General features: G+C 34.0%; 1 long non-coding RNA gene across 4 annotated transcripts; it reads left to right on the forward strand.

The window, feature by feature from the left end:
* Positions 1 to 31374: 31374 nt before the first annotated feature.
* On the forward strand, positions 31375 to 60601 carry LOC114277077 (uncharacterized). 4 transcript variants are annotated; one of them, XR_014351094.1, is made up of 6 exons: positions 31375 to 31521; positions 32970 to 33170; positions 33728 to 34129; positions 58563 to 58763; positions 59279 to 59685; positions 60338 to 60601. It is a non-coding gene; the product is annotated as an uncharacterized LOC114277077 (long non-coding RNA). The 4 variants fall into 4 exon arrangements; XR_014351096.1 differs by having other exon boundaries at positions 58569 to 58763; XR_014351095.1 differs by having other exon boundaries at positions 31382 to 31521; positions 32976 to 33170.
* The last annotated feature ends 347 nt before the right edge of the window (positions 60602 to 60948 follow it).

Below are 60948 nucleotides of genomic sequence, written 5' to 3' on the forward strand. Positions count from 1 at the left end.
TTTGGCATACATCTTATTTAATCCCTTTTGAGGGACACTGGGGTTTGAGAAACTCACTTCGTGGCCGAATGCCACTTTCGGTGCTTAACAGCCCATTTTTGGGATCTCGAACTGCGCGTTTTGGTCCCCGAGCATTCGTTTTGCAACGGTTTTCGTTCATTTTTGGCAGGTACCTCTGTTTTATCACCGGGGAGGTCACTGAAGGGTGAAAGGCCAGTAATTGTTGCAGCAACCAGTTATACATCCTCCGACGCCCTCCGGCGCCTGTTTTTCACACTTCCGGGCTAATGTTGAACACCTTGGACCCACTTTCTTGAACTTTCAACCACATATTTGTGATGTACACACTTGGGAGGATCCTAAAAAGTGGTGGCCGGCCAGTAATTCCATTTGACCCTTTTGAACCCCTCCTTCCGGGCTAATGTTGAACCCCTTGGACCCACATTCTTGAACTTTGAACCACATATTTGTGATGTACACACATGGGAGGACACCATCATGTGGTGGCCGGCCACTAAATCTGCTTGACCCTTTTGACCCCTAGCCGGCCGGCTAGGGGGTGTGGCCGGCCGGCCACCTGCAGCAAAAGTAACTGGCCGGCCGAGATCCTTGCACTGTTCACTTTACAGCTGTAGAGCTTTATCCCCCAGAAAATATCAATATCCGGGGGATATTTTGTGGGGGAAAGTTGCCCTCCTTTTCCCCCACCTTTACACCCCCTCTTTTGCCCTTATAACCAGCAAGCTATATCACATTCAAGGGTAGAAAAAATTGTCTTCAAGCTTCCATAGACAAATCCCTCTCTATCCCTCTCATTTCCTAAAAAACTTCCAAGTCCCTAATCACCATTTCTTCTACACCACCAAGCTCTACCATCACCACTTCATTTCCAGCAACAAGGAGGGCTTCTCAAAGGCTAAAGGAGCTGCAAATTGGTCCAAGAAGCAACAAAAGCTTTAGTCTTCAAGGGTGAGTGACATTTCTACTCTTTTGACATTTTTTCTTGATCCATTTGTAAGCCCTATATGCTTTTTGTTTCAAGCTCCGGCCCTAACTGAAAATGGCCCTCTTTTGAGCTCATCTTCACTTTTCATTAAGGGCTCAACCCTGTTTGAGCCCTCCATGATGCACTTGCTTCATTGATCCTCTTATATGTCATAATCTTGCATGCGATTTTTGGCCCATGATTAATCTGTTTTTGAGCATGTTGTAAACTGATATTAGGCTTATTTTGAGCCTCTCTTCAACATTGAAGAAGGGCTCAACACCATTTGGGACTTCCATGTTGTACTTACCTTTATACTCCCCTTTTGGTCCCATTTTTGCATGCAATGGCAGCCTACCATGCTTTTGTTTTTGGCCATTTTACAGTTCTGAAAAAGTGCTTATTTTGGTCCATTATTCATGTTTCATTTACGTCCTTTCATGGTTTGGGATCTCCATATGCCACTTCATGTTATATCTCTCTTTTATTCCCCATTCTTGCATGTTTAGTTAGCCTATCATGCTTTTGTTTTTGGCCATTTTACAGTTCTGAAAAAGTGCTTATTTTGGCCCATTATACATGTTTTATTAAGGGTCTTTGGCTGTTTGGTGAATATTTTGCATACCTCATGTTATAGCCACTTTTGAGCCTCATTTTGCATCGCATTTCTATCATGTTTGTATACTGATTTTGAGGCTTCCATAAACTGTAAATGTGCATATTTTTGGTCCCTCTTCAGTGTTGTAGAAGGGAATTTTTCAGTTTGGATTTTTCTTATATCACTTGCTTCATTACCCCTCTCTTGGCCCCTATTCTTGCATGCCATTTTTGCCCTACCTATGCTTGCTGTTTGGCCATGTTTATAACTGTGAAAATGCCTTTTTTGGGACTGCCTAGCTTCTTTCTTTGCATTACCTGTCCATATTGTGCATGCTTGGCATAGCTATAGGCCATTTCGGGATAATTCCATGCATTAGTGTCATTTCGCCTCATTTCGGGACTGTTTTCCCCCATATTTCATTGCTGAAATTCTATTAGAATGATTGCTTTCCATTTCTTTGTCATTGCATCGCATTCTACCATTGTCTCGATTTGCGTGCCCGTGTGCACGCATTTCGAGGCGCCTCATTTTTCATCCATCGGCTTCTTATGTGAGAGTGGCTGAGGCTCTCTCATGTTAGTATAAGTCCATGTTGCATTTTCCATGCCATTGCATCGCATTCTGTCATCGCCTCGGTTTGCGTGCCCGTATGCACGCATTTCGAGGCACGTCATTTTTCATCCACCGGCATCCTATGTGAGTGTGGCTGAGGCTCATTCATGTTGGTATAAGCCCATATCACATTTTCATGTCATTTGCATCGCATTATATCATCGCCTCGGTTTGCGTGCCCGTGTGCACGCATTTCGAGGCGCCTCATTTTTCATCCATCGGCTTCTTATGTGAGAGTGGCTGAGGCTCTCTCATGTTAGTATAAGTCCATGTTGCATTTTCCATGCCATTGCATCGCATTCTGTTATCGCCTCGATTTGCGTGCCCGTGTGCACTCATTTTTCATCCACCGGCATCCTATGTGAGTGTGGCTGAGGCTCTCTCATGTTGGTATAAGCCCATATCTTGTTTCCATGTCAATTGCATTGCATATGCCATTGCCTCGGTTTGCGTGCCTGTGTGCACGCATTTCGAGGCACTTCATTTTTCATTCATCAGCATCCTATGTGAGTGTGGCTGAGGCTCTCTCATGTTAGTGTAAGTCCATGTTACATCTCCCATATCATGTTTCCATGTCATTTACATTGCGTATACCATCGCCTCGGTTTGCATGCCCGCGTGCACGCATTTCGAGGCACTTCATTTTTCATTCATCGGCATCCTATGTGAGTGTGGCTGAGGCTCTCTCATGTTAGTGTAAGTCCATGTTACATCTCCCATATCATGTTTCCATGTCATTTACATTGCGTATATCATCGCCTCGGTTTACGTGCCCGTGTGCACGCATTTCGAGGCATCTCATTTTCACAGCATGGTGCATACTAGGTTGTATCTTAGATTGCATTCTGTCATTGCCTCGGTTTGCGTGCCCGTGTGCACGCATTTCGAGGCATCTCATTTTCATAGCATAGTGCATACTAGGTTGTATCTTAGATTGCATTCTGTCATTTTCTCGGTTTGCGTGCCCGTGTGCACGCATTTCGAGACATCTCATTTTCATAGCATAGTGCATACTAGGTTGTATCTTAGATTGCATTCTGTCATTTTCTCGGTTTGCATGCCCGTGTGCACGCATTTCGAAGCATCTCACTTTCATAGCATGGTGTATGTTAGGATTGCATCTTAGTTGCATGTCATGCATATTGCATCGTGTTCGGGATAGGAGTTAGCCCGGGCACGGGAAACGAGGTACATTTCGCACTCCGAGTGACGGAATGTGTCTCAATTCCCAGTCACCGACACTCCGGATCATCCATGATGGAGTTAGGTTCTTGTTGTGTTTTCACGTGCATACATCCTATATTGAATTGTGCATTTCGATTCCTCGGCCATCATGCCTCGGTATGCGTGATTAGTGGCACGAGGATCGAGGCATGCATATATTTGTGAAAATACATTGTTATGCCCCTTTCCTGCTCTCTGTTGCAGCAAAATAAAGAATCAGCAACTTTTCGGAGTCTGGCACGCTTTCCAAGAACAACTGCTAAACAGAGGCTAATTGGGGCATCCCGGTGGATTTCCGCGCAAGGCAACCCGGACATGCATCATCCATCAGAAGCAAGGCAGTCCCTGGCTTGCATGCCAGTTTTACCGCTTTCTTAGTTAGTTATGTTAATCAATTAGAAATTTGTATATTATTTGGACTGTATTATTCGGACTGTAATATTCTTTTATTTCGGGACTGTATATTTATTTGGACCCTCTGCGCGAGGGCCACAACTGTAATAAGTGTGCGTGTGTGTGTTGTATGTCTTCCAACCCCACGTCTTTCTCCCTTTTATTTATCCGCTCTTGATGATTAGATTAGGGCATGTTTAAATTAGCATACAGTATGAACAGCATGTTTGCATTCATTCATCTGTATTGCATGCACCGGGTTCGGCGCATCATACTAACTGCATTGTACTTTCAATTCTAAAATTGAATACATGATAGTTGTAGCATCTCATATGCCATGTTTAGAATAGCCGAGCCTGCTATAGTTGCATTTGCATGTGTTGCATTAGGCATTTCTGTATACTTAGGATTCATGCATGATTTCTAATGAGTTTTGTTTTGGCTTGGAGTACTCGGTAAGCTTTATGCTTTAGCATCCTTGCATGCGTGTGAGTGACTGCCATGAATAGCATGCTTACCATGATGCTATGTGCTTATATGATATAACTGCCTGAATGCCTGTGGGTGAAGGTTGGGTTACTTGAATTGGAATAAATCATCAACTATTTGTTTTAAGCCCACTAGATAGTGGCAAAACCATCTTTTCTAAGCCCACCCGAAGGTGGCAAAATCTGCATTTTAAGCCTACTTGCGAGTAGCAAACCATCTTTCAAAAAAACAAACATGAAATGTTTTGTTCCAATTCAGGCGACCCAGTCTATACTTGTATGCTGTGCGCATCACATAGTAACCTAGGCTAATAACCGGAATAAGAACACACAATGTTTTCAAAAATTGATATCATGGTTAGTAGAGGCCGGTCTATGACCGGGCGAGCGGGGGTGCTCACGAAGTGACCTTCTCCAATTGTACCCAAGTTCCCGAGCCGAGGCAACTTTGGTGATGACGGACACGTGGCCTTTTGGCACCGAGTCAGGGTTTCCTAAATTTCCCAAAATAAAATATTTAGGTGGCGACTCTGTATCTGGCAAAGCAGTCCATGTTTGGCACTTCTTTCAAAAATCTGTTTTCTCAAAACGATTTGCCGGATTTGGACTCTTTGGTTCAGACTTAGAACCGTGACTGACAAAAGTCGAGTCCGAGCTGTAGCGAGGTCCCCCGCGGGCTTGTTACATGGAGTTTCTTACCCTAAAACGGGTCTGGGCTTGAGCGGCCCCTATGGCGTTCGAGTTACTATCTGAAGTCTGTAAATACTGGGTGAGTGTATTCTACGTTCGAGCGGGTCTCGTTGCGCTCGAGCGGGTAATGCCTTGCTGTTGTGTCTTGGTGCTCGAGCGGTCTTTATTGCACTCGAGCGGGTCGAATTTCTGTGTCTGACGCTCGAGCGTCAAACTATCCGCTCGAGCGGACTGTACATATATCATATCGCAAAAGTGACTTTTTAAATCATTTTTTCTGTCCTTTCTCTCTCTAAAACTTTCTAAAACCCTAAGTTGAGAGTCTCTTTCTCTAAAATACTCTCTCTCTCTCTACATTTTGACCTAGATCTAGTGATCTCCTCACCCTCCTTCCTTTGATAAAAAGATTGAGCTCTTCAAGATCTCCATTTTCATCCGAGTAGAAGTTGGTTTCATCATCTTTGGAGTTGATCTCTTGCTTGGCTCATCTTCTCTTCTTGAGGCAGGGATATTCTACTCTCCTATATGGGTTTTAACATAGACGTTGGTCATCTTGTATAAATGGTGTGATTTGGGGATTTTGGGTGAAGTGGGGTTTGAGTTTGAAAATTTTAAAAGAGGGGTTTCTATGTTGGACTCCATATGTGTATGTGAGGTCTTGAAAATGGGTTGTTTGTCTAATATGGGTGAAATTTGGCCTTGGGAGCAACATTTGAGAAAAATTGGAGAATGCCCTAATTTGCATTTTATAAATTATTTGTTTAAATAGTGAAACCAATGTGTAAATATGAAATTGGTTTGGGAATTATGAAATTGGGAGAAATTGTGATTAAATGGTGTAGTTGGATTGATAAATCACTCATCTATGGAAAAGTTAATAATTTATCTGTTTGATAGATTTATTTATCTGTTTAGAAATAACTGTTTTGGGCTATCGATGGAAGATAGCCATGATTGTTGTAGAACCTGCATGATGATTAGGTAAATTGAAACTGATCAATTGGATTATGTCATTGAATATGATGGTTGGATTAACGCATTGAATGTGTGATTTTATTGGTCATTGTATGTGACAACGTGTTTAAATACATTGCATATGTATCTTTGTTTGGGAGGAGAAATGGGGTGTACTCCATTGTTTAAGAGGAGATAGGGGATGTACTCCATTGTTTGGGAGGAGATAGGGGATGGACTCCATTGATAATTAAGTTGGCCAGAGTGTCCAGGGTGAAAGTCCCGAAATCTTGTATACATCTGAATGATGTTGATGATTGAAGTGTTGAAGATATAAGTTGTAGTCTCATTTTGAATTGTTTGGATAAAAATGAACCATGTTAATGAATTGATTTGGATAAATAAATGGAGGTGGATTGAAATATGGATGTTAATGTTAATTGGTTAGGGAAAGAGTGTAAGTTGGTTTTCAAGTGTTGCACATTTATCGGATGCTAATGTTTTAATTAATTCTCATGTGTTGTTTAGCATATCTCTACTGGGCTTTGGCTCACCCTACTTGGGACACCATTTTTCAGGTACAGGTGATATGCCACCTTCGAGATCTTAGCTTGGGAGGCATTGGAGTTGAAGACTCCCTCTTATTTTTCGTTTTGATATTAAATGTATATTCAAACCTAGGGCTTTCTATGTATAGAGCTAGGACTCTTTTTGTTGAAACCAAGTGATGACTTGGAAAGATGTAAGCCGTAAGGCATTCATTTTGTTGCGAACATGTAATATCCATCGTAATACAAACTCTGATGAATGAAAAGATGATATTTCTATTATGTTTTATGGGTTTATTGAATGGTTGGATTATGTTTTATTTTGAGGGCGTTACAGTGGGTCTGATTCTAATGGGTTAGGCTTTATTGTTGTTTTTATTTTTAACCTCATCCATTTTGTTAATTTTGGAAACGATTATTACTCAAGTAAAAATATAAAAATAAGTATTATCAAGTATGTTTTCTTTATATAATTTATTTTTATATTATTGGTATGTAAAATACAGATTGGGTATTGTAAAGTTTTTTTAATTTCTTCTCCTAGTTCTCTCTAAATTTCTTTTTAATTGAAACTCTTTTCTTCAATTTTTCTTAAATCTTTTTAAATTTTATTACTTTATTATGATGTATCATGAAAATTCTGATGAACCAATTCAGATGGAGGTATTGTTCTATGGCTGTTGCTTCCTTAATTTTTAGGCAGTACAGAAGGACTACATAAAATATGAATACAAAGATAGCGTTTGGTAACGTTTACGTTTTTTATTTATGTTTACAAAAAATTTATAAATTGGTTTTTATTTATTTTTAGAAAAGTATAAACTATAAACGTATTTGGTTTGAACAAAATGTTTAAAAATTCTTAAAACATAAAATAAAAAATATGTTTGTTCATGCCTAAAATATTTATATTTATTTTTTATTATTTATGACAATGGGATCATACACATTATAATTGGAAAAAAAATTAATTGAAAAAAATATTAATTGGAAAAAAATAATTGGGAAAAAATTATTTGAAAAAAAATTACTTGAAAAAAAAAATTAATTGAAAAAAAAAATTTGTTAGTCAAATTTTTAAATTTCTGTTTAAAAACAAACGTAAACTCATTTTTTGAGTTTACGTTTTTTCTTCAAATTTGCAAACTGAGACAACCATTTACAAACTAAAAAAATTATCAAACAAGTTTTTATGATAATTTTTTAAACTTTTATAAATATAAACTGAAAACGAAATGATTACCAAACCGGTTCAAAATAATTGTTCCTCATGGCCATTAGAACCTCCGAATTTTGGCCCAAAAAGAAAATATGAATAGAAGTATAAGAACTTAAAAAATTATGAATAGAAAATATGAAATATAGTAGCAGTTTAGAACTAAGGGGTTGTCTAACAACACCACCCTTCCTTATGGTAAGTGTTTTGAATGGGGATCCTCCCCTTGAGCCCCCTCCTTCATTCTCTCTTTGCAGGGGCCTTCGGGTCCACTTTGAGGCACAGTTTTGATAATCCGAACCGTTCATATTTTTAGATTTATTCAGTATATCATACCTGTAAAAAATCAAGTTGATCGAATATCATAAAGTATGTGTTCAGAAAACTGTTTATTAAAAAATAGTTTGTAGTCCCAATTTTCTGAACGCATACTTTCTGATATCCGATCAACTTGATTTTTTACAGGTATAATATACTGAATAAATCTAAAAATATGAACGGTTCGGATTATCAAAACTGGGCCTCAAAGTGGACCCGAAGGCCCCTGCAAGGAGGGAATGAAGGAGGGGGCTCAAGGAGGGGATCTGGACTCAAGTGTTTTATCAATGTTTGTTTATTTTCTTTAGTACAAATTCTGTATTTGTTTAGTCAAAAAAATGATATTTATTTATTATTTATTTTTGTAGTATCAAAATACATATTGTTTATTTTTATTTATTTTTATTTTTTTTAAATTCTGTAATTGTTTAAGAAAAAGAAAAAAGAAAAATTGGTGGCACATCTCATCTGCTTTGACCGTACATGTTTTATGAGTTTGCACAAGAAAAATTGGTAGCACATCTCATTTGCTTTGACCGTGCGTGTTTTATTTAAAATTAGTGTTTGTTTGTTTGTTTGTTTGTTTTAAATATAAATTTTGTAATTTTTTAGTTAAAAAAATGGTATTTATTTTTAATGTTTATTAATTAGCAGTTTAGAACTAATAACTTCTCAATGGAAAATTCACATTTCCATTTTGTTGATCATGTTCATTGAAAAAAAAAAAAAAAAAAGAAAGAAAGAAAGAAATGTATACATTATAATGTGGATTTTAGGCTCAAATTTTTATGATTTTTTTATTTATTTATTTTTTCCACCATATAAAAGTTCAAACAAAATTACAAATAAAACAAAAAAAATATATGTATAAAATATGATGTGGATTTTACGCTCATATTTTTATGATTTTTTTTTTCTTTCATTTTTTCCACCATATAAAAGTTCAATCTAAATTTAAAAATAAAAAAAAATAAAATATATATATATATATAAAAACTCGTATACATTATTTTTTCATTTTGTTGATCATGTCAATTTACGCTCATATTTTACGCTCATATTTATGATTTTCTTTTTTCATTTTTTCCACCGTATTAAAGTTCAACCTAAACAAATAATAAAAAAAATCATATATACATGTTTATCATGTTGATTGAAAAAACAACAAATAAAAAAAATATATATATGTATACATTTTAATGTAGATTTTAGGCACATATTTTTATAAAAAAAAAAAAATCATTTTTCCCACCAAACAAAAGTTCAATCTAAATTACAAATAGAAAATATATATATACTACCTATGATATATCAAATTATCAATTGCGATGAAGCAATTCTCCTTCTCTAAACTCTTTATTTATTTGTTTCCAATTGGTGGATTAATGTATAATTATTTAATTGAAGCTATTTTATTTTTATTTTTAAAATTTTCTAACCTAGGGTTAATTGCTACTTTTCACCCATTTTAAAATTAATAACAGAAAAGAGATAGGATACGTATAGGATTATGTGAGTAACAGAAAATTTTAAATTTGTTTGTTACAGCTAATAAGGTTCAATTTATTTGTTTATTTTTTACATTTATTGATTAGCAGTTTATTTTTAGATAATAAAAAGTTTCCAAAAAATATTTAAACTAAAAAAAAAAAAGGAGAAAGACATAGGATATCTTGAAAAATTATGTACGAATATAATTTTAAATTTGGTTAAGCAAATAAAAAATAAAAAATATATATATAGATAATAAGGAGGACACCAAAATATATTAAAATTAAAAATAAATATTTAATTCTTGTCATGATCATTATAACAAAACTAATTGGATTGTTCCTAAAAACATTAAAAAATGATACTTAGAAAAATAATTGAAGATAAATCAAAATTTTAAATTTATTTGTTATAACTGATAAAGTTCAATTTATTTGTTTATTTTTTATACTTATTGATTAGTAGTTTATTATTTGTAGATAATAATAAGATTCTAAAAAATATTAAATTAAAAAAAAAAAAGAGATAGGATACCTTGAAAAATTATGTATGAATATAATTTTCAATTTAGTTAAACAAATAAAAAATAAAAAAAATTTATAGATAATAAAGAGGACATCAAAAGATATTAAAAATAAAAATAATTATTTAATTTTTTTATTATCTTTATCACAATATTATTGAGATTGAATAATAAAAGAGAAACCATTATTCTTATATTATAATTTTTTTTTTGAGTTACACACGCATTGCGTATGCCCCACTGCTAGTTGAACTTATGTTATGTTATGTCCTAGTTTATCAAACATATCTAGACCTTGTGTTTGGGATTGAAACTCATGTTATCTCCTAGTTTATTGGATCGGTAAACATTAAACAAGTAGTCAATTTAGCAATATTTACTATTGCTTAATTATGTACTGAAGTTGTGTTATTATTATTATTTTTATTATTGGTTATGTTTTCATATGATTGTGGAAATAAAATTTTGAACAAATATTTATTTGGCTAAACAAGTTTTTCATGTTGGGTCAATCGTGTCCTGTCGTGTCTTGGTAAACAAGTTTAGAAATTAACCATGTCAATCATGTCACCCATAGGTTGACACGATTATAAACACATCGTGTTCGTGTTCATGTTCATGCTTTCGACACACGAACTTGATATGACACGACCTGAACATGTCACATGACATGACATGATGCCCACCCCTATTATACGATGATGAACACAAAACCTAAGGAATAAATTGCATGAAAGAGAAGCTAGTTGCTCTCACTAATCAATCGCGAAGGTATTGTCTTGCGTTAGCGTTAGCGATAGGTCAATAACTACTGATTTTAACTTCAACTAAAGGTTGGTTTGGGAACCGCTATAATAGTCAAACTGTAACGCCCTGTTATTTCATACATGAATCCATTGCAACCAATATAACAACACACCTCAAAGCCATCCTTTTCACTGAACTAAGAATTAAAATTTACGACTTCTCTATTTACATGTCCTTAAAACCTTGTACCCAACTCCAAGTTCTACAAACATGATGACAATTACAATAGAAGAACCCCATGGGTGTACAAGACAACAACAAAATAAGTCTAACAGCTCTATTACAAAACTCTAAGTATTTACAGCAAAATATTCTCAACTGTTAATCCCAAAATCGCTTACTTCAAGTCACCACTATAGTTGTACAACAATATTTCCTGAAAAATAGAATATGGGTGAGCTATATGCCCAGTAGGAATACATTTAACCAAGTATTTAATCATTCGACTAAATTTATGGCACCCTTGAGACAAAACATAATAAGGAGTTATGAACACATGTAATCTTCATTAATTATGTAAATACATAACGATTAAGCATGGACCATTACATTTCACACATTTACAACACAACAATTAACCAATCACATCAATGGAAAACAAACCATGAGTCCCATGTAAGAGTCCAACACAAGTTGCTTTAGTTTCAAAAACCATCCCCCACATTTGCTGGCTATTATACGGCAGGAAGTGGGCACCCAAGAAAACCATCCGTTTTTCCACTTTCGCCGGCTATTATACGGCAGGACTGTGTGGACACCCAAAAATATTTTTCTCATATTCATCCAGCGATAAGCCTAGACAGTGCATTTGGGCACCTTTTCAACTCCCCGCACAGGTACCAACACAACACCACATTTTCCAAAACCGACTCCTACCCAGACTCATGCACAATTAACAATTCCATCATATTTTAATTCCATCAACAAACATCCATCATCACAATAGATGAAACACCACATAATATTCAAAGAATAATAACATTCAAGTCACAATTCATTTACCATATCAACATCCACATCTTTCATCTCTTGATTGTTCATAATATTCCATGAATCAAAGGAAATTCTACTCAACTTAGTGTTTTCTATTCAAATTGAAAAGTTAGGGTTTTACCAAATTTGGGGGTTTCTCTCATTCATCATAGATATAGGTTTTAATAACATTTATATATATGTTTTTAGCAAAAGAGTTAAGAAATTTCAAGCAAAAGTCAAGGAAAATGATTTATTTGTGTAAAACATGGGTTTAATCCAACAAGATCCTCAAATTAGCTTATAAGTCACAACAATACCATGAAATCTCTTCAAAATAAAGAAATACTAGGATAAAAGTATCCCTACCTCAAAGAAATGAAAAGAAAACTCAGAGAAACCCAAAGTTGATGAAATCTCGAAGTCCTTGGATCAAAAGAAAGCCCTGGACACGCTCTCCAACCTTCCTCAAGGGAGCTAGGTGAAAAGATGCTTCTAGATGAGTAGATCTAGCAATCTAAGTGGGAAAAAGTTGGGTTTAGAGAGAGGGGAGAGAGGGTCACGGTTTGAGAGAAAAGAGAAGGAGAAAATCATGAGAGAGAAGAGTGTTGGGTCTATTTATAGTAATAGAAAAGTAGCCCTAAGGTCAATGAAAAGAATAAGTCCAAAACCCCCAAAAGTAGGGCCTATTCGAATCCAAAAATTCTGGAAATAACACACAAGGGTCGACCCTTAGGCCTGAGGTGTCGACCCTTATGAAGAAAAGCTAGAAGATTAATGTTTTCTGCAGCCAAGGGTCGACTCTTGGAACTCAGGTGTCGACCCTTTATTCCAAAATGTGATCCAGGACAAAACAGCAAGGGAAGGGTCGACCCTTGGAACTCGAGTGTCGATCCCAGAGAAAACCAACAGAGGCACTAAGAATTCAAGCAGGTATAACTCTCTCGTTCGGACTCCGTTTTAGGTCGTTCTTGTGTCCAAATTGAAGCCCCGAAAACAAGATTTCCAATAGTTCTAGCCTCACATTCAAATTCAAAGTATGGGAGGAGAAAAGGGATAAAGAGTGAAGGTTGGTCAAAAACAAAAACTCAAATTTGGGGCTTTTGATCTAATCTTGCCTAAATACCTTGTTAAAGCTTCAATCAAGGTTCCAAACATCCCCCAAGGATCGTCAATTATAATATTTAGAGTTCACTTTCCAACCTATCAATGTCAAGAGTCTGACAACCATACAAGTTTTAAGGTGACGGGAACCAATTTACACCAATCCAATATGAATTAGAATCCGAGTCATTACACAAACAACCAAAAAGTTACTAAAACATAGCCCAAAAGTTAAGAGAAATACAAAAGGTCAAATATTTCATTTTCTTTTTATTTTTTGCACGTCTTATTGTAGAAAGCCAAAAATTAGCCTAAAACACACTAGTTTTTTTTCATCTCATGTTTTAACCAAAAAACTAAAAAAGTTACTAAAATAACATATTCTCAAATCAACCCTAAAAAATCAACAGTGGAAATGAGAGTATGGATTGGTTGCAATTAATTTTGCTGCTTTCTTTACCCTAACTGTTTCGCCTTTTATTTTTACTCGGTATTTAGGTTTGCTGTTTTCTTTTTGAAGTCCATGGAAAATGACAAGAAGAATAAGATGGTGAGTTTCATGTATATATATTTTCTTGAGAATGTTATACAATGAATTTCTTATTCTTCTTCTTACTTTTTTGTTTTGTTTTTAAGGCATCCTTCTGAGGTAGGTGTCAGACGGAAGGCCTCATTGAGTCTGAACAATGAAAAAAAATATATTTTATTGAAGATAGAGGAAATGCATTTCACCTTCGACGATTTATATCAAAATAAAGTGCAGCACAATTACTCGAAGTTTGAAAAGAAATCGGCAGTACACTTTTCCCCATCTGTCTCTAATTTTTGAGTTTCTCTCTTTCTAAACAACTTATACTTCTTGTGGGGAATTTCTATCTGCATATCATATAGTTTTTGCTAGTACACATCATTTCGTAATTCATTTTTCCCTCTTGGTTTTGCATGCTTGTTGGGTGATTTCACTTTCTCTTTGCTTATGATTTTAAGGTAGGATTTCTAACTCTTGATTCAATATAGTAGAAAACATGTTTTGGATGTTCATAGTCTCAAGAGTATGGTTTGAATTTCCAAGAGCATATTGAGGAATTTTTTTAATTAAAAAGCATGTTGGTGGGATTTCTATTATGACAGTATGTTGGGGGATTTTAATTATGAAAGCATGTTCTAAGTTTCTATTTACAAAAAATCTTATTGTAATAAATAATTGCTTGAATGATTGGAATCGTGAATATTTATTGGGATTAAATTATGATTAGATGCTAGGAAGCACAGATACAGATACGATACGACGCGGATACGGCAATACGGCAAAATTTGAAAAACTAGGAAACGGGTATGGCGGGAATACGTTTATAAAAAATATTATTTTTACAATTCTTAGTAATGTAGTATGCATAAAAATAAAACCTAAAGCAAAAGACAACTTGATAAAAAAGAAAGATTCCTATAAAGTTAAGAGTCTTCAAGGTCAATAGCTTTAACTTGTTCCAGTTGTTGAAACAAAACTTCCCGTACCCGAACTCATTTCCTAAAATTTATAAATTTGGTAAAGAAATAAAACAAAACATTAATGTAGTTATTTTTTGGCATGAACATCAAAAAAAAATTTAACAATTCAATTAAATCTCTTAAATCTTTAAAGAGATAATCTGTAACAAGTTATTAAAGGGAAAACATAAATTAACATTAAGCAAAAGATGCAACATAGGTACAGAAAAAAAAAAATTTAAGAGTAAATTTTCGATTGCTGTTTGATAGGACTGGAATAGAGTAAATATACCTCGGATTAAGATTGCCTTTTAGCTTAGCCGAAAAAAAAAAGAAAAAAAAAGAAAAAGAAATTCAAAGGCGTCAGAGACAGAGAGTGAGAGAGAGTGAGTGAGGTTGAGCGAGAGAGACAGAGAGATCGAGGGAGAGGGAGAGAGGAAGCGAGAGGGAAAGGGGGAGAGTGAGTGAGATCGAACGAAAGGGACAGAGAGATCGAGGGAGAGAGAGAGAGAGAGTAAGATCGAGCGAGAGGGAGAGGGAGAGGGAGAGGACAAACCTTGATCTACTCTTCCTCCTCCTCCTCCTTGCTGTTGTTCGCGAGCCTTAAGCTAGGGCTTGGTTGATTTTTTTTGTTTTATTTAGATTACTTTTGTTATTTTAGATTTTGACCCCATTATAAGTTTTTAAAATTATTTTTTCGCCCCGCCATATCCCGAAAGTATCCCAAGCGTATCCTCGCGTATCCCAAACATATCCGAAATTCAAAGTTTTTTTAAAGAAATTGGGATACTTCTTTGCCATATCTGATACATATCCTGCCATATCGGACGCGTATCCGTATCTAATACGTATCTGACACGCATACAGGGGGCCATTTCGGAGTATCCGTACTTCATAGATTAGGTGCCATATTAGGGGAATTTCTTGAATCACTATAAAAAAGGGAAATTTTATTATCATGATGGTGAATTCTAAGCAAGTTTGGGGTTTATTTTATAAGTTCATTAGAATGGAACCTTTGGAGTCATATTCTAGGTAAATTTGATTAAGCTGTAATTTATACTTGATAAAGTTTATATGCTTTACATGATTTGATAACATTTGAAGGTTATAAAAAAAGTTAGTATTTGAGCATCAAGTGTATGATTCGAAACTTGTCTGCATACTTGCATGCCTTGCGAATGTCTTACTTGAGGTTTAGAAGTTAGTATTTTACCTCTTGAATGATTGATTTGATATAAATGTCATGCTTAGGTTAGAGCTCTTCTTGCTAAGAATTTGAATTTTAAAAGAAAGAGTGAAAGTTTTGAGTCTTCGAAAAGAATATGAATCTTGTGGGTTAGGTTTAAGCTTTGGCTTGATTTTAATTGTTTTGTGATTTTGAAGTAGTGTAAGAAACTTGAAATGTGAAATTCGAAGCATATGATGAGTTTAGACATCTTTTGACAAAAATGGGAATTTTATGGTTAAAGTGCATGTCATGTTATAAGAGTATGAGCTTTAATCACCAATTTAAATTTTCTGTAACCTTACCTAATGAAATCAAGATTGGGTATTAAAATTATATTAGGTAAATTACAAATACATCCCTTAAGGTTTATTAAAATACGATTTTTCCCTACACGTTTAAGAAATTACATCCCACCCCTTGAGGCTTTCAATCACATAACAAATAACTCCTCCACTAATCAACCGTAAAGTTAAACTAATAGAGTGTATGATGTAAGCATGGGCATTACACCTGTTTTCACAGGGCGCAGTATCCCGCTCATTGAATTTGATTTTCTAGCTTTTTTTTGTTTTATTATTTTAAATAGAGTGTGAATCATTGAGGTTTAAAAATGGCAATATTTTCTCCCAAGTTGTTGGATTCCATCTCATTTTCAGAGGGACATAAAGGGATAATTGGCAAACATAGACTGATTCACAAAGATTGGAGTAACCACCCACTTTTTATAAGGGAAACTAGGAAACCCTAATTTCATGTTAATTTAGGCAATTGATACGTCTTTACTAAAAATCTTGGTTTGATAGTTTAGGTATGAAAGGGGAAGGTCATTGATTGAGCACTCCTTTCGCCCAATGTAAAAGATTGGTCTCTACTAATTTTTTTCATATTTAATCTATAAATTTATTTTAATCACCTATGTCCTTAGACTAACCTATCAACCATGTATATGTCTTTTTCTTTCCAAAAATCGTTTTAGGAAGGTTTCAAAAAATGAAAAGTTTCTGAAAATGGAAACCTACCAAAACGGAGTTTCTAATAATAAATTTTTTCTGACAATGAGGTGGAAACACTTTAACCTAGGCTATACAAACTTGCTCAAACGTGCAAATAACACAGATAAGCAAGTATAACAAATAGAACAAGAGAAAAGCATGCAGTTCATGGGAAGTGATGCAATCACACGAAAAGAAACCAAACCATGATTAGTATTATGGACATATGACCCTAGATATGAAATTGATGCAAAAGCTCACAATATACGACTCTAGACTCGGTAGACATTGTAGCATGATGAATCTGCATTATAACATGATTTTATCCATACAAATCAATTAAACAAAATTAAACGCAACAACTGATATGTAAAAATGGTGGGTTACCTAGCCTATATACATGATGTGCATGTTATGAATTTTAAAACAACTATACAAAATGCAAAAGAGTGCAAAAATAGCGAAAAGAAATGATAAACAACTACTTTATCATCATGAATCATGCATGACTTCTATGTAATCATTATCAGATATGAAAATCAGGATGACAGTACATGGAAACAGTGGGTAAACAGAACAATGGGTAAACAGAAGTTTAGTTATGGTTTGTTGAACAAAGCGAAGGATGCAACGTAAATTAACAAGAGATGAGTTTAGGAATGCTCCCCCCAGGTTTAAGGCTCTTAGTGCCACATGCATTTACCTTTTGGCAGCTTAAGAACAACTTTAGGTTGCTGGAATTAGGGTTGGATGTTTGGAGTTGGTGTGTATAGATGAAATTAGATTAGTATGGTGTTTTTGACCCGTTATTCATCTTGTTAAAAGAGGAGGGGTATATATAGGCCTAGGAGGCTTAAGGGAAAAGCTTATACATATTAGGTTAAAATCCTAATGTTGTATATACATAGCCGCACGGTGTGCCACCTTGCCATAAACAGAATTATAGACAAAATTTTGCAAAACTTGATCGACATACATTCAAGTCAAACTTGCTGCTACACATCGTGAATGCGACCACATGTTTTTTCTAATCCACAAATGTGGCCGCACCTTTTGATCAATGGGCCCCACTTTATCCCATTTTGCTTTTGCATTGCAGTTCAATTTCTGAGTATTTTGTGTACCCCTCATGTATTTAATCAATTTCCAATTGACTCTTTAGAGAAAAACTTGATTTTGGATATTCTTATTGAAGAATGGGCAATTTGGAATTGGTTACCATGTGATCACACACCTCTTTTACCTTTTTGAAATTATTTTGAGAACACTGTTTTGGCCAAGGTCGAAAATATTTTTGAAAGTTTAATTAGAGGAATGCTAATCGAGCAAACTTATTCGTAGTCTAAGAATGCCATTGCATTGGAAATGTAACAATGTCGCACCCTCTCCCACTCTTGATTAGCACTACAGTTATTATTGTCTACAAGCATTTAGTGTGTCACCGAGGAGGATTAAAGAATATTTTGATAGTGTAAAGAGTTTGGTGGTGGGTGCATGAAAATGAGAGTAGTATGATAATTTCAGTTTAGTATTAGAGGGTATTTGGGTATTTGGGTATTTGTACTTGCTAGAATGTAAGGAGAATTCGTATTTTTGACAAACCTTCGCCAAAAACTATAGACGTGCCCGAATGTCCCGGCCCCCGCGCGTGAGAACGGCGCGAAATCCGTTTTGTTCATTGGACTACTTCTACAGTTCGGACTCAAATGTCACGATTCTGAATCTAATCTCGCAAAGTGCAATGCAAGACCGATAAATCACCAAAGAGTCCAAATCCGGCAAATCGTTTTGAAAAACTGATTTTTATAAAGAAGTGCCAAACATGGACTGCTTTGCCAGATATAGAGTCGCCACCTAAATATTTTATTTTTGGGGAAATTTAGGAAACCTTGACTCGTTGCCTAAGGCCACGTGTCCGTCATCACCAAAGTTGCCTCGGCTCGGGAACTTAGGTACGTGAGGAGAAGGTCATGCAATGAGCACCCCCGCTCGCCCGATCAAAGATCGGCCTTTACTGACATGATATCTTGTTTTTGAAAACACATGCATTCTTATTCCGGTTATTAGCCTATAATTACTATGTGGTGCGCACAACACACAAGTATAGACTAGATCGCCTAAATTGGAACAAAACATCTCATGTTTGTTTGTTTGAAAATGGTTTTGAAGGTGCTACTCACAAGTAGGCTAAGACGTGGATTTGCCACCCTCAAGTGGGCCTAAAACTCGCATTTCAATGAATTGTTCCAATTCAAGTAATCCAACATTCACCCACAGGCATTCAGGCAGTTATAGCAGTTAAGCAAATAGCCTCATGGCAAGCATGCTATCATGTTAACACTCACACTCATGCAAGATGCTAAAGCATAAAAGCTTACCTAGTACTCTGAGCCAAAACAATAACTAGTTAGTAATCAATGCATGATCCTAGCTATGTTAAGATGGCTAATGCAACACATGCAAAATGCAACTAGAAATAGGCTCGGCTATTCTAAAATGGCATATGAAATGCAAAATGTGATAACATGTATTTAAGTAGGAATTGAAATACGATGCAGTTAGTATGATATGCCGAGCTCGGTGCATGCAAGACAAATGAATGAATGCAAACATGCATAGCATAAGGATGTTAATCAAAACATGACCTAGAACTAACCATCATAAGCGGTTAAGTAAAAGGGAGAAAGACGTGGGGTTGGAAGACATTCACACACTCACGCACACTTATTACAAAATTTGCCCTCTCGACGGAGGGTCCGAATGAATAATACAAGCCAACTAATTAAGTAACTACCCTAGCTAATTAATTATTACAAAACTCTTAACTAATTAAACAAATTAATTAAGTTACAAAACAGACCAAGTATGAAATTAAAGAGGCTGCCATAGCTTCACCTTGGAATGATTGAATGATGCATGCTCGATCGCCTCGCTCAAAAATCCGTTGCCATGCCTCATGTTGTCTCTGTTTGCATACTTGTGCTCCTCTGAAAACTGTGAAAGATCCTGTGATGCTTTTGAACCACCTTATGGTCACTGTGAGAGGCCATCGGCCAAAATATGAGGCCATCGGCCAGAGAACAATGGTCATCGACCACAATTGATGATATCGGCCAAAAATTGTTAGCCGATCGGCATTAAAGATAGCCGACCGGCCATCTCTTCCTGCAGAATACTCCTTTTGCTGCAGCAGAGGACAAACAAGGGCATGGCAATACATTTGCAAGAAAATATTGTGCAATTACACCCCTTATCATGTTTGGAACTCAAAGGAGTGTAGTGTTCGACCCTCGGGCCATCAATCACGCATTTCGATGCATGATAGCTAAAGAGGCCGAATTGCACAAATCAATATGGAATGAATGCACAAAAACTCATGAATGCCTCACACTCTATCATGTTGAATCAAGAGTGTCGAGGACCGAGGATTGAGGCACGTTTCGTCACTTCAAGTACGAAACGTCCCCCGTTCCTCATGTTTGGTTTGACACCCCAAACCAAACACAATGCAATGCAAGCATATTAAACGCAATGATAATGGCATGCAAATCGTGTAATGCAACCTAAGCATGTAAACAAGCTAATGTAACAATCATGCACAATGCAATGCAACCTAAACATGCAAACATGTATTGTGCCAAGCATGCAAAATGCAATGCAACCTAAACATGCAAACATACAATGTAATAGGCACGCAACAACAATATCAACAACAAGCATGCAACAACATGCAATGCAATAAGCATGCAACAACACACAAACCGCATGATCTATGGACTTATATTGAAAATAGATAAACCTCAGTCATACCAAAAATAGTGGCCAAAGTGATGAAACGATGGTATGAAATGCACATACAAACATGTATGTCAATTGGCCCATGAATTAAGGCATGAAGACACCAACTCTTAAAAGTATTTAAAGAGTGAAAAGCATGCAAGCATGACAACACTACAAGCTCTAAAATCATGCTAGGGATGATGCCAAATCACACAAACAACACAAGTATGGCATGCAAGAGGCTCAAAACTTGAAGAGAGCAAAAGGACTTACACTAGGCTATGCAAAACATGAAGCCAATGGCCCAGGCAAACCAAAACAGTCCTAAAGCATATCAAAGTGAGTCTAAAACATGCATGGACCAAGGCCAAAACAAGCTAGAACAAAAGTCCAAAAGGCATGAGGCATGCAAGGCTAACAAGGGGTTTTATACTATACCTATTAAGACCAAACATGGCATGACTTAACCAATGAAAATCAGAGTTATGGCATGTCAAAATAAGCCCAAAACCCCAGTTAGATGGCATCCCAAAGACCTAAGTATGATGGCATGCACAATGATCCATTCATGAGGCATAAAACACCAACTCTTCAAAGCATTAAAGGAGTGACAAGTGCAAATGTATGACCACTCTATATGGACTGAAATCACATATGAAATAATGCCAAATCATGAAAATGGTCGAAGCTATGCATGCTAATGACTTGGACACTCAAAGCCAACAAGCTAGATTGAACCAAGGCTGTACAAAACAATGCATGCATGACTAAAACAACACCAAACAGAGCTTAAACATGGTAAAACATAGCTAAAAGTTCCTTTGAGTTGAGCCAAAATATGCAAGCATGATGGTCCAAATGCATGATGCATGTTAAGGCAAATGAGAAGATTGCAAGACAAGTGTATGATGCATGTAAAAGGCTATCAAACCAACTTAAAACAGAGGTATAGCATGGCCAAATAACACCAAATACTTGCTAGAATGCATCCAAAACATGCTAAGCAAACATGCTACCAATATAAGCCATTTATACTAGCAAATGAGACACAAGGAGAGGGGGGTGTCCCTCTCCTACTCAAGACTCCAAAACCACTTCTCCACCACTGAAAATCCTCTGGATTTCAGTGGTGGGAAGGTCAAAACAAGATGGTTCCAAAGCTCAAAAAGGAAGGCACAAAACAAGGCCAAACAAGGCCTAAGAGGGGGTAGACAACCCCCAACCAAAAAGTGACCTTAAACAATCATCTCAAGCATGAAAAATTAGAACTTCTTATATTAGAAAGATAAGCTTAAAACAACATGCAAGTATGTCTAAAAGCTTAAGCAAAAATGGGGGTTTAAAAGGTTAAGAGCTCACCCTTTTAGAACCTCTTCAAGAACACACCACCAGCAGGTTTTCTGAGTTCAGACCAACTCGAGAACACCAAAACTAACTCCTAAGGATCTCAGCAACCAAAGGATGGTGTATTACTAGGTGTTGTAGTGCAAAAGTGAAGACAAACCACCCTTTTAGGCACAAACACACACAAATATAGAGAGAGATGAAGAAATGTAGAGAGAGAGGGATATATTTTCTATATCAATTTTCTGAACCTCTGAGAAGGGAGGAGGAGCTCCCTTCTTATAGGAATTCAGTTCCAAAGCTTCTTGGAGAAGCTAGAACAAGGTGCAAATCCCTCCATACACGTGTATGGAGGATGGGAATTGTGCCCACCAGCTGTCACAGTTGGCAGAAAATATCTGCAAAAAGCAGATGGAAAGGTCTCGGCTCAAAAATATGGCCGATCAACCAAACAAAGTGCCGATCGGCCACCATTTTTGGCCGATGGCAAGAAAACAAGGCCGATGGCACAATGCCTTAGCTGATGGATTGAGGGGATGGCCAACAAGCCACCCTCTTCCCTCAGAAGGAAAACCACAAGTCCTTGGTCCACAAACAAGCACAAAAACAAACAAGTTGAGAGATCCTAAGGCAAGGCGCGCAGCTGAGACTTCTGGGAACTCAAAACGAACACGAGCATAGATGATCATCGAGTGTTCAAACGATGACGTCCACGTCTTGAGGACGGTCAAAAATAAGGTGTCTACAGTGTATTTGTAATTTATCAATTATTATTTGGATCACATCTAGGAAAACTAGGGGCATTTGTAAAAGATAGAAGTTTGTACCTTAATTGGGAACAATGTTGGTTCTTGATTTAAAATTGGCTAAAAAGTTAAGTTTAAGCGATGTGAATGATTTTTAAGTATCTATATTGGATTTGTATTTTTCTTGATTGATTGTGAATTTGGGGCATATTAGCTTCTTGGTGACATTTTGACATAGTAACTCATACCTTATATTTCCTTGTAAATTTGTGAGATTTATGTCAAGTTTGCTTGCTGATTGAATTTGAGTTAGTTTACTAAAATATGATATGTTAGTGTTATCATCATGGAAATAGTAAGAATTGGTACTTTAGGCAAAACTTTAAATGTGAAACATTCTCAAAAAGGTTGGATTAAGGTTATATGACTTAAGGTATCGTAATGGAAATGAAAAGGTTAACAGAAATCCAAGTGAGATATGTTTGATAGTAAAAGGTGCCTTGTGTGGATTTTGAAAAGGAAAAAAGATAGAAATGTTTGTTCTCGTGGAAGTTTCAAATTGTTTAAACTTATTAATTCTATGCACTATATTGAGTTGAATATATAATATAGGATGTAAACCTGTGATAGCTCGAGTAGTCAGTCATTACAGGTAAACAACATTATGACATTTTGAGTACTCTGTAAAATATATTATATATTTTACCTCTATTAATGATTTGCAAGCAGGAGGAGGATAGGCAAATGCTTGACCAATGTTTATTTTATTTTAGGCCATACCTATGTTCCTTGTTTTATTTTTTGGGTTAAAAATCATTTTAGGTTGATGCCTAAGATGATTACTTATTAGCTTTCGAGAAGTTAGAGATTAGTTTGGACGATTTTGTCAATGAACACAAAATTATTTTGTAATAATAGACATTTGATTTCTAGTCTATATCAAAATATTCTTATGTAAGTGGTATAATTTTATGTCTTGAATAAATTAAGCTGTTATTTCATTTCTTTAATAATTTTTTAGCATTTTCTTTTAAATGTAATGATTTAATCGGATTATGTCAACATCTAAAGACAATGGAAGTAAAACCCATATTGAGCTTGAAAAATATTTTTGTCTTATGCAATAGCTATGGCAATGACAATGATCATTTGCATCTTACCGTAGTAGATTTTGATTTTAGAGGTAATATATATATATATATATATATATATATATATTAGACCACAAATAAATTGGCAGTTATATGTAAGAATATTTTTTAACTGAAACTTGATTGTGAACCTACAGCATGGATTGTGTGTGTTGGCAACTCTAGTTGAGAAAATTAATGAGGCCTGTGACTATGAACTATATGGAAGTCTAGAAATGCACACATTTTGTCTGATTACGGCTTAAAGAAATTAGCAATTTATTCTCAAATAATTACATTTTTTATGTGTGGTTATTTATGTTAATACTTGCAAAAATATTTTCTTTGTAGTTTCCTTGCTGAGTTATATAAATAGTCTCTCTTGTGGTCATTGGATAAGAGGAGAGATCATTCACATGCAACCTTTGGGAATGCGTGCAGACCTTAATGCTTCCGATTTACAATGATGTTCAAATTTTTACTGAAGATCCATTAATGTGGGAAGAGGAATATTGAAGGTACAATAAGTTATTGAAATTGAAGAAAGGGGTTGAAGCTGCTAAAATTGCATATAAGACGAAAAAGGGCATGCATCAAAAGGTAGTGGTAGGGGATGTCAGACGAAACGAAATAGAAGGATAATGCAACAAGAGATTGCTTGTCTTATACGAAAGAGCTATGCAGACATTGATGAGGTGAAGCAGCGTCTTCAAGTCCCGATAAAACAAATTTGAATATTCACTTAATGACTTGATATTTATTTATTTCTTTAAATATTTTTAATTGTGCAGGATCTTGAATGTGAGGAACAATTACAAATTCTGTTTGACTATACTTTCTCATGCTACATAAGGCAACTGAGGAGTCAAGCTATTACAATGGAAAGTACTTTCCATAAAGTATTGTTGTCGTACCCAACTAGGCTAATTCAAAAAAAAAATGATATCCCAAAGCGTCAATGATGTCTGAGGTAACCTTATAGTGGCTTTTGAAGGAGCATCAAATGAAATGTGTTGACGCTATAAGATCACCTCACACATCAATCTTTCAAAAGCCACTATAAGATCACCTCATACATCACTAACGCTCTGGGATATCATTTTTGTTGAATCAGCCTAGTCGGGCGTGACAGCAGTACTTTATGGAAAGTACTTTCCATTGTAATACCTTGACTCCTCAGTTCCCCTATGTGGCATGGGAAAGTACAGTCAAACAAAATTTGTAACTATTCCTCACATTCAAGATCCTGCACAATTAAAAATATTTAAAGAAATTGATAAATATTAAGTCATTAAGTGAATATTCAAATTTGATTTACCGAGTCTTGAAGACGTTGCTTCACCTCATCAATGTGTGCATAGCTCTTTCGTATAAGACAAGCAATCTCTTGTTGCATTATCCTTCTGTTTTGTTTCGTTTGACATCCCCTACCACTACCTTTTGATGCATGCTCTTTTTCGTCTTATATGTAGCTTCAATCCCTTTCTTCAATTTCAATAACCTATTGTGCCTTAGATATTCCTCTTCACGCCTTAGTGGATATTCAGTAAAAATTTGAATATCATTGTAAATCGAAGGCATTAAGGTCTGCACGCATTCCCAAAGGTCACATATGAATGATCTCTCCTCTCATTTAATGTTCACAAGAGAAGTTGTTTATATAACTCGGTGAGAAAACTACAAAGAAAATACTTTTGCAAGTATTAACAAAAACAACCACACAAAAAAAATGCAATTATTTGAGAGTAAATTGCTTACTTCTTGTAAGCCATCTTCAGACAAAATGCGTGCATTTCTGGACTTCCCTATAGTTCATATTCAAAAGCCTCATTAATTTTCTCAATTAGAGTTGCCAACACAACACAATCCACGTTGTAGGTTGACAATCAAGTTTCAGTTAAAAAATAATCTTACAAATAATTGCCAATTTATTTGTGGTTTAAATATATATATTTTACCTCTAAAATCAAAATCTACTACGGTAAGATGGAGACAATCATGTCATTGCCATAGCTATTGCGCAAGACAAAAATATTTTTTAAGCTGAATATGAGTTTTACTTCCACTATCTTTAGATGCTGATATAATCGGATTAAATCAGTACATTTAAAGAAAATGCTAATAAATCATTATAGAAATGAAATAACAGCTTAATTTATTCATGACATAAAATTATACCACTTACATAAGAATATTTTGATATAGACAAGAAATCAACATCTATTATTAAAAAATAATTTTGTGTTCATTGACAAAATCGTCCAAACTCGTCCCTAGCTTCTCGAAAGCCAAGAAGTAATCATCATGGCCTTCCTCCTAAATGATTTTTTACCCAAAAAATAAAACAGGTAATATTGGTATGGCTAACACAAAATAAACATTGGTTAAGCATTTGTCTACCCTCCTCTTGCTTGCGCATCATTAATAGAGGTAAAATATATTATATATTTTACAGAATACTCAAAATGTCATAATGTCGTTTACCTATAATGACTAACTACACGAGCTACCACAGGTTTACAGGCTTACATCCTATATTATATATTCAACTCAATATATTACATAGAATTAATAAGTTTAAACAATTTGAAAATTCCACAATAACCAACATTTCCATCTTTTTTCCTTTTCAAAATCCACACTAGGCACCTTTTACTGTCAAACATACCTCACTTGGATTTCTGTTAACCCTTTCATTCCCATTACGATGCCTCAAGTCACATAACCTTAATCCAACCTTTTTGAAAATGTTTTACATTTCAAGTTTTTGCCAAAGTACCTATTCTTACTATATTTCCATGATAACACTAACATATCATATTTTAGTAAACTAACTCAAATTCAACCGGCAAGGAAACTTGACATAAATCTCACAAATTTACAAGGAAATATAAGGTGTGAGTTACTATGTCAAAATGTCACCAAGAGCTTGAAATTCATAATCAATCAAGAAAATGTTTCACATTTCAAGTTTTTGCCAAAGTACCTATTCTTACTATATTTCCATGATAACACTAACATATCATATTTTAGTAAACTAACTCAAATTCAACCGGCAAGCAAATTTGACATAAATCTCACAAATTTACAAGAAAATATAAGGTGCGAGTTACTATGTCAAAATGTCACCAAGAGCTAGAAATTCATAATCAATCAAGAAAAATACAAATATAATACAGAAACTAAATTTTTTTCGTTTCACTTAAATTTAACTTTTTATCCAATTTTAAATCAAGAACCAACACTGTACTTAGAAATTAATTTTGTTCCCAATCAAGCTACAAACTTCTATCTTTTACAAATGCTCCTAGTTTTCCTAGATGTGATCCAAATAGTAATTGAATAAATTACAAGTACACCCTTGAGGTTTGTCAAAAATACGAATTATCCTCACATTCTAGTAAGTACAAATTCCCAATACCCTGCCAAAAACCCTCTAATATTAAAATGAAACTATCATACTACTCCCATTTTCATCTACCCACCTACCACCAAATTCTTCTCTTTACACTATCAAAATATTTTCTAATCCTCCTCAGTGACACACTAAATGCTTCTAGACAATAATGATGGTGATGCTAATCGAGAGAGTCCTCTAATTAAGGCCAACTTTCAAAAATCTTTTCGACCTTGGCAAAAAATAGTATTTCAAAATATTTTCAAAAAGGTAAAAGAGATGTGTGATTGCATGCTAATCAATTCCAAATTGCCCGTTCTTCAATAAGAATATTCAAAATCAAGTTTTTCTCTAAAAGGTCAATTGTGAATTGATTAAATAATGAGGGTACACAAAACGCTTAGAAATTGAACTACAACGCGAAGCAAAGTGGGACCCATTGATCAAAAGGTGAGGTCACATTCCGTGGTCAAACCATAGGTCAACACCTGCTGCTACAAAAACAGTTCGCAGATTAGAAAAAACACTTGGTCGCATTTACAATGTGCAGTCGTAATCAAGTTTTGTAAGATTTTGTTTTCCATTCTATTTATGGCAAGGCGACACACCGTGCAACTATGTATATACAACATTAGGATTTTGACCTAATATGTATATGCTTTTCCCCCAAGTCTCCTAGGCCTATATATCCACCCTCCTCTTTTAATGGGGATGAATAACTGAGGCAAAAACGCCATACTAATCTAACTTCATCTATCCACACCAACTCCAAACATCCAACCCTAATTCTATTAACCTAGAGGTGTTCCTGAGCTGCCAAAAAGTAAAGGCATGCGGTACCAAGAACCTTAAACCATCTTTGCTAGTTCACGCTGCATCCTTTGATTTGTTCGACAAACCATAGCTGAACTTCTGTTTACCCACTGTTTGCATGTGCTTTCACCATGATTTTCATATCTAATAATGGTTAGATAAAAGTCATGTATGTTTCATGATGATAGAGTTGTTTATCATTTCTTTTTGAAAAATTCTATTTCCACACACTTACTTACCTCTGTCTACACACTTAATGAAATATTATTTTAATGACAATTATATCCTAAATCAAAGTGACAATTTAGCACTTACTGGTAAAGCTCTATGGAGAGTTAAACTTGACGATTTCTTCTAAGAACTCTTGAATATTACCGAGAACCTTTGTCAACACAAGTTTATTCAAAAATTTATCCTGGGACTTCTTTTTAAGAACTGGCTGGCTTTTGCATAAACTATCTCAGAAAACTCCTTAAAAACATCATTTTCAGTATGGATGGATGCTATTAAAGAAGGAACTACATTACAAAGTGTTCCTTTTAACTTTCCTACTAAGAGTGCTTCCTACTTAGGATCCTCCAATGCTTCATCTCTTGGTCTTGGCACATATATGGACTTGAAGCCCTCCAATGGGCTTTCTTATGAATACAAATTGTTCAATCTATATGTTACGGTTCATTATGTTCATACTAAACAATAAATAATCATTTCATTGTACACACAATATTTTCTGGGTTTTTTTTTTCTTGAAGCATAAGTTTGAATATCAAGTGTGTGAAGGGTTTGAATTGAAAATAGGTACAAATGTATGGAAGGAGGATTTATGTGGTGTGTGTATAAGGATACAAGTTAGTGTATAATTGGAATATGAAGTGTGTGGAATAAGAACAATAATCTATAATTAAATTAATAAATGTGTATACTGAGAAATGATGTGTATAGAGGTAGGTCAGTGACTCTATTGCATTTTGTAAAGTTGTTTTAAGATTCATAACATGCACATCATGTATATAGGCCGAGTAACTCACCATTTTTACATGTCAATTGTTGCGTTTACTTTGTTTGATTGATTTGTATGGATAAAATCATGTTATAATGCATATTCATCATGCTATAGTGCCTACCGAGTCTCTAGAGTCGTATATTGAGAGTTTTGGCATCAGTTTCATATCTAGGGTCATATGTACATAATACTAATTAAGTTTTCATGGCTTTGGTGCTCAAAATTTCAGTAAGTCTCCCTCCGTTCTTTTCCGTCTATTGTGTGTGATTGCATCACTTTCCATGAACTACATGCTTTTCTCTTGTTCTATTTGTTATAATTGATTATCTGTGTTCTTTCCACATTTGAGCAAGTTTGTATTGATGTCTTTACTAAAAATCTTGGTTTGACAGTTTAGGTATGAAAGTAGAAGGTCATTGATTGAGCACTCTTTTCGCTCAATCTAAAATATTAGTCTCTCCTAATATCTTTTTTAGAGACTTATTTCCGCATTTAATTTATAAACTGATTTTAATCACCTACCTATGCCCTTAGACTAACCTATCAACCATGTATTGCCAGGTTTCCGTTTTCAGAAACTTTTCATTATTTGAAACCCTAAAATGATTTTTGGAAAGAAAAAGGGTTATACATGGTTGATAGGTTGGTCTAAGGGCATAGGTAGGTGATAAAAATCAGTTTATAAATTAAATGCGAAAATAACTCTCTAAAAAAGATATTAGGAGAGACTAATATTTTAGATTGAGCGAAAGGAGTGCTCAATCAATTACCTTTTACTTTCATACCTAAACTGTCAAACCAAGATTTTTAGTAAAGACATATCAAATTGCCTAAATTAACATGAAGTTAGGTTTCCTAGTTTCCCCATAAAAAGTTGGAGGTGATTCTAATCGTTGTGAATTAGTCTATATTTGATACCATCAATCTCAAAAACACTTATAGCACACCATTGTAAAGGCTATTTCGTGTCTTTATTAAAAATGAGGTGGACTGTTTAGAGAGGGAAAAAAAAACAAAACAAAACAAAAGAAGTTACGAGTTACCCAAAAAAAAAAAAAAAAAAACTAAAATTAAAACTAACTTATAATCATTTTTTTTAAACGTCTTATAGCTACAGGGAATAGCAGGAGTTTGGTCATTCTTTTTACGAGCTATAGCCACACTACATAATCGGTGATGCTAATTTTTTACACATTTTGTCATATAACAAACATTTTAACACACTTTTTTAAACTGCACTATTGGAGATGCTCTAACACACACAGAGAGAGAGAGAGAGAGAGAGAGAGAGAGAGGCGCTAGGAATAACACACACAAGTTAGTTGAGAGAATGCTTGTATATTCACTATAGAGAGAACTCTTACACTTTGGATGGATGTGAGGCAAATGAGCTCTCACTCCTTTTATAGGGCAACCTTGTATTCCTAGAAACATTCTAAGGCCCTTATTAATTAGGGTGTGTAGAAACGTCATGGAGGCTTCTACCACATTACAAGAATATTTCCTACTTTGGAACTATCTATGTACGTTCTAGAATTATGTACAACATTATCATATTCTTTCAAGTCTTCTAGAAGCTTTTGTAATCTTCCATTAGGCTCCCTTCCTTGTGCCTTCCCCTTAGTAGGCAATTTTGTCTAGGTAATTCTGCGGGACGTGACAATGTGGCTATGTAACGCCCCGAAAACATAGAGAATTGGACTATACATTCCACATTCCACATATATACTACATGCATTCAATAAGCGGAAGTTTAAGTAAATTCCAAGCATTCTATAATCATAACAACATTGTTAATGTTACAAAATCATATCACATGCATTAATACATTCATTGATTTTAAGACCTGAATCTATAGCATGTGATCGATAAGCAATAATATCTAAATTATTACAAATTCATGCCTTTTTGGCTACATGTTTCGAAGATTATACTTGGTTACAACAAAAGTGGGTGTTAAGCTCCATCAGCTCCAACATCCTCTCAAGGTATCCCTTTTCTATCCCCTTAGCGGAGGCATACTATCAACACCTAAAATGTTTTTTCACATAAGGGAGCTAAAGCCTAGTAGAGACAAGTTTAATGATATATATGGTGTTTAATGAAACTATCACTACTAGAAAATGAGGCTTTTGACATGGAATTTTTTGCGACGGTTTCAAAATCATCGCAAAAAGTAACCTTTTGCGACGGTAAAAAAAATCTGTCGCGAAATTATCTTTTTTGTGACGACATTTGATTGTTGCAAAAAAGGCACCAACTAAATACCACTATTAGAGACGAAAAATCCAAGACTGGTAAAAAGTAATATTATACGCGACGGTATGTTACCCACCATTTTTTTTTTTTGGCAACGCTCTTTGTTAGTCCAGCTCAAAAAAATTTATTTTTGCAAAAAAAAAAAATAAGGATGTAAAACGAAGGGTTGAGATCATTTGAAGAAGATGAATACCTTACCAAAACGACGTCGTTTTGGTGAGATAATTCAAAATAATAATAATAAAACAAAAGCCTCTATTCACTTGGTTACCTATTTCAGAAGAGAGAGAGAAGACGATGAGCTAAGGAGTCGTTGTCCTCGCTGCCCCATCCCCTGCTCGTCCGCCGCTGCCGCTAAGGAGTGGTTGAGTTCAGATTGAAGAAGCTAGTATTCATTCAACAGATTCGACAGGTTCATCCTCCAAACTTAAAATATTAGGGTTTTTAATTCAAAAATTAGGATTTTCTATGCTTTGATTTGAGGCTTTTTACTTGATTTATTTCAAATCTATTATTGGGTTAAAAATTAGGGTTTTGATTTGGGGGTTTTTACATGATATTGAGAGCTCTCTTACCTGTCTCTTGTTATTGAAACTAGGGTTTTGGTTGAAGGATTTCAATTGAACCAAATAAATAAATAATAATTTGATTTGGGAATTTCAATTGAAAAAAGGGCTTTGATTTTAGGATGGAGTTAATACTGCTATTGATGGATTCTTATCCCATTAGATTTTATTAATGTCATTTATATAACCATGAATTGTTTAGTTGATAGTGACAGTAGCAGAGGTGATCTTGATGATGTGGGTGATGATATTTTTGAACTCTACTTAATGAACTTATCCTGATCTTCTCTGTTTCTTTTTAATCTTTCCAAATGTTCATCCCTCTCTTTTTAATAAATTATTCAAGGATCTTTCTTTTCTTTTCTTTTCTTTTCTTTTTTTTTTTCTTTTTTTTGGCTGGTGTTTATGTCTTTTCTTTGTCATTAGCAATTGGTATCTTTACTATTTTTGCACTTAATATGTGCCTATGTTTGTTTTTCCAGAAATGCAAGCAAAGGCTACTATATTTGTTCTTATTTGTGCTTCTATATTGGAATGGATTGTACATAATTTATTATATTTATGGACACAGTCCTTTAAATTAATTTTATTTCTATCCCATTCACATGGCCTTTTTGTAAGGCGGAATTGGTTATCGGAGACACAAGATTTTGAGGTTGACCTGTTTCCCAATCTTTCTTTTCCACCTACGCCACAGATGTGAGAAATTCTATTCAATAACTAATAAGCAATGAATGAGCAGTTATTGTTTTGTTGTTCACAGCATTGACCCTTAACACTTGGAATGTACCGTTCAAAAGTAGGAATACTGTGGTGATTTGGAATTTTAGTTAATAAAGTGTTAATGGAGAATGGATGAAAAAAGGTTTTTCATTTTTTCTTTATAGTTCATAACACACCTGACCGTACACTGAGTAGTTTTTCCTACTGATTGAACTTTCTTGAGTGTTACAATTATTAAGACATCTTTATTAATTAAGTGAGAATTTCAAGTAGGTAAATCATGTGGCTTAAGTTATTTACATTTGTAGTGGCACTTTGTGCAAGACATGCACTGGCTTCGGAATGATCTTTATAATCTGAGGAGCCATCTTCTTAGAAGTATCTGTTGACACTGCATATTTCATTTGGTGATTGATGTTGCAAGATTACTTCACATTTAGAAGTTCAATAAGTTTTGATTATTCAGAGTGTTACTCTATTTTCTTTTTCCATATTATTCAGTGATTCTCATTAGTTTGCTGATCTTATTTGCTGTGTTCTTGGAATCATGATTGGTACTGCTATAATGAAGATGCAGAGAAAAGAACTGAAGTTTAAAAAGAAGCAAGTAAAACATGTAAAAGAAGTTGCTAAGTTTGAAATATGTCGTAATAACATACTACAACAAGAACTATGTTGCTTAAGGCAGGATTTTGTTCAAATTTCGCATCGCCTGGATGTACTAAATAACTGTTTCTTACATTGGGGTGAAGGTAGTGATGACCTAGAAAAGGTTGGTTTCTCTCTCTCTCTCTCTCTCTCTCTCTCTCTCTCTCTCTCTCTCTCTCTCTCTCATTGTTTAAACTATCTGAACACGCTTAACTTGAATTACATGTTTGTTGGTTATTTGATAAGTACGATGGCATTTACTTATCAATAATAGTCTATAGCATACAGGTTTCTAGTGTTCGTTATTGGACTATGTTTGGGTTGAGTTTACTCAGAAGCAACTTAACTGAAGTACATAGGTATTTGACTGATGGTTGTTTGGGTTATTAATCTGATGGGTGAGTAATCCAATTAGAGCTTATGTGTCTATAATTCATCACGGACTTGCTTGTATATATGTATTTTATTAAATGTATTAGGAGATAGTTGTTTGGTTGAAGATTATAAATAATGCTATTCATAAGTAGCTGTTGTCAGTCAATTTGTGCAGCCTAAGACTATATAGTTTCAAATTTAAATACTTGAGTTATGTGTTGAGTACTCGTTCATCCTATTTTTTGTTTTCTTTGCAAGTGATTTGTTTTCGATATCTTATGCTTTTTTCCCCCCTTCTTGAGCCAGAGCATACACAAGTTTTTTCCCCCTGCTTTGTTGTTGCATTGCTACGAGAGCTTGCAGGAGTAACTATACCACCTGAAAGAATCTATGGTCTGGGAACTAAGTGAGAACATTTTTAAGTATATATATATATTGTATGTTATTACAAATGAAAATTACTCTAGCTGGTCTTTTAAGCACCCCTCTCAAATTTCAGATAATCAACTTATTTAAACTATTCTTATTTATATTACCAAACAATCTAACACAATCTCTTTTTTCTTTTTGATTTTTTATGCGTATTTGTTTCCCTATATGTTTTTGATGAGAGCAAACAATGAGTCGGAGTTTTCCTTGATCATCGCCACACTCTGGACAACCAGTCAATCGCTCCGATTGTCTTTTTGAAAATCCGAGCATTTCGAGGTACCCATTCCATTCCAATTTCTCTTCACTATTTCTTTGATTTCGCTACTTATATATACATAGTATATTCATATATATCCATAAAATTGATTCAACCATTCTTTTCTCTTTTTAATAATGAATTAGAAATGCTTGCTAATCAGGTCTATAAAACTCTGATGATATATTTAATTATTCACCATTCATACTTCAAATCTCCATTTCAATAGCCAAGTTATCATTGCAAAAGGGGAAAAAAAGATAAGTTGGCATCAATGTCAGATAGAAACATTGAAAATATGTTATTTTGTTGTTCCACAAAGTCTTGTAAGAATAAACCCTCAACAAAATAGCACCTACATCAAACAGTGAGTCATCTTCAACCCTGCTAGGCTGCTACTTGTCACCCATCTTGTTTAATGCAAGCCCTGATCTCCAATAGGCTCTCCAAGAACCAATTACATTAGAATCAGACATTAGCACAGTTAACCCTTTTCTAACTGTAAATGATTAGTTTTTTTTGTTTCTTTTTGTAGATGCAACCCTTTTGAGTACGTAATGATATCTTTGCATATCGATATTAGAGTTTACAATCTTATTTATTTATTTATTTGTTGAAATAAATATAAAATGTTTTACATTTTCTGTAAGCTTAAAATTAATTATATTGTAAATGTTTTTTTTTTTTTTTGGTTTCTTTTTGCAAATGCAACCTTGTTGAGTATGTGATGATATCTTCGCATATCGATATTGGAGCTTACTATTGATATAAAAACAAGATATAATACATATGTTTTTTTTATTTGTATTGTCAATACTTTTGTTTTATTTTAGATACAAAAAATTGAGTTATTGAATATCAATAATTATTAGTATTGTTGGAGGATGTTTTATATTTTTTGTAAAGAATATTCGGTTGACAATTGTTACAGGGTACATATATATTATTCTTGGTATGATTTTGTGAATGTGAATGTGGATGTATTTTATTTTAGAAAATATTAATAACTTGTACAGGGAATGAATTAATAAAATATATATTGATTTTATGAAAATAATTTTATTGCGACAATAATAAACCGTCGCTAATGTAATTATCATTTCTTTACATTTTATTAGCGACGTGTTAACCCGTCCCGTATGCATATTAGTTCAAATTTTTAGCGACGGTTTAAACTGTCGCAAATACGATATTAATATAATTTTACTTTTTTTGAGATGTTTTAGACCGTCGCTAATAATATTTTTCGTGACGTCAAATACCGTCGCTAAAAAAGTTTTGGCAACAGCAACTAACATCGTCACTAAAAGTGAAGCTTTTTCTATTTTTCTTGTGTCAGGTTAAACCGTCGCAAAAACCATTGATTAGTTGTCGCTACAAGAAAGCGACGGGTTGTAACTGTCGCAAATACTTTTTGTTACGCCCCCTTCCGCCACCCCCCATTTCTCTTCGCTACTCCGTAGCAAAAAGCCTTTTGCGATGATATGTGAACCTTTTGCGATAGTTTTGTGCAAAATCCACAACCTTGGTGAAGACTTGATGGTGTATTAATTCATTTTGATAGTAAAGAAATTCTCAAGGAGGTTCCTTGGTTGGTTTTTAGCAATTTGTACGACGCTGTCCATGGGCATTCTTTCTTGTCTGCGGCAGCATACGCGTTTCCAAAATATGTGATGTCTACTGGGCATGTAACTGGGAAGGTAAAACAGGCTTGTAATTGATCGTCCGCTCATAGTCGTGTGTCCCGTATTTCAACTTCCACACGACCAGTTGAATTAAATGGGCACTGTGGTCTGTAACTTAGTTTGCATTTGTCAATTATAATTGACTTGAATGTTAGCTTCTGCCACATTACGTCGCCTATTTTGGGATTGGTTATGGATATGTTCGACACCGGTATGTTCGATATTGCGTCTATGATGTCGGTTTCCAATTCACCTTCTTCATTCTCATGAAGAGCATCCGTAAGTCTGACTGGGTTGATCTCTCCTGACATTATGATTTTAGAATGGTTTTAGAGCAGCGGCCTCTTCGAATTGTCGAACACACAATTCGTTTATGAATTTGGAATGTATAATTCATATTCTTATATAAATGTTAAGTGCATAGAGTTGGGAGAATAATTATATATAAAACGACATCGCATTGAGGCCATAACTCACTCTCAATGACGTCACTTACCTAGAATATGACTCCAAAGGTCCGATTCTAATGAACTTATAAAATAAACCCCAAACTTGCTTAGAATTCACCATCATGATAATAAAATTTTCCTTTTTTATAGTGATTGAAGAAATTTGCCTAACATGGCACCTAATCTATGAAGTACGGATACTCCGAAATGGCCCCTGTACGCGTGTCGGATACGGATACGCATCCGATATGGCAGGATACGTATCAGATACGGCAAAGAAGTATCCCAATTTCTTTAAAAAAAAATTGAATTTCGGATACGTTTGGGGTACGCAAGGATACGCTTGGGATACTTTTGGGATACGGCAGGGCAAAAAAATAATTTTAAAAACTTATAATGGGGTCGAAATGTAAAATAACAAAATTAATCTAAAATAAAACAAAAAAAATCAACCAAGCCCTAGCTCAAGGCTCGCGAACAGCAGCAAGGAGTCGCCGTCGATCAAGGTTTGTCCTCTCCCTCTCCCTCTCGCTCGATCTTACTCTCTCTCTATCTCTCTTGCTCGATCTCACTCACTCTCTCTCTCTCTCTCTCCTCCTCTCGCTCCCGCTCCCTCTCTCTCCCATCTCTCTCTCCCTCGATCTCTCTGTCCCTCTCGCTCAATCTCACTCACTCTCTCTGTCTCTGACCCCTTTGAATTGCTGAATTTTTTTGATGTTCATGCCAAAAAATAACTACATTCACTGTGTTTGGTTTGAGTTTTCTGGATTAAGTTTTTTGAAAATTGACTCTTTTGGTTTTTGTGTTTTTAGTGAATATTTTTTAAATTTTAAACATTTTTTTTACTTTTTTAGATGCACCTTACTTAGATGTATCTAAAAAGTAAAAAATTTATGAAAAAATATTTTAAAAAATTAATAAATACATAAAAATACAAAAAATGTACTGAATTCTTGTATTTTTTTTGTATTTTTGGTATTTATTGAATTTTTGAAAGATTTTTTTTATAATTTTTTTACTTTTTAGGTGTATTTATGTTAGGTGTGTCTAAAAAGTAAAAAAATTGCTTAAAATATTAAAAAAATTCAGTAAAAACAAAAAAACAAAAAAAATAAGAGTAGAATTTTTTGAAAAGTGTTTTGGAAAACCCTAAACCAAGCAAGGTGATTAATGTTTTGTTTTATTTCTTAACCAAATTTATAAATTTTAGGAAATGAGTTCGAGTACGGGAAGTTTAGTTTCAACAACTGGAACAAGTTAAAGCTATTGACCTTGAAGACTCTTAGCTTTATAGGAATCTTTCTGTTTTATCAAGTTGTCTTTTGCTTTAGGTTTTATTTTTATGCATACTACATTACTAAGAATTGTAAAAATAATATTTTTTACAAATGTATCCCCACCATACCTGTATCCTAGTTTTTCAAATTTTGCCGTATCGTCGTATACGTGTCGTATCCGTATCCGTATCCGTGCTTCTTAGCATCTAATCATAATTTAATCCCAATAAATATTCACGATTCCAATCACTCAAGCAATTATTTATTACAATAAGATTTTTTGTAAATAGAAACTTAGAACATGCTTTCATAATTAAAATCCTCCAACATAAGTTCATAATAGAAATCCCTCTAACATGTTAATTAAAAAAATTCCTCAATATGCTCTTGGAAATTCAAACCATACTCTTGAGACTATGAACATCCAAAACATGTTTTCTATTATATTGAATCAAGAGTTAGAAATCCTACCTTAAAATCACAAGCAAAGAGAGAGTGAAATCAACCAACAAGCATGCAAAACCAAGAGGGAAAAATGAATTGGGAAGTGATGTGTGTAAGCAAAAACTATATGATATGCAGATAGAAACTCCCCACAAGAAGTATAAGTTGTTTAGAAAGGGAGAACCTCAAAAATCAGAGATAGACAGGGAAAAGTGTACTGTCGATTTCTTTTCAAACTTCGAGTAATTGCGCTGCACTTTCTTTTGATTTAAATCGTCGGAGGTGAAATGCATTTCCTCTATCTTTAATAAAATAAATTGTTTTACATTGCTCAGACTCAATGAGGCCTTCCGTCTGACACCTACCTCAGAAGGATGCCTTAAAAAAAAAAAAATAAGGTAGAAGAAAAGAAGAAGAATAAGAAATTCATTGTATAACATTCTCAAGAAAATATATATACATGAAACTCACCATCTTATTCTTCTTGTCATACACCATGGACTTTAAAAAGAAACCAGCAAACCTAAATACCGAGTAAAAATAAAAGGCGAAACAATTAGGGTAAAGAAAGCAGCAAAATTAATTGCAATCAATCCACACTCTCACTTCTCCCTGTTGATTTTTTACTAAAATAACCTATTCTCAAATCAACCCTAAAAAATCAACAGTGAGAAGTGAGAGTGTGGATTGGTTGCAATTAATTTTGTTTCTTTGTTTACCCTAGTTGTTGTGCCTTTTATTTTTACTCGGTATTTAGGTTTGCTGACTTCTTTTTGAAGTCCATGGCGTATGACAAGAAGAATAAGATGGTGAGTTTCATGTATATATATTTTCTTGAGAATGTTATACAATGAATTTCTTATTCTTTTTCTTTTCTTATTCTTTTTTTTTTTTTTTAAAGGCATCCTTCTGAGGTAGGTGTCAGACGGAAGGCCTCATTGGGTCTGAACAATGTAAAACAATTTATTTTATTGAAGATAGAGGAAATGCATTTCACCTCCGACGATTTAAATCAAAAGAAAGTGCAGCGCAATTACTCGAAGTTTGAAAAGAAATCGGCAGTACACTTTTCCCTGTCTATCTCTGATTTTTGAGGTTCTCTCTTTCTAAACAACTTATACTTCTTGTGGGGAGTTTCTATCTGCATATCATATAATTTTTGCCAGTACACATCATTTCGCAATTCGTTTTTCCCTCTTGGTTTTGCATGCTTATTGGTTGATTTCACTTCCTCTTTGCTTGTGATTTTAAGGTAGGATTTCTAACCCTTGATTCAATATAGTAGAAAACATGTTTTGGATGTTCATAGTCTCAAGAGTATGGTTTGAATTTCCAAGAGCATATTGAGGAATTTTTTTAATTAAGAAAGCATGTTGGAGGGATTTCTATTATGAACTTATGTTGGGGGATTTTAATTATGAAAGCATGTTCTAAGTTTCTATTTACAAAAAAAATCTTATTATAATAAATAATTGCTTGAATGATTGGAATCGTGAATATTTATTGGGATTAAATTATGATTAGATGCTAAGAAGCACGGATACGGATACTATACGACACGTATATGACGATACGGCAAAATTTGAAAAACTAGGATACAGGTATGGTGGGGTTACAGTTATAAAAAATATTATTTTTACAATTCTTAGTAATGTAGTATGCATAAAAATAAAACCTAAAGCAAAAGGCAACTTGATAAAAAAGAAAGATTCCTATAAAGCTAAGAGTCTTCAAGGTCAATAGCTTTAACTTGTTCCAGTTGCTGAAACTAAACTTCCTGTAGTCGAACTCATTTCCTAAAATTTATAAATTTGGTTAAGAAATAAAACAAAACATTGATGTAGTTATTTTTTGGCATGAACATCAAAAAAATTCAGCAATTCAATTCAATTAAATTTGTTAAATCTTTAAAGAGATAATCTGTAACAAGTTACTGAAGGGAAAACAGAAATTAACATTAAGCAGAAGATGCAACATAGGTACAGAAAAAAGGAAATTTAAGAGTAAATTTTCGGCTACTGTTTAATAGGACTGGAATAGAGTAAATATACCTCAGATTAGGATTGCCTTTCAGCTTAGCTGCAAAAAAAAAAAAAAAAAAAAAGAATTCAAAGGGGTTAGAGACAAAGAGTGAGTGAGATTGAGCGAGAGGGACAGAGAGATCGAGAGAGCGAGATCGATGGGAGAGAGAGGGAGCGGGAGGAGAGAGAGAGTCAGTGAGATCGAGCAAGAGAGATAGAGGGAGAGTAAGATCAAGCGATAGGGAGAGGACAAACCTTGATCGACTCCTCCTTGCTGCTGTTTGCAAGCCTTGAGCTAGGGCTTGGTTGATTTTTTTTGTTTTATTTTAGATTACTTTTGTTATTTTACATTTTGACGCCATTATAAGTTTTTTAAATTATTTTTTTGCCCCGCCATATCCTCGCGTATCCCAAACGTATCCGAAATTCAAATTTCTTTTAAAGAAATTGCGATACTTCTTTGCCATATCTGATACGAATCCTGCCCATATTGGATGCGTATCCGTATTCGATATGTATCCGACACGTGTACGGGGGCCATTTCAGAGTATCCGTACTTCATAGATTAGGTGCCATGTTAGGGAATTTCTTGAATCACTATAAAAAAAGGGAAATTTTATTATCATGATGGTGAATTCTAAGCAAGTTTGGGGTTTATTTTATAAGTTTATTAGAATCGGACCTTTGGAGTCATATTCTAGGTAAATTTGATTAAGCTGTAATTTATACTTGATGAATTTTATATGCTTAACATGATTTGATAACATTGGAAGGTTATAAAAAATTAGTATTTGAGCATCAAGTGTATGGTGCGAAACTTGTCTGCATACTTGCATGCCTTGAGAATGTCTTACTTGAGGTTTAGAAGTTAAGAATGTGCTTGTTTGGTGCAGCTTGAAAGTTGCTTATTTCAGCTTTCAGCTTAATTTAAGCTATTTTGATGTGTTTGGTTTAGCTTATAGCTTATAACTTTTTGGAAGTCAGAAATCAGCTTATTCTTTGAGTGGGGCAGGAGATGCTTAATTTATAAGCCAGAAATCAGTTTATATTCATAGTTATAAGCTATAAGTTGTTTAGGCATAAGTTATAAGCACTTTCCCACAGCTCTACCAAACAGGACCAATGTCTTACTTGGGGTTTAGAAGTTAGTATTTTACCCAAGGTTCTGAAAAGCGGTTGCGGTCGCCGTAACGGTGGGGGTGGCATGGTTGCGGTTGCAGGGTGTAAAGGCCGTAGCGTAACGGTTGCGGTAACCGGAACCGTGAATTTTTTTACTTTTCGCACAATTTGAAAAAAACTTACCGATACGCATATTTTTTTTCCATGATCATATTTATTGGGTTTAAAATAAATATTAATCAATTTTTGTAAATTTTTAAGTATGATCTAATATATTTCATATTTTTAAATCACTATAAACAGAGTTTTTTTCATTTTCTTTTAATAAGTAATGACTTTATATTATACAAAAAATCAATTACTAACTATTATATATAAGATAAACAATGACAAAAGTAAGAGAATAAATAAGAGCTTAAATATATATATATATATATAAATATTTTAACCAAGCCAAATAGATAATGACCACACTTATTATTATTATTATTATTATAAAACAATATATAGATAGACACGCACAAACAAAATGATTGAGTGATAGAAGCTGAATAGAATAGCATAGGACTTACAGCTTAAACAAATTAATAGCATGTTCTTCATCTTCCCTCTTCTTTCTCTCTATCTCTTGCTCCTCCATTTTCTTTCTCTATCTTCCCTCTTCTCTCTATCCCTCTTCTCTCATTTTCAGCCTTTTTTTTTGTGTGTTTTTTCGAAAGAAGCAGTTCGGAACTGTTACGTAACAGTGCATAACAGGCTGTTACGGCTGTTACGGCACCATTACGACCGCTACGGCCGACACACCTGTGAATCTCAATCACACTGCAAAAGCGGCTATAATGGGTGGCAGTAACCACCACAACCGTTACGTAACGGCGTTACGTAACGGTTGCGGCCGCTTTTTAAAACCTTGATTTTACCTCTTGAATGATTGATTTGATTTAAATGTCATGCTTAGGTTAGAGCTCTTCTTGCTAAGAATCTGAATTTTAAAAGAGAGTGAAAGTTTTGAGTCTTCGAAAAGAATATGAATCTTGTGGCTTAGGTTCAAGCTTTGGCTTGATTTTAATTGTTTTGTGATTTTGAAGTAGTGTAAGAAACTTGGAAATGTGAAACTCGAAGCATATGATGAGTTTAGACATCTCTTGACAAAAAAGGGAATTTTATGGTTAAAGTGCATGTCATGTTATAAGAGTATGAGCTTTAATCACCGATTTAAAATTTTCTGAACCTTACCTAATGAAATCAAGATTGGGTATTAAAATTATATTAGGTAAATTACAAACACACCCCGTAAGGTTTATTAAAATACAATTTTTCCCTTCACGTTTAAGAAATTACATCCCACCCCTTGAGGTTTTCAATCACATAACAAAACCGTAAAGTTGAAACTAATAGAGTGTATGATGTAAGCGTGGGCACCACACCTGTTTTCACAGGGCGCAACATCCCGCTCATCGAATTTGATTTTCTAGCTTTTTTTGTTTTATTATTTTAAATCAAGTGTGAATCGTTGAGGTTTAAAAATGGCAATATTTTCTCCCAAGTTGTTGGATTCCATCTCATTTTCAGAGGTCATAAAGGGATAATTGGCAAACATAGACTGATTCACAAAGATTGGAGTAACCACCCGCTTTTTATAGGGGAAACTAGGAAACCCTAATTTCATGTTAATTTAGGCAATTGATACGTCTTTACTAAAAATCTTGGTCTGATAGTTTAGGTATGAAAGGGGAAGGTCATTGATTGAGCACTCCTTTCGCTCAATGAAAAATATTGGTCTCTACTAATTTTTTTCGTATTTAATTTATAAATTTATTTTAATCACCTATGCCCTTAGACTAACCTATCAACCATGTATATGCCTTTTTCTTTCCAAAAATCGTTTTAGGAAGGTTTCAAAAAATGAAAAGTTTTTGAAAATGGAAACCTACCAAAACAAAGTTTCTAATAATAAATTTTTTCTGACAACGAGATGGAAACACTTTAACCTAGGCTATACAAACTTTCTCAAACGTGCAAATAACATAGATAAGCAAGTATAACAAATAGAGCAAGAGAAAAGCATGCAGTTCATGGGAAGTGATGCAATCACACGAAAAGAAACCAAACCATGATTAGTATTATGGACATATGACCCTAGATATGAAACTAGTGCAAAAGCTCACAATATACGACTCTAGACTCGGTAGACACTGTAGCATGATGAATTTGCATTATAACATGATTTCATCCATACAAATCAATTAAACGCAATAACTAACATGTAAAAATGGTGGGTTACCGGCCTATATACATGAGGTTAATGCTATGAATTTTAAAACAACTATACAAAATGCAAAAGAGTGCAAAAATAGCGAAAATAAATGATAAACAACTACTCTATCATCATGAATCATGCATAACTTCTATCTAATCATTATCAGATATGAAAATCATGATGAAAGTACGTGGAAATAGTGGGTAAACAGAAGTTTAGTTATGGTTTGTTGAACAAAGCGAAGGATGCAACGTAAATTAGCAAGAGATGAGTTTAGGAATGCTCCCCCTCGGTTTAAGGTTCTTAGTGCCACATGCCTTTACCTTTTGGCAGCTTAAGAACAACTTTAGGTTGCTGGAATTAGGGTTGGATGTTTGGGGTTGGTGTGTATAGATGAAATTAGATTAGTATGGTGTTTTTGACCCGTTATTCATCTTGTTAAAAGAGGAGGGGTATATATAGGCCTAGGAGGCTTAAGGGAAAAGCTTATACATATTAGGTTAAAATCCTAATGTTGTATATACATAGCCGCACGGTGTGCCACCTTGCCATAAACAGAATTATAGACAAAATTTTGCAAAACTTGATCGACATACATTCAAGTCAAACTTGCTGCTACACATCGTGAATGCGACCACATGTTTTTTCTAATCCACAAATGTGGCCGCACCTTTTGATCAATGGGCCCCACTTTATCCCATTTTGCTTTTGCATTGCAGTTCAATTTCTGAGTATTTTGTGTTCCCCTCATGTATTTAATCAATTTCCAATTGACTCTTTAGAGAAAAACTTGATTTTGGATATTCTTATTGAAGAACGGACAATTTGGAATTGGTTACCATGTGATCACACACCTCTTTTACCTTTTTGAAAATATTTTGAGAACACTGTTTTGGCCAAGGTCGAAAATATTTTTGAAAGTTTAATTAGAGGAATGCTAATCCAGCAAACTTATTTGTAGTCCAGGAACACCATTGCATTGGAAATGTAACAATGTCGCACCCTCTCCCACTCTTGATTAGCACTACAGTCATTATTGTCTACAAGCATTTAGTGTGTCGCCGAGGAGGATTAAAGAGTATTTTGATAGTGTAAAGAGACGAGTTTGGTGGTGGGTGGATGAAAATGAGAGTAGTATGATAATTTCAGTTTAGTATTAGAGGGTTAGTATTAGAGGGTATTTGGGTATTTGTACTTCCTAGAATGTGAGGATAATTCGTATTTTTGACAAACCTTGAGGGTGTATTTGTAATTTATCAATTATTATTTGGATCACATCTAGGAAAACTAGGAGCATTTGTAAAAGATAGAAGTTTGTACCTTGAGTGGGAACAAGATTAATTTGTAAGTACAATGTTGGTTCTTGATTTAAAATTGGCAAAAAAGTTGAGTTTAAGCGTAGTGTTAAGTATCTGTATTGGATTTGTATTTTTCTTGATTGATTGTGAATTTGGGGGATATTAGCTTCTTAGTGACATTTTGACATAGTAACTCATACCTTATATTTCCTTGTAAATTTGTGAGATTTATGTCAAGTTTGCTTGCATATGTCAGTGTTATCGTCATGGAAATAGTAAGAATTGGTACTTTAGGCAAAACTGGAAATATGAAACATTTTTTGAAAGGTTGGATTAAGGTTATGTGACTTAAGGTATCGTGATGGAAATGAGAAGGTTAACGGAAATCCAAGTGAGATATGTTTGATAGTAAAAGGTGCCTAGTGTGGATTTTGAAAAGGGAAAAAGATTTGTTATCGTGGAAGTTTCAAATTGTTTAAACTTATTAATTCTATGTGCTATAGTTGAATATATAATATAGGATGTAAACCTGAAAACCTGTGATAGCTCGAGTAGTCAGTCATTATAGGTAAACAACATTATGACATTTTGAGTACTCTGTAGAATATATTATATATTTTACGTTTATTAATGATTTGCAAGCAGGAGGAGGATAGGCAAATGCTTAACCAATGTTTATTTTATTTTAGGCCATACCTATGTTACTTGTTTTATTTTTGGGGTTAAAAATCATTTTAGGGTGATGCCTAAGATGATTACTTATTGGCCTTCGAGAAGCTAGAGACGAGTTTGGATGATTTTGTCGATGAACACAAAATATTTTGTAATAATAGACATTTGATTTCTAGTCTATATCAAAATATTCTTATGTAAGTGGTATAATTTTATGTCTTGAATAAACTAAGCTGTTATTTCGTTTCTTTAATAATTTTTTAGCATTTTCTTTTAAACGTAATGATTTAATCGGATTATGTCAACATCTAAAGACAGTGGAAGTAAAACTCATATTGAGCTTGAAAAATATTTGTCGTACGCAATAGCTATAGCTATGGCAATGACAATGATCATCTGCATCTTAACGTAGTAGATTTTGATTTTAGAGATAAAATATATATATATATATATATTTAAACCACAAATAAATTGGCGGTTATATGTAAGAATATTTTTTCACTGAAACTTGATTGTGAACTTACAACGTGGATTGTGTTGTGTTGGCAACTCTAGTTGAGAAAATTAATGGGGCTTGTGACTATGAACTATATGGAAGTCTAGAAATGCACATATTTTGTCTGAAGACGGCTTAAAGAAATAAGCAATTTATTATCAAATAATTTCATTTTTTTTGTGTGGTTATTTATGTTAATATTTGCAAAAGTATTTTCTTTGTAATTTCCTTGCTGAGTTATATAAATAGTCTCTCTTGTGGACATTGGATGAGAGGAGAGATCATTCACATGCAACCTTTGGGAATGTGTGTAGACCTTAATGCTTCCGATTTACAATAATGTTTAAATTTTTACTGAAGTTCCATTAATGTGGGAAGAGGAATATTGAAGGTACAATAAGTTATTAAAATTGAAGAAAGGGATTGAAGTTGCTAAAAATGCATATAAGACGAAAAAGGGCATGCATCAAAAGGTAGTGGTAGGGGATGTCGGACGAAACGAAATAGATGGATAATGCAACAAGACATTGCTTCTTATACAGAAGAGCTATGCACACATTGATGAGGTGAAGCAGCGTCTTCAAGACCCGATAAAACAAATTTGAATATTCAGTTAATGACTTGATATTTATTTATTTCTTTAAATATTTTTAATTGCGCAAGATCTTGAATGTGAGGAACAATTACAAATTTTGTTTGACTATACTTTCCCATGCTTAGTATTGTTGTCGTGCCCGACTAGGCTGATTCAACAAAAATGATATCCCAGAGCGTCAATGATGCGTGAGGTAATCTTATAGTGGCTTTTGAAGGAGCATCAGATGAAATGTGTTGACGCTATAAGATGACCTCACACATCTTGATAATCTTTCAAAAGCCACTACAAGATCACCTCATACATTATTAATGCTCTGGGATATCAGTTTTGTTGAATCAGTCTGGTCAGGCGTGCGTGACCATAGTATTTTATGGAAAGTACTTTCCATTGTAATAGCTTGACTCCTTAGTTCCCCTATGTGGCATGGGAAAGTATAGTCAAACAGAATTTGTAACGGTTCCTCGCATTCAAGATCCTGCACAATTAAAAATATTTAAAGAAATAGATAAATATTAAGTCATTAAGTGAATATTCAAATTTGTTTTACCGGGTCTTGAAGACGTTGCTTCACGTCATCAATGTGTGCATAGCTCTTCCGTATAAGACAAACAATCTCTTGTTGCATTATCCTTTTGTTTTGTTTCGTCTGACATCCCCTATCACTACCTTTTGATGCATGCCCTTTTTCGTCTTATATGTAGCTTCAGCAACTTCAATCCCTTTCTTCAATTTCAATAACTTATTGTGCCTTAGATATTCCTCTTCACACCTTAGTGGATATTTAGTACAAATTTGAATGTCATTGTAAATTGAAGGCATTAAGGTCTGCACGCTTACCCAAAGGTCGCATGTGAATGATTTCTCCTCTCATTCAATGTAAACAAGAGAGGTTGTTTATATAACTCGGTGAGAAAACTACAAAGAAAATACTTTTGCAAGCATTAACATAGATAACCACACAAAAAAAATGCAATTATTTGAGAGTAAATTGCTTACTTCTTGTAAGCCATCTTCAGAAAAAATGCGTGCATTTCTGGACTTCCATATAGTTCATATTCAAAAGCCTCATTAATTTTCTCAACTAGAGTTGCCAACACAACACAATCCACATTGTAGGTTGACAATCAGGTTTCAGTTAAAAAATAATTTTACAAGTAATTGCCAATTTATCTGTGGTTTAAATATATATATTTTACGTCTAAAATCAAAATCTACTACGGTAAGATGGAGACAATCATGTCATTGCCATAGCTATTGCGCAAGACAAAAATATTTTTTAAGCTGAATATGGGTTTTACTTCCACTATCTTTAGATGCTGACATAATCAGATTAAATCAGTACATTTAAAGAAAATGCTAAAAAATCGTTATAGAAATGAAATAACAGCTTAATTTATTCATGACATAAAATTATACCACTTACATAAGAATATTTTGATATAGACAAGAAATCAACATCTATTATTACAAAATAATTTTGTGTTCATTGACAAAATCGTCCAAACTCGTCCCTAGCTTCTCGAAAGCCAAGAAGTAATCATCATGGCCTTCCTCCTAATTGATTTTTTACCCAAAAAATAAAACAGGTAACATTGGTATGGCCTAAAACAAAATAAACATTGGTTAAGCATTTGTCTACCCTCTTGCTTGTGCATCATTAATAGAGGTAAAATATATTATATATTTTACAGAATACTCAAAATGTCATAATGTTGTTTACCTATAATGACTAACTACACGAGTTACCACAGGCTTAGAGGCTTACATCCTATATTATATATTCAACTCAATATAGTACATAGAATTAATAAGTTTAAACAATTTGAAAATTCCACAATAACAAACATTTCCATCTTTTTTCCTTTTCAAAATCCACACTAGGCACCTTTTACTATCAAACATACCTTACTTGGATTTCTGTTAACCCTTTCATTCCCATTATGATAAGTCACATAACCTTAATCCAATCTTTTTGAAAATGTTTCACATTTCAAGTTTTTGCCAAAGTACCTATTCTTACTATATTTCTATGATGACACTAACATATCATATTTTAGTAAACTAACTCAAATTCAACTGGCAAGGAAACTTGACATAAATCTCACAAATTTACAAGGAAATATAAGGTGAACCTGTGATAGCTTGAGTAGTTAGTCATTACAGGTAAACAACATTATGACATTTTCAGTACTCAGTAAAATATATAAATACCTCTGTTAATGATTTGCAAGCAGGAGGATGATTGGCAAATGCTTAACCAATTTTTATTTTATTTTAGGCCATACCTATGTTACTTGTTTTATTTTTTGGGTTAAAAATCATTTTAGGTTGATGCCTAAGATGATTACCTATTGGCTTTCGAGAAGCTAGAGACGAGTTTGGACGATTTTGTCAATGAACACAAAATTATTTTGTAATAATAGACATTTGATTTCTAGTCTATATCAAAATATTCTTATGTAAGTGGTATAGTTTTATGTCTTGAATAAATTAAGTTGTTATTTCGTTTCTTTAATCATTTTTTAGCGTTTTCTTTTAAATGTAATGATTTAATCGGATTATGTCAGCATCTAAAGACAGTGGAAGTAAAACCCATATTGAGCTTGAAAAATATTTTTGTTTTACACAATAGCTATGGCAATGACAATGATCATCTGCATCTTAACGTAGTAGATTTTGATTTTAGAAGTAATATATATATATATATATATATATATTTAAACCACAAATAAATTGGCAGTTCTATGTAAGAATATTTTTAACTGAAACTTGATTGTGAACCTACAACGTAGATTGTGTTGTGTTGGCAACTCTAGTTGAGAAAATTAATGAGGCTTGTGACTATGAACTATATGGAAGTCTAGAAATGCACACATTTTGTCTGAAGACGGCTTAAAGAAATAAGCAATTTATTCTCAAATAATTGCATTTTTTTTTTGTGGTTATTTATGTTAATACTTGCAAAAGTATTTTCTTTGTAGTTTCCTTGTTGAATTATATAAATAGCCTCTCTTGTGAACATTGAATGAGAGAAGAGATCATTCACATGCAACCTTTGGGAATGTGTGCAGACCTTAATGCTTCCGATTTACAATGATGTTCAGATTTTTACTGAAGATCCATTAATGTGGGAAGAGGAATATTGAAGGTACAATAAGTTATTGAAATTGAAGAAAGGGATTGAAGCTGCTAAAACTGCATATAAGACGAAAAAGGGCATGCATCAAAAGGTAGTGGTAGGGGATGTCGGACGAAATGAAATAGAAGGATAATGCAACAAGAGATTGCTTATCTTATATGGAAGAGCTATGCACACATTGATGAGGTGGAGTAGCGTCTTCTAGACTCAATAAAACAAATCTATTTCTTTAAATATTTTTAATTGTGCAGGATCTTGAATGTGAGGAACAATTACAAATTCTGTTTGACCATACTTTCCCATGCTATATAGGGAAACTGAGGAGTCAAGCTATTACAATGGAAAGTACTTTCCATAAAGTATTGTTGCCGTGCCCGACTAGGCTGATTCAACAAAAATGATATCGCAGAGCGTTAATGACGTGTAAGGTAATCTTATAGTGGCTTTTGAAGGAGCATCAGATGAAATGTGTTGACACTATAAGATGACCTCACACATCTTGATAATCTTTCAAAAGCCACTATAAGATCACCTCATACATCATTAACGCTCTGGGATATCATTTTTGTTGAATCAGCCTAGTCGGGCGCGACAACAGTACTTTATGGGAAGTACTTTCCATTGTAATAGCTTGACTCCTCAGTTCCCCTATGTGGCATGGGAAAGTATAGTCAAACAGAATTTGTGACTGTTCCTCACATTCAAGATCCTGCACAATTAAAAATATTTAAAGAAATAGATAAATATTAAGTCATTAAATGGATATTCAAATTTGTTTTACCGGGTCTTGAAGACGTTGCTTCACCTCATCAAGGTGTACACAGCTCTTCCCTATAAGACAAGCAATCTCTTGTTGCATTATCCTTTTGTTTCGTTTCATTTGACATCCCCTACCACTACCTTTTGATGCATGCCCTTTTTCGTCTTATATGTAGCTTCAGCAACTTCAATCCCTTTCTTCAATTTCAATAACCTATTGTGCCTTAGATATTCCTCTTCACGCCTTAACAGATATTCAGTAAAAATGTGAATATCATTGTAAATCGGGCATTAAGGTCTGCACACATTCCCAAAGGTCGCATGTGAATAATCTCTCCTCTCATTCAATGTCCACAAGAGAGGTTGTTTATATAACTCGGCGAGAAAACTACAAAGAATACTTTTGCAAGTATTAACAAAAATAACCACACAAAAAAAATGCAATTATTTGAGAGTAAATTGCTTACTTCTTGTAAGCCATCTTCAGACAAAATGCGTGCATTTCTGGACTTCCATATAGTTCATATTCAAAAGCCTCATTAATTTTCTCAACTAGAGTTGTCAACACAACACAATCCACGTTGTAGGTTGACAATCAGGTTTCAGTTAAAAAATAATCTTACAAGTAATTGCCAATTTATTTGTGGTTTAAATATATATATTTTACGTCTAAAATCAAAATCTACTACGGTAAGATGGAGACAATCATGTCATTGCCATAGCTATTGCGCAAGACAAAAATATTTTTTAAGCTGAATATGGGTTTTACTTCCACTATCTTTAGATGCTGACATAATCAGATTAAATCAGTACATTTAAAGAAAATGCTAAAAAATCGTTATAGAAATGAAATAACAGCTTAATTTATTCATGACATAAACTTATATCAGTTACATAAGAATATTTTGATATAGACAAGAAATCAACATCTATTATTACAAAATAATTTTGTGTTCATTGACAAAATCGTCCAAACTCGTCCCTAGCTTCTCGAAAGCCAAGAAGTAATCATCATGGCCTTCCTCCTAATTGATTTTTTACCCAAAAAATAAAACAGGTAACATTGGTATGGCCTAAAACAAAATAAACATTGGTTAAGCATTTGTCTACCCTCTTGCTTGTGCATCATTAATAGAGGTAAAATATATTATATATTTTACAGAATACTCAAAATGTCATAATGTTGTTTACCTATAATGACTAACTACACGAGTTACCACAGGTTTAGAGGCTTACATCCGATATTATATATTCAACTCAATATAGTACATAGAATTAATAAGTTTAAACAATTTGAAAATTCCACAATAACCAACATTTCCATCTTTTTTCCTTTTCAAAATCCACACTTGGCACCTTTTACTATCAAACATACCTTACTTGGATTTCCGTTAACCCTTTCATTCCCATTACGATGCCTCAAGTCACATAACCTTACCTTTTTGAAAATGTTTTACATTTCAAGTTTTTGCCAAAGTACCTATTCTTACTATATTTCCATGATAACACTAACATATCATATTTTAGTAAACTAACTCAAATTCAACTGGCAAGGAAACTTGACATAAATCTCACAAATTTACAAGGAAATATAAGGTGTGAGTTACTATGTCAAAATGTCACCAAAGAGCCCGAAATTCATAATCAATCAAGAAAATGTTTCACATTTCAAGTTTTTGTCAAATTACCTATTTTTACTATATTTCCTTGATATATCATATTTTAGTAAACTAACTCAAATTCAACCTGCAAGCAAACTTGACATAAATCTCACAAATTTACAAGGAAATATAAGGTGCGAGTTACTATGTCAAAATGTCACCAAGAGCTCGAAATTCATAATCAATCAAGAAAAATACAAATCTAATATAGATACTAAAAATCATTCATTTCGCTTAAATTTAACTTTTTATCCAATTTTAAATGAAGAACCAACACTGTACTTAGAAATTAATTTTGTTCCCAATCATGCTACACATTTCTATCTCTTACAAATGCTCCTAGTTTTCCTAGATGTGATCCAAATAGTAATTGAATAAATTACTATTCAATTAAATTACACCCTTGAGGTTTGTCGAAAATATGGGTTGCATTTGGTAGAGCTTTCTAACTATGATTTGAGAGTAGGTGTTGTATTTTGAGTTTGTGAGTTTTGGAATTATGATTTGAATGTGGAAAATTTGTTTGGTGAAAGAGTTTTGAATTGAGTGGGGGAATTTTGATGTGACATGATATTTGATACAAAAACTTACAACTCATAACCAAACATACAACTCAAAATTCTATTAAAACACATTTTTTTTAAAAATTCGGAAAATATTTTTTTTGAATATATAAAAATTAACATGTCAATTGCAAAAAAAAAAAATAATGATAAATAAATAAATAAATTTGCGCTGTTTCGGTCAACCGGCCGGTGGGACGTCCGATAGGACATCCGGTGGGACGACCGGTTAGGCCAAATTTGAAAAAAAAAAAATTGAAAATCGCCCCACACAGTTTTCTGCAGAGTTTTCTAAATGTTGTGGAAGTGTGATTTGAGAATACTATCCAAACATCATATTGGAATGGGAGGGTAGAATCATAGTGGTTGAATTTTCCTCACATTCTAGTAAGTACAAATTCTCCAATACCTTGCCAAAAACCCTCTAATATTAAAATGAAACTATCATACTACTCTCATTTTCATCTACCCACCCACCACCAAATTCTTCTCTTTACACAATCAAAATATGTTCTAATCCTCCTCAGCAACACACTAAATGCTTCTAGACAATAATGATTGTGGTGCTAATCGAGAGAATCCTCTGATTAAGGCCAACTTTCAAAAATATTTTCTACCTTGGCAAAAAATAGTGTTACAAAATATTTTCAAAAAGGTAAAAGAGGTGTGTGATCGCATGCTAATCAATTCCAAATTGCCCGTTCTTCAATAAGAATATTCAAAATCAAGTTTCTCTCTAAAAGGTCAATTGTGAATTGATTAAATAATGAGGGTACACAAAACACTTAGAAATTGAACTACAACGCGAAGCAAAGTGGGGCCCATTGATCAAAAGGTGAGGCCACATTCCATGGTCAAACCATAGGTGAACACCTGCTGCTGCAAAAACAGTTCGCAGATAATAAAAAACATGTGGTCGCATTCACGATGTGCAGTCGCAATCAAGTTTTGCAAGATTTTGTTTTCCATTATGTTTATGGCAAGGCGACACACTGTGCAGCTATGTATATACAACATTAGGATTTTGGCCTAATATGTATATGCTTTTCCCCCAAGTCTCGTAGGCCTATATATACACCCTCCTCTTTTAATGGGGATGAATAACTGAGGCAAAAACACCATATTAATCTAACTTCATCTATCCACACCAACTCCAAACATCCAACCCTAATTCTATTAACCTAGAGGTGTTCCTAAGTTGCCAAAAAGTAAAGGCATGCGGTACCAAGAACCTTAAACCATCTCTTGCTAGTTTACGCTGCATCCTTTGATTTGTTCGACAAACCATAGCTAAACTTCTGTTTACCCACTGTTTGTATGTACTTTCATTATGATTTTCATATCTGATAATGGTTAGATAGAAGTCACGTATGTTTCATGATGATAGAGTTGTTTATCATTTCTTTTTGGAAAATTCTATTTCCACACACCTACTTACCTCTGTCTACACACTTAATGAAATATGATTTTAATGACAGTTATATCCTAAATCAAAATGACGATTTAGCACTTACTGGTAAAGCTCTTTGGAGAGTTAAACTTGACGATTTCTTCTAAGAACTCTTGAATATTACCGAGAACCTTTGTCAACAGAAGTTTATTCAAAAATTTATCCGAGGACTTCTTTTTAAGAACTGGCTGGCTTTTGTGTAAACTATCTCAGAAAACTCCTTAAAAACATCATTTTCAGTATGGATGGATGCTATTAAAGAAGGAACTACATTACGAAGTGTTCCTTTTAACTTTCCTACTAAGAGTGCTTCCTGCTTAGGATCCTCCAATGCTTCATCTCTTGGTCTTGGCACATATATGGACTTGAAGCCCTCCAATGGGCTTTCTTATGAATACATATTGTTCAATCTATATGTCATGGTTCATTATGTTCATACTAAACAATAAATAATCATCTCATTGTACACACTATTTTCTGGGTTTTGTTTTTCTTGAAGCATAAGGTTGAATATCAGGTGTGTGAAGGAGGGTTTGAATTGAAAATAGGTACAGGTGTATGGAAGGAGGATTTATGTGGTGTGTGTATAAGGATACAAGTTAGTGTATAATTGGAATATGAAGCGTGTGGAATAAGAACAATAATCTATAATTAAATTAATAAATGTGTATACTGAGAAATGATGTGTATAGAGGTAAGTAGGTGTGTGAAAATAGAATTTCCCTTTCCTTTTGCTACTTTTGCACTCTTTTGCATTTTGTATAGTTGTTTTAAGATTCATAACATGCACATCATGTATATAGGCCGGGTAACTCACCATTTTTACATGTCAATTGTTGCATTTACTTTCTTTAATTGATTTGTATGGATAAAATCATGTTATAATGCATATTCATCATGCTATAGTACTTACCGAGTCTCTAGAGTTGTATATTGTGAGTTTTGGCATCAGTTTCATATCTAGGGTCATATGTACATAATATTAATTAAGTTTTCATGGCTTTGGTGCTCAGAATTTCAGTAAGTCTCCCTCCGTTCTTTTCCGTCTATTGTGTGTGATTGTATCACTTTACATGAACTGCATGCTTTTCTCTTGGTCTATTTGTTATAATTGATTATCTGTATTATTTCCACGTTTGAGCAAGTTTGTATTGATGTCTTTACTAAAAATCTTGGTTTGACAGTTTAGGTATGAAAGTAGAAGGTCATTGATTGAGCACTCCTTTCGCTCAATCTAAAATATTAGTCTCTCCTAATATCCTTTGTAGAGACTTATTTCCACATTTAATTTATAAACTGATTTTAATCACCTACCTATGCCCTTAGACTAACCTATCAACCATGTATATCCCCTTTTTTTTCAGAAACTTTTCATTATTTGAAACCCTAAAATGATTTTTGGAAAGAAAAAGGGATATACATGGTTGATAGGTGAGTCTAAGGGCATAGGTAGGTGATTAAAATCAGTTTATAAATTAAATGCGGAAATGAGTCTCTAAAAAAAATATTAGGAGAGACTAATATTTTAGATTGAGCGAAAGGAGTGCTCAATCAATGACCTACTTTCATAGCTAAACTGTCAAACCAAGATTTTTAGTAAAGACATATCAAATTGCCTAAATTAACATGAAGTTAGGTTTTCTAGTTTCCCCATAAAAAGTTGGTGGTGATACTAATCGTTGTGAATTAGTCTATAATTGATACCATCAATCTCAAAAACACACTTATAGCACACCATTGTAAAGGCTATTTCGTGTCTTTATTAAAAATGAGGTGGACTGTTTAGGGGAAAAACTAAAATTAAAACTAACTTATAATCATTTTTTTAGAAACGTCTTATAGCAACAGGGAATAGTAGGAGTTTGGTCATTCTTTTTGCGACATAATCGGTGATGTTAATTTTTCACACACTTTTTTTAACTACACTACTGGAGATGCTCTAACAAAGAGAGAGAGAGAGAGAGACTATGCATAACACAAATTAGTTGAAAGAATGCTTGTATATTCACTATAGAGAGAACTCTTACACTTTGGATGGATGTGAGGCAAATGAGCTCTCACTCCTTTTATAGGGCAACCTAGTATTCTTAGAAACATTCTAAGGCCCTTATTAATTAGGATGTGTAGAAACGTCATGGAGGCTTCTACCACATTACAAGAATTTTTCCTACTTTGGAACTATCTATGTACGTTCTAGAATTATGTACAACATTATCATATTCTTTCAAGTCTTCTAGAAGCTTTTGTAATCTTCCATTAGACTCCCTTCCTTAAGCCTTCCCCTTGGTTGGCAATTTTGTCTAGGTAATTTGGCGGGACGTGACAATGTGGCTATGTGACGCCCCGAAAACATAGAGAATTGGACTATACATTCCACATTCCACATATATACTACATGCATTCAATACGCGGAAGTTTAAGTAAATTCCAAGCATTCTATAATCATAACAACATTGTTAATGTTACAAAATCATATCACATGCATTAATACATTCATTGATTTTAAGACCTGAATCTACAGCACGTGATCGATAAGCAATAATATCTAAATTATTACAAATTCATGCCTTTTTGGCTACATGTTTCCAAGATTATACTTGGTTACAACAAAAGTGGGTGTTAAGCTCCATCAGCTCCAACATCCTCTCAAGGTATCCCTTTTCTATCCCCTTAGCGGAGGCATACTATCAACACCTAAAATGTTTTTTCACATAGGGTGAGCTAAAAGCCTAGTAGAGACAAGTTTAATGATATATATAGTGTTTAATGAAACTATCACTGCTAGAAAATGAGGCTTTTGACACGGAATTTTTTGCGACGGTTTCAAAATCGTCGCAAAAAGTAACCTTTTGCGACGGCAAAAAAAACTGTCGCAAAATTATCTTTTTCGCGACGACATTTGATTGTCGCAAAAAAAGGCACCGACTAAATACCACTACTAGAGATGGAAAATCGAAGACTGGCAAAAAGTAATATTATACGTGATGGCATGTTACCCGTCTTTTTTTTTTTTTTGGAACGCTCTTTGTTAGTCCATCGCAAAAAATTTTATTTTTGCAAAAAAAAAATAAGGATGTAAAACGGAGGGTTGAGATCACTTGAAGAAGATCAATACCTTTCCAAAACGACGTCGTTTTGGTGAGGTAATTCAAAATAATAATAATAAAACAAAAGCCTCTATTCTCTTGGTTACGTATTTCAGAAAAGAGAGAGAGAGAGAGAGAGAGAGAAGACGAAGAGCTAAGGAGTCGCTGTCCTGTCCCCTGCTCGTCCGCCGCTGCCGCCGAGGAGTGGTTGAGTTCAGATTCAAGAAGCTGGTATTCATTCAACAGATTCAACAGGTTCATCCTCCAAACTTAAAATATTAGGGTTTTTAATTCAAAAATTAGGATTTTCTATGCTTTGATTTGAGGCTTTTTACTTGATTTATTTCAAATCTACTATTGGGTTAAAAATTAGGGTTTTGATTTGGGGGTTTTTACATGATATTGAGAGCTCTCTCACCTGTCTCTTGTTATTGAAACTAGGGTTTTGATTGAAGGATTTCAATTGAACCAAAAAAATAAATAACTAGGGTTTTTCCAAATGTTCATCCCTCTATTTTTAATAAATTATTCAAGGATCTTTCTTTTCTTTTCTTTTCTTTTTTTTTTTTTTTTTTTGGGCTGGTGTTTATGTCTTTTCCTTGTCATTAGCAGTTGGTATATTTACTATTTTGGCACTTAATATGTGCCTATGTTTGTTTTTCCAGATTTGCATGCAAAGGCTACTATATTTGTTCTTATTTGTGCTTCTATATTGGAATGGATTGTACATAATTTATTATATTTGTGGACACAGTCCTTTAAATTAATTTTATTTCTATCCCATTCACATGCCCTTTTTGTAAGGCGGAATTGGTTATCGGAGACGCAAGATTTTGATGTTGACATGTTTCCCAATCTTTCTTTTCCACCTACGCCACAGATGTGAGAAATTCTACTCAATAACTTCTAAGCCATGAATAACCAGTTATTGTTTTGTTGTTCACAGCATTGACCCTCAACACTTGGAATGTACCGTTGAAAAGTAGGAATAATGTGGTGATTTGGAATTTTAGTTAATAAAGTGTTAATGGGGAATGGATGAAAAAAGTTTTTTCATTTTTTTTTTATAGTTCATAACACACCTGACTGTACAATGAGTAGTTTTTCCTACTGATTGAACTTTCTTGAGTGTTACAATTATTAAGACATCTCTATAAATTAAGTGAGAATTTTAAGTAGTTAAATCATGTGACTTAAGTTATTTACATTTGTAGTGGCACTTTGTGCAAGACAACCATTGGTTTTGGAATGATCTTTATAATCTGAGGAGCCATTTCTTAGAAGTATCTGTTGACACTGCATATTCCATTTGGTGATTGATGTAGCAAGATTACTTCACATTTAGAAGTTCAATAAGTTTTGATTATTCAGAGTGTTACTCTATTTTCTTTTTCCATATTATTCAGTGATTCTCATTAGTTTGCTGATGTTATTTGCTCTGTTCTTGGAATCACGATTGGTACTGCTATAATGAAGATGCAGAGAAAAGAACTGAAGTTTAAAAAGAAGCAAGTAAAACATGTAAAAGAAGTTGCTAAGTTTGAAATATGTCGTAATAACATACTACAACAAGAGCTATGTTGCGTAAGGCAGGATTTTGTTCAATTTTCGCATCGCCTGGATGTACTAGATAACTGTTTCTCACATTGGGGTGAAGGTAGTGATGACCTAGAAAAGGTTGGTTTCTCTCTCTCTCTCTCATTGTTTAAACTGTCTGAACACGCTTAACTTGAATTACATGTTTGTTGGTTATTTGATAGGTACGATGGCATTTACTTATAAATAATAGTCTATAGCATACAGGTTTTCTAGTGTTTGTTATTGGATTATATTTTGGTTGAGTTTACTCAGAAGTAACTTAACTGAAGTACATAGGTATTTTACTGATGGCTGTTTGGGTTATTAATCTGATGGGTGAGTAATCCAATTAGAGCTTGTGTCTATAATTCATCATGGACTTGCTTGTGTATATGTGTTTTATTAAATGTATTAGGAGATAGTTGTTTGGTTGAAGATTATAAATAATGCTATTCATAAGTAACTGTTGTCAGTCAATTTGTGCAGCCTAAGACTATAGTTTCAAATTTAAATACTTGATTTATGTGTTGAGTACTTGTTCATCTTATTTTCTGTTTTCTTTGCAAGTGATTTGTTTTCGATATCTTATGCCCTTTCCCCCCTTCTTGAGCCAGAGCATACACAAGTTTTTTCCCCCTGCTTTGTTGTTGCGTTGCTACGAGAGCTTGAAGGAGTAACTATACCACCTGAAAGAATCTATGGTCTGGGAACTAGGTGAGAACATTTTTAAGTATATACATATATATTTTGTGTGTTATTACAAATGAAAATAACTCTGGCTGGTCTTTTGAGCACCTCTTTGAAATTTCAGATAATCAACTTATTTAAACTATTCTTATTTGTATTACCAAACAATCTAACACAATCTTTTTTTTTCTTTTTGATTTTTTATGCTTATTTGTTTTCCTACATGTTTTTGATGAGAGCAAATGGTGAGTCAGAGTTTTCTTTGATCATTGCCACACTCTGGACAACCAGTCAATCGCTCCGATTGTCTTTCTGAAAATCCGAGCATTTCGAGGTACCCATTCCATTCCGATTTCTCTTCACTATTTCTTTGATTTCCGTAAAATTGATTCAATCATTCTTTTCTCTTTTTAATAATGAATTAGAAATGCTTGCTAATCAGGTCCATAAAACTCTGATGATATGTTTAATTATTCACCATTCATACTTCAAATCTCCATTTCAATAGCCAAGTTATCATTGCAAGAGGGGAAAAAAAGATAAGTTGGTATCAATGTCAGATAGAAACATTGAAAATATGTTTATTTTTTTGTTCCACAAAGTCTTGTAAGAATAAACCCTCAACAAAATAGCACCTGCATCAAACAGTGAAGTCATCTTCAACCTTGCTAGGCTGCTACTTGTCACCCATCTTGTGTTAATGCAAACCCTGATCTCCAATAGGCTCTCCAAGAACCAATTACATTAGAATCAGACATTAGCACAGTTAACCCTTTTCTAACTGTAAATGATTAGTTTTTTTTGTTTCTTTTTGTAGATGCAACCCTTTTGAGTACGTGATGATATCTTTGCATATCGATATTCGAGCTTACAATCTTATTTATTTATTTATTTGTTGAAATAAATATAAAATGTTTTACATTTTCTGTAAGCTTAAAATTAATTATATTGTAAATATTTTTTTTTTTTTGGGTTTCTTTTTGCAGATGCAGCCCTGTTGAGTACGTGATGATATCTTCGCATATCGATATTGGAGCTTACTATTGATATCAAAACAAGATGTAATACATATGTTTTTTTTTATTTGTATTATCGATACTTTTGTTTTGTTTTAGATACAAAAATTTGAGTTATTGAATATAAAAAATTATTAGTATTGTTGGAGGATGTTTTATATTTTTTTGTAAAGAATATTCGGTTGACAGTTGTTACATGGTACATATATATTATTCTTGATATGATTTTGTGAATGTGAATGTGAATGTGAATGTGGATGTGGATGTGGATGTGGATGTATTTTATTTTAAAAAATATTAATAAATTGTGCGGGGAATGAATTAATAAAATGTGTATTGATTTTATAAAAATAATTTTATTGCGACAATAATAAACCGTCGCTAATGTAATTATCATTTCTTTACATTTTATTAGCGACGAATTAACCTGTCGCATATGCATATTAGTTCAAATTTTTAGCAACGGTTTAAGCTGTTGCAGAGACGATATTAATTTAATTTTACTTTTTTTGCAATGTTTTAGACTGTCGCTAATAATCAGTGTGTTTGGTTTGAGTTTTCTGAATTAAATTTTTTGAAAA

This window comes from Camellia sinensis, chromosome 14 (genome assembly GCF_055761805.1).
Source record: "Camellia sinensis isolate YWXY chromosome 14, ASM5576180v1, whole genome shotgun sequence".
Taxonomy (NCBI): Eukaryota; Viridiplantae; Streptophyta; class Magnoliopsida; order Ericales; family Theaceae; genus Camellia; species Camellia sinensis.